Source organism: Bidens hawaiensis, unplaced genomic scaffold (genome assembly GCF_021521415.1).
Source record: "Bidens hawaiensis isolate Kalapana, Puna unplaced genomic scaffold, B.hawaiensis_p1.1 tig00052079_1, whole genome shotgun sequence".
NCBI classification, from domain to species: Eukaryota; Viridiplantae; Streptophyta; class Magnoliopsida; order Asterales; family Asteraceae; genus Bidens; species Bidens hawaiensis.
Window position 1 is genome coordinate 21,035 of NW_027506203.1, and position 72,089 is coordinate 93,123.

The 72,089-nt window shown below is 39.2% G+C and overlaps 3 protein-coding genes across 3 annotated transcripts in view; 2 read left to right on the plus strand and 1 right to left on the minus strand.

Annotated features, from left to right (window-relative positions):
* The first annotated feature begins 23,197 nt into the window (after window positions 1-23,197).
* Window positions 23,198-24,442, plus strand: LOC143617071 (uncharacterized). Its single transcript, XM_077089731.1, has 2 exons — window positions 23,198-23,534; window positions 23,586-24,442. Exons 1-2 carry the CDS (start codon window positions 23,198-23,200, stop codon window positions 24,440-24,442), a joined length of 1,194 nt encoding a protein of 397 aa, XP_076945846.1.
* A 26,637-nt stretch (window positions 24,443-51,079) lies between these two features.
* Window positions 51,080-56,322, plus strand: LOC143617073 (acyl-coenzyme A oxidase 3, peroxisomal-like). The gene is made up of 12 exons (XM_077089734.1): window positions 51,080-51,671; window positions 53,766-53,883; window positions 53,974-54,081; window positions 54,175-54,347; window positions 54,435-54,534; window positions 54,635-54,709; window positions 54,805-54,935; window positions 55,015-55,270; window positions 55,360-55,506; window positions 55,584-55,688; window positions 55,792-55,893; window positions 55,996-56,322. The coding sequence occupies exons 1-12, from the start codon at window positions 51,211-51,213 to the stop codon at window positions 56,236-56,238; spliced, it is 2,019 nt and encodes a 672-aa protein (XP_076945849.1). The 5' UTR covers window positions 51,080-51,210; the 3' UTR covers window positions 56,239-56,322.
* A 3,811-nt stretch (window positions 56,323-60,133) lies between these two features.
* LOC143617072 (putative acyl-coenzyme A oxidase 3.2, peroxisomal) overlaps window positions 60,134-72,089 on the minus strand; it is a gene marked incomplete at its 5' end in the record, with an annotated part of 12,382 nt that continues 426 nt past the window's right edge. The window contains 6 exons of the mRNA XM_077089733.1: window positions 60,134-60,431; window positions 60,496-60,593; window positions 60,697-60,808; window positions 60,906-61,052; window positions 61,142-61,261; window positions 71,969-72,089. The exon at window positions 71,969-72,089 is cut by the window's right edge and continues 15 nt beyond it. Of these exons, the coding sequence (XP_076945848.1) occupies window positions 60,189-60,431; window positions 60,496-60,593; window positions 60,697-60,808; window positions 60,906-61,052; window positions 61,142-61,261; window positions 71,969-72,089 (841 nt within the window). The remainder of the gene's footprint in view (window positions 60,432-60,495; window positions 60,594-60,696; window positions 60,809-60,905; window positions 61,053-61,141; window positions 61,262-71,968) is intronic.

Below are 72,089 nucleotides of genomic sequence, written 5' to 3' on the forward strand. Positions count from 1 at the left end.
AAGAACATCCATTGAATCTTAAGAATTGGGAGAGAATTTGGAGTAAGAGCAAGTGTAAAAATGGAGGAGATGGGTGTGTATATATAGGGTAAGGGTCAAAGCTTCTTTGCAAGGTTCTCTTTCATGTTTGCATGTAAATAGATTGGTTAAACAAACAAGCAAAACACAAAACAACAAAATTCAGATTGCTGTAGGTCTGAGGCCGCCACCCGAGGTCTCCCTAGCCTTCATGGCCGCTGGGCGCGGCGCCCATGAGGGTGGGGTTTGGTCAGCTCGTCTTGCGTGGTTCGTTTTGCGTCCCGGAAGTTTGTTTTTATGTAATTTGATCGTTTTAAAGGCGTTTTCGAATCCTTTAAAGGGGTTTTCAAATTGAAAATGTGGGAATGGTTTAGTAACATAAAATCCAATATTTTATATATTTGAAATGTTCGGGATATAAATCAGGCCGGTTTACGTGATAAACGAATATAAATAGAACCGAAATTGACGAATGTCACAAATCGACTAGGGTAAAATGGAGAACTTTGTATCACCAAACTAAATATGTAATCGATTAATTTAATTATTTAACCATCTAATAGTTTACGTACTAATTTGGTATTGAAAACAGAAGGTGCTTCCGAGAGCTCCGGTGGAGGTGTAGTTGAAGAATGGGGCGGTGTCGAGGAGATCTCTGACAACGGTGGAGGTGGGTGGTTGGAGATGGTTGAAGATGATTTGGGTTCTGAAATTGATGTGATCCATTGATGGATTTTGAGATTAAGATGGGTTTTTGATGATGAAGATATTAATAATTGAATTGATAAGAACCGGGATCATGGTTGGTTTTATTGTGTGAAGAAGATGAAGAGTCGATAGTTGCGTTTGGGCGTTGTTTATGACACCCATCAACTCCCGAACCTAAAACCCTACGCGTTTAAAATTTTCGAATATCATTTATTGACAAAAGATTATTATCCATGTTAATTTTATTGAATCATGTGCGTTTATATTATTGGAATATTTTGCAAAGCTAATTTCACGTACTTTATGTATTATTTCATTTAATCAATGTCCAATGGTCGTTTATGTCAAAATCAAAGTTTTTGAAATTTACCTAACACCCTACGTAGTCAAAGTATTGCGCGTTCGTCCATAAGCGTTATACCCATTTTAAGGTAAGAATTATGTTTAAGATATTTCAACTCATAGCTTTGATCCTAGTCAAGGGTATAGCCTAAACCTTGGAAAGTTTATAGATATATTTAAGTTTTTTATATATAAAGTTTACAAAAATAGACGTTTCTTTATTATTAAGAAACAAAAAGTTTTGCATATAAAGGTTATTGTTAATTGACGTTCTTCTAAAGGAAGAAATGTAAATTTTTTTATATACTAAAGATAACTGTAAATAATTAATCAGAAAAACATGACGGACATGTAGTAACTGGAAGGATAACAATACTGGTAGTCCAGTCTCTTGTCTAAGGAAAGTAATTCGTATAAATCCCAATCAACCTCGGGACCTATTTACTTTCCTGTAGGGTTTGATGAGAGTGTTCGAACCTGTTTGCCCAAAGCATGCTACATCAAACGTCATATGAACTAAAAGGCTTTGAGTAATCAAAGTAATTATTTTGAATAATTAATGTTTCTTCTAAAAGAGGAAACATAAAATTACTAAAAACACGATTTCTTCTAGAGGAAGAAACACATAATTTAGATGATTTCTTCTACAGGAAGAAACGTCAATATTAAAATAGGATTTTATAGACTAAAGATCTAAAGTAATATTTTAACAATAAAATATTCAATCAAGGTTTAAAATCTATTTAACCAGAAGCTAGATCATTTGATCTAGATATATTATTAAACTATTATTCTTGAACTATAGATATGAGGTAATCGTTCATTAAATACAAAGAAGTTGTTAACTGAGCAACTCATCAAAAAGGTGAATACGTCCCCAACTCTTTTAAAGTAATTAATTGAGTTATTTCAATGAGTCAAAAGTTTACATGGGATTAGATCCCTAAAACTTTAGTAGTCGCTGGCTCTCAGGCTAGATATACGTTTGTCTGGATCCATACATATGTGGTCAGAGTGTAGGCATACCCAGCCACACTTAGCATCATGTAACTGCTCATTGAGCCGGTCTTTAGGGCCGCTGCGGCTTGACTATGTGATATATTTGGTACGCCGGTCTATAGGGCCGCTGAGTTGTTACGAGTGAAGCTAAAGGTTTATATAAATGATTTAGTATCAGCGTATTCAATAGCAATTCTAGCTGACGTATTTTATAAAACTATTATACAGGTAGTTAGTAGAAAGGTGTAGTAGAAGATGGAGGATATAGCCGTTAGACGCATCTGATGACTCAGTTTGGTTTTAATTATGTAAAAGATGTAAATTAACGTTTGTAGGTTCCTGGACGGATCGTACACGAGATATCCCGATATACACAGGTGCGGAATCCCTGTGTAGATCGTTACGGACGTAGAATGTTAGCTCACGAACACACGTACACACAATACGAACAACCACACGTTATATTGATAACTCAAACCGAGATGCTTACAGACTCACGTCAATAGACTCACACGTAACTGAACTCGATCAACCAAAACCTAAAATGACCAACAGAAAAACCGAGAATAAACAGTAACCCGTAGGTTACTTATATACACGACAACTTCGCCTCAGGCGAAGTTGTCAATAACTTCGCTCGTTGAACAAGTACGCCTAAGCGAACTTGTCAACAACTTCGCTCGGTTAACAAGTTCGCCTAAGCGAACTTGTCAACAACTTCGCTGTTACACAAACAATTACATAAACAATATTACAGACTCGATTACAGACTTTATACATATGAACTACTGACATCTATGCACCAACAGACTCCCCCTTGGCAGTAGCTTCATATCTTGATCTTTCAGCTCTTGTCTTGTAATCCTGTATCTTCATGCGTGCACTCCTTCTCTAACACACACCGTGACTACTCGCTGATATTTCCTTGCTTCATCCTTCCAAGCAGGAATATAGAAAATCTTCTTCTCATTGAGCATCTTCAGATCAGCTTTCGATAAGTTTACAAGATGCATCGGGTCGTACACCCTCAGCACTTCTTGTTCATCTTCGTCTTCCATCACGGCTTCAGCAGTCTGGCAATCAACGTACCACCATTTCAGATTCGTCAACACATCTTGAGGCATGTTCTTCATTGGAACCTCCTTGATGCATCGGATCGGCTTGTACTTCATCACCATCCATGGCTTGCCATCTGCTCTCAATCCCCTCTCTTTATCTTCCACTAACTTCCCTTTTTGAGGCTTTAGAAGCTCAAACTTTTTATCTTTTACGCCTTCTTTCCACACAATCTTCTCAATCATTCTCGCCATATTATTGTCACTTCTGTTTATCAGGCCTAATCTGCCCAAATCTTTCACCTCGCATTCTGGCAACGTGTTGAGAGATCTCAACATTCTCCTGAAGTATTGAATGCCATCATAACGTTTTACCACAAATAACTTGATCTGTTCATCATAAATCCAACAGATTATCCCCTTCTTCGCCTCAGCATAGCCTTTAATGTTATAGCTCTTCTTGAACATGGCTGGAACAGAAGGCTTCTTGGTCTTGACAAACCAATGAGCACAGCCTTCCTTCCACCTAGGCTGCTCCTCCCACTCAGTAGTCTCATCCATCTCAGCCCTCACATCGGCTTTCTCAACCTCAGGGATCTCGTGCTCGACATTCTCTTCCACAATCTCTCCTTCCTCTATCACATCCTCAACAATAATTTCTGCACCAATCTTTTCAATCTCACTGATTGGCAGAACATCTTCATCAAATAATACGTCGTCGCTGAACATGTCATCATCAAGTTCCTTCAGCGCATCGATCACGTCATCCTCCACCATCACTACATCATCACCACCAGCCGCTTCGGTAGACTCCCCCTCAGCTGTGGAAGCCCCAAGAGCTTGTGAGGTTCTTGGCAGCTCACCACCTGCACCTTCCGGTGCATTGGGATCATCGTCTCGGTCTTCTCGACGCTTTGTCCTCAACTCATCTCCTCTACAGCTCATCTCCCCCTGAGATGCCAAGAACGCTTTCAAGGCATCTATGACTTTCTCGTGCTCAGCCAGGAGGGATGCCTGCAGTTGATTTGCTTCCACTAGGCTTTGAATGGTCTTTGACTGCTCAGCTACAATCCGCTCTAGTGAAGCTATCCGTTCGGAGTCAGAACTGGGCGTGTCCGCAGGTGGTACCGTACCCGATACTCCTGCAGAAGTGGTGACCGTAGACTCAACAAATCGTGCTACTACCACCGGTGGAGTACGCGATAGAGGTGGTAGTGACACAATTTCCGGAGCCGACGTCTGGATTGCCGTGACCGATGGAGTGTCAGCCGACGATGTAGCCACTACGGGAACAACCGTAGCGCTTGTAGTCGATACCTGCACAGAGGTAGGAACAAGGGACATACCAGACAAGGCAGGTGGAGCAAAACGTGCAAACCTTGAAGTCTCTCCGGCTCCAACACCCATACCTGTCGTTTCCCTTCTTGAGCGCTTTCGCACCAGCCTCACAACTTCCTCTTCATCTTCTTCCTCATCGTCGTCATCGACAATTCTCTTCTGCTTACCCACTGTTCTCTCATGTCTCACCATCATTTGTCTGGCCTCTTCCATCACATCATCAAAATCTGCTTGTGGACCCGAGACTGGAATATTCTCATGTGGATCAAATCGGTCCATATCAAACAACCCTTGCCCGCCGAACATAGCGTCAAGATCAATCTCAGAAGCTGGCACAGCAGCAGATGCAGCAGTAGATACAGCAGGCGCAGCTGATACAGCCTGGGGTGCTGCCGCCTGTTGTGGTCTTGGATCCCTAAACTCGTCCCCTGCCGCAGGCACATACTCTGGGTTAATAAGATACCCAAAAAGCGGAGTATGCCTGGGACGCAGCTCAGGCTTGCTTCGTGCGCTGGAAGTGCGACACTGAGCAAAGATACGTTTCGTCACACATTCCACGTATCGAATAGGGCGTCTTTGCGGTAGCGACAGAGCCACATGATTTAAAATCATCTGTAGGAATCGTGGGTACATTGTAAATCGCTCACGCGCCACAGCCCTCCTCTGACGATCGATCTCGTAAAAGATCATCTGACTAAAAGAATATCTTTTATTGTAAGTCAGGGCAGTCATAGCGGACTGCATCGTCGCACCCATTCCATCAGTGCCCGCCTTCCGTCCCGACATACAGACTATCATGACATGCATTAGGAAGCGCCACTGATCTAACAAGAATCCTTTCCTTCGCTGTGTATCCCCTAAGGGACCTGAATACCCCATCCTTAGGAACCCGCCATCACGAAAAGGAGCAACAAACTCCGTGGGGTCATCTCTTGTTTCTTCTCCAAATTGCAACGCCACCCGTATGTGTTCAGAGTTAAACTGAACAACTTGACCATTTACTGTGGCTCGCATCACCGGGGGCTCAACCCGGCAATCATACTCTACCGTCTGCCAAAAGTCTTCAATATTCGGCAGTGAAATAGGCAGGGTAGTTGTGATAGCGTGAAAAATTCTTGAGCGCAGGAGAAAGGTGATTATCTCCCGGTAGTCCTCCACGCCTTTTGCATCTGGATCTAGAGTGATGAACTGGTTATGTGCTGGAAAGAATTGCCTCTGATCGTCACCGTCATCACCACCAGCTCCTCCAACAGCAGCCATATCTGCACTAAACGAACCAAGTTAGATAACCGTTATGAAACTCACAAGTTCGCTTTATACCATGGGCGAAGTTGTGATCAAACATGTATAGGCGAAGTTAAAGGTGAGGCGAAGTTGGGAACAACTTCGCTTCATCTGTAAGTTCGTCTAATTAAATTTAAGTAAAATGATCAAGGCGAAGTTGATGTTAACTTCGCCTTATCACAACATCGCCTAGGCGAAGATAAGAGTTAGGCGAAATTAAGCTTCAGGCGAAGTTGTTGATAACTTCGCCTCAAGCGAAATTAAGCCCCAGGCGAAGTTGCGGATAACTTCGCCTAAACCCTAACTTCGCCTTCATCTGAATCGGCGACTGTTCAGATTCAAACGGCCAAAAATCCGATGATTTCGCACGATTTGACGATCCAGGAGAGAAGAACACAAAATATTAATGTTATTAAGACGAAAAGTTCGTCCATGAACACGTAACATAAGTTTGAAAAAACTCGGTTTTGAAGGTCCGACGACCCGAGGTCTCGAACCGGGTAAACACAACCATTAAAAGAACATGTTTGTGAGGTATATCGACAACACGTACCCTCAAGTGATAATCGAAACTGGAAACGAAGATCGAAATCGGAATAGAAAACAAGTTCGCCGGAAAATTCTTAAGTTCGCCGGTAAATACGGAGCTTAAGTTCGCTGATAATTTTGAAAATAATGATTTTTACTGTTTGAAAAATCCTTATATAGGGTCAGTGTAGTTCAGGCGAAGTTACGGATAACTTCGCCTAGGCGAAGTTAAGCATAAGTTCGCCTGATTCAACTACTTCGCCTATAATTTCAAAATCAAACCCTTTAAGTTTGAACATTTTGCAATAAACATTTTAAACTTCCAAAAAGAGTTAAACAAAAATGATCATGTCTAAGTAACCAGTTATAAAATAATATAACTACAAAAATAGGAAAAACTTATAAAAATTTAACGAATAAGGGATCAAATTTCAGTCTTGGTAGGGACAGCTATGTTTTAGAAAAGATCCTAACAGGAATCATACTAACTACGTGACTGTCACATAGATCCGTGTTTAGCTGTATTATGACATATAGAGACAGGTTGTAAGCAGGTAATATACTTAAGATGGTTTTCATCGTTTCTGTGATACGAGTTAGGTTCAATTAATCCTTAAAATTTAAGTGGGCAACAACTCAGAAATATTGATGCCTCCTATCTATTCTCAAAGCGTATTTGGCTTTCCCCAAGTCACCCCGAATTGACTTCGACCCATAGTGTCTGATTAACTTGTATGTATTCTTCTTCTGTTTCCCGTTCTTCTTCTTGCTCTAAGATAGAGAAGTCTTGATTTTATGATCACTAATATGTTACAATAACTTCATAAGTTTTTTTTTTTTTTTTTTTTTTAAACAACATAGACTTCAAAGTAGAAATTAACTGCAAGTCCCGAACCTGGATCACTGCAGTGTCTTGAAGCGCTTTCTTCACGGGAATCAGAACACACATGGGCTCGTGTATGACTGGGTAATCGCTTTTCTGCCTATCATTCGAAAAGATATATATGAAGACACGCAAAACTCTTAAGGAGTTTCCACGTAAAATCAAGTAAAATTAGTTTGTATCACATCTACTTTTACGCACCATAAAAAGTTACCATGACATACAATGATTGTCCTAAAGCCTTTTAAGCCTAATAACTTCACTAGTTAAGCACACACAATCAGTATATATATCATTTTTCAAGGTTAGATCAATTTTCCGTTTAACATAGCAAACGAACTTCTTACGAAGTAACAGACTTGAAAAGTAATTTCATTTCCCTTTTAAAATTTTTGACTTAAGTCACCCCGATCACGTCAAAGTCTTCAGGTAAACGGCAATCCTGAAGATCCAATGGATCAACTGGACCGACCACATACAAATATGTGTCCTTCTAACTAAGAATGACCGACTAATTTTCAGCGACAGAAAGAAAACACATCATAACCGCCCCGGTCACTTTCAGTCGTCTGGTTAATGGCGACCCTCATTCTCTACAAGTAGAAACGAGGACCAAAACATATCCGAGGATATGTCCATCAAACTGAGGTAACCGACTAATTTTAAGCAATAGTGACGTTTTTTTTTTTTTTTTTTTTTTTTACAAACGCAATAAAAACATGGTTACTCGGGATTGATCATCCCGTTCAGCTCAATTAGGTTTTGAAATCTGGATTTATCAAACGATTTTGTAAATAAATCAGCGTAATTTTCTAGCGTATCGACCTTTTCGACCTTGATCAGTTTCTTCTCAGCACAATCCCGTATGAAGTGATGACGAATGTCAATATGTTTAGTTTTACTATGCTTCACGGGATTGTTAATTACTGAGATGGCAGCAGTGTTATCAATTAAAATAGGAGTGAGTAAGAAATTCAGACCATAGTCGCGTAATTGTTGCTGAATCCACAAAACCTGAGAGCAGCAGTTGGATGCTGCCATATATTCAGCTTCGCACGTTGAGATTGCGACTGACGTCTGTTTCTTGCACTGCCAGGAAACTAATCTACCACCGAGAAACTGACATCCTCCTGTAGTCGACTTCCGACTCTGATTGCATCCTCCATAATCAGAATCCGTATACGCTACCAGTTCCACGTCTCCTCCCTTCGGGTACCACAACCCTAGCTTCGGCTTGCCTTTGAGATACCTCAAAATCCTCTTCACACCCTTCATGTGAGATTCCTTTGGGTTTGCCTGAAAACGAGCACAAAGACAAACAGAAAACATTATATCAGGCCTAGAAGCAGTTAAATACATCAAAGAACCTATTATAGCCCGATACAGAGTTGGGTCCACATCTGCGTCACCGTCTACTTCAGCTCCCAACTTGTGGTTGACGCAAATTGGAGTGTCAAATGGAGTAGAGTCCTCCATCTTGAAACGCTTGAGGACATCATGAACATATTTTGTTTGATGAATGAACATCCCATCCTTCTTTTGATCAACCTGCAATCCTAAAAAAAACGTTAGTTCACCCATAGCACTCATCTCGAATCTTTTCTTCATAACGGCCTCAAATTCCTGACACATGGAGACTCTTGATGCAGCAAATATGATGCCATCCACGTAGACTTGAACTAGCAAGAAGTCACTTCCATCTCTCTTCACAAACAAAGTACTGTCGATCAAACCCCTTTCAAAACCATTCTCTAGCAAGTAGTCCGATAACGTTGAATACCAGGCACGAGGTGCCTGATGTAATCCATACAGCGCCTTGCTCAACTTGTATACGTGATCAGGAAAGTCTGGGTCAGGAAAACCCGGAGGTTGCTCAACATACACAACCTCATCCACTTTCCCATTGAGGAACGCACTCTTCACGTCCAACTGAAACACTTTCATTTTCTTGAACGCAGCAAACGCCAAAAACAATCGTATCGCTTCCAACCTGGCCACCGGAGCGAACACCTCATTATAGTCAATCCCCTCTTGCTGATTAAATCCTTTAACGACCAGCCTCGCCTTGTTTCTTATAATGATCCCCTTTTCATCTCTCTTGCACTTGAACACCCATTTTGTGCCAATTGCATGCACATTCCTTGGTTTTTCAACCAAAGTCCAAACTTCCATCTTCTCGAATTGAGCCAACTCTTCTTGCATGGCCTCGACCCACGAGCTGTCCTTTAATGCCATTTGATAATTTTTCGGTTCAATCTGGCTTATAAAGCAGGTATACAGGCATTCATCGATTATTCCTGTCTCCTTAATGCTTGTATAAACACAGGTGTGCTCATTCAAGCTGCTTCTCGTTTGTACACCTGAGGACACATCACCAATCACATTGTCCAAAGGGTGATTTTTATGAATTCTCGTGGTCGGTACAGAACCGACATGCAAATTATCTTCCAAATTAGAAGAGATCTCATCAATGGTTGTGTCATGCTGAGAGTGAAAAGGATTGATAAATTCTTCTTCAGTTGAGGCAACAAGGGTATCAATAGTGTTTAATGAGGAAGGTTGACATTTTTCAATCAGCTGTCTTTGCAATAGATTTTCTTCCTCATTGAGCATCATCTTCGTCGCAGCTCTTTCTTCTTCTTCAGAAATCTCCAAATCCGGTACGTTAAACGACTTAAAAAGCTTAACATAGTCGAAAAGCTCAGCAGGTCCATTGCTTGGTTTTGGCGGTTGGTAACTTGTGATGTCAGTGTTACATACCACCTCCACCTTGCAAGTCGAAGTATTGAAGACACGCCTGTTGGGAGTCCCAACAACATAACCGACTAAGATTCCTTCATCGGCTACTTCTCCAAATTTCGAATTTGTCTTCAAGATCGAACAAGGAGACCCGAATGGTTCAAGACCACTCAAGTTGGGCTTCCTTCCATGCATAAGCTCGTAGCAAGTTTTACCAAGTCTCTTAACGGTTAACACTCTATTCAGAACATAGCAGGCTGTAGCGACTGCTTCAGCCCAGAACATCACAGGAAGCTTCGAATCTGCCAGCATAGTTCTGGCTCCTTCAATTAAAGTTCGGTTCTTCCTTTCAGCCACTCCATTCTGTTGCGGAGTATACGGAGCGCTGTATTGATGTTCAATTCCTTTCTGAAGACAGAAGATCTCCATTTCAAAATTCTTGAACTCTGTCCCATTGTCACTTCTGATGAACTTAACTGTTTTACTCATGACGTTCTCAACTTTAGTAATCAAACTCTTCACCATTTGAGCCGTCTCATCTTTCGATTTCAGAAAATATACCCACGAGTATCGCGAGTAGTCATCAGTGATCACCAAGCAGTAAGAAGTACCTCCTAGACTTTTTACATTCACTGGACCGAAGAGATCCATGTGAAGCAGTTCTAGAGTACTGGCAATTGAGTTGACCTTCTTGGTGAGATGGGATTTCTTGTGTTGCTTTCCCTTCTTGCATGCAATACATTTGTCTTCAAAGTTAAAACTTTTCAAGGGAACGCCCATCACAAGCCCATTTTTGACAATGTGGTTCATCTTCCGAAGATGAATGTGCCCCATTCTCCTGTGCCAAAGTTCGGATTCTGACTCGCTTGCTTTCGTCAACAAACATGATTCTCCCAAGGCCATTTCAGTAGACCTCATATCCATCACATACGTATTTGTATCACGTGGAGTTGTCATCACTATCCACTCTTCTGGTATCTGAAAACCAGGCTTCAACACGATTGCCTCATTCTTCGTGAAGTGAACAGTATACTCCTTATCACAAATCTGCGACACACTCAGCAGATTGTGCTTCAGCTCTTCCACAAAATTCACATTCTCAAGTGTCATCTTCCCATTGGACACCGTTCCTTTCCCAGTAATTCTTCCTCCACTTTCACCAGCAAAACTAACTCTGGCTCCCTGAACAGGTTTTAAGTCGTGCAACAAGTATTTGTTGCCCGTCATGTGCCGGGAACAGCCGCTATCTACAATCCAAAGACTGTGGGCAGCCCTGTTCAACTGTTCCTGCACAATAAAGCAAATGATTAGAATCTAGGGACCCAAGACCAATTGGTCTTGGATCTATACATCCCGTACTTCTGCTTTCCGACGTTAGCATTTGAATAATTCCTGTCAGTCCTAGTAGGAAATCTCATTGGAGATTGAATGTGAGTCCTTCCAAACCTATGTGTATTGAAAGTATTATATCTTACGGTTTGGTGATTAGCATTGTAAAACTGAGGTTTGTTTCTGTGAAAACCTGAATTAGTTACATTTTGAAACTTTAAAGGGTTTTCATTTTTAACAGTATTAAAATTACCAGTAGACTTATGCTCAGTTTTAATAGGCCTCCCACCTCTGAATTTCGGCGTCAGAGGACAATCTGCAACAAGATGTCCTACCTTATTACATCGAAAACAACACCTATACTCCATTTTCTTTTCAAATGTTGTTTTGGATGTAGAGGCAGTGTTACCAGCCGTTCGTCTCACATAAGGTGGGACGTACGGGTTGAGTGGAGTACTCTTTTTAGAAGTTTTATCTTTATCTCCACCAGTGGGTAACACAACCTTCTCTTTTGTCTTACCCGATTCGGACAACTTATCCGAATCCGATGAGACTGGACTCGTAACAGAAATATTTACACTTGAGACAGGCGAACTCGTTTCGCCACTACTAACACTTGAATCTTTACTTGTAACCTTGATAGGAACTGTCTGAGGAACTTCAAAATCAGCAGATTTCTGTACACTAGGGTTAAAAGTGTAATTATGGTTATACGGTGGTGGAACCTCGTGATAACCAATTCCTCCTCTCTTTGTAGAGGTACCTTGATCACTAACAAGATGATCAAGAATAGCTGAGGAATTTCGGAACTGCTCCAGTTTTCGGTTCAGTTCCACCACTTTCACCTGGTGGTCAGCAATCTGCTTTTCACGTTCAGCAATCAGTTTAGTCTTTTCTTCTAAAACCTCATAACTAAGATCAATAACTTCAATTTTCTCAGCAAGTTTAGTTTTTAAGCTTTTAACATCTTTTTCACATGCTTTAATTTTAACTTTGTAACTGTTTTCTCTTGCTTTTGTGTAGTGATGATCTTCTTTAAGAGTTTTAAATTCAGCATCTAAACGAACATACTGATCAGTCATGGTAGCAAGTTGCTCAGACAAATTCTCACAATTAGTACAACAAGATTTAGAACTTACCTCGGAGATTTGATCATTGTTATCTGCCATGAAAGCTTTTTCCTTACCAGCAGCTTTCTCTTCTCCGGTAGTCTTCTCACGTTCTTCATTCTCAACCTTAGCCATATTTGCCTGTTCATTATTTTCATTCAAATGCAGGTTCCAGTTGTATTCACCTGCTTCTCTGGACAGCATGGCATTGACTTCTTTAGTACTTCCAGTGTGCTGTGGGGACCGGCCCTGACCACGCTCAACTCTCTCGTTTCTGCAATCTTTGGCAAAGTGCCCGTTTTGTTGGCAATTATAGCACCTTACCTTGGACTTGTCGAACCCTGGTCTGCCACCAACAAACTTTCTCCCCGTCTTCCTCATGAACTTCTTCACTCGCCTCACTATCATGGCCATCTGCCATTGTAAATCCATCTCCTCCAGATCATCAGCATCGATCTGGTCGTAGTCTTCATCTAGCATTGCCGGATCAACTACTTTTCCTTGAATATAATTTTCATAAGAAGCAATAAATGAAGCATAGAGGCCAAACTGCTCTTCAGCAGATTTGACGCTCATTGGCATCTTTGAGTAATTATTGCTTGAGGAACTTGAAGATCCACCACTCTGGCTTGCTGTCTGTTGAGTACCACTTGATCCACTCGCAACAAAGCAAACATCCCCATTTGAATTTACTGACACATGCCCCTCCTGTGAAGAATTGGCACCCGTCTCACTTTTCGAGTAGTAGGCGGCAGAGTCAGTTTTTGAACTTGTATTGGAGTTCACTTTCGCACCATACATGCTTGGATCTTGAACCTGATCCATAGATGTTTCTTTCCTCACCATATTAAGCTCAAAAGTTCTGAGCTTGTTGACAGCGGTTTCAAGATCATAAGTAGAGAAGTCCTTGTCTTCTCTCATTAATACAGTATACATCTCCCATTTTGGTGGGAGAGCATCGAGAAGTTTTTCTACAATCTCTTCTTCTCGGTAGGAAATGGAGTAGTTACTCAATTCAGTCATGAGATGATAATATCGAGTGATAATATCATCAAGAGATTCGTTCTTTAAGTACTTAAAGACTGAAAATTGAGTTTTAAGCAGCTTTATCTTTGAGGCTCGAATGCCTACATTTCCTTCGAATCTGCTCTCAAGAGCTTCCCAAAGCTCTCTAGCCGATGTATACTTTCTGAAAGTATGGAGGATCTCCTGCGGAAGAGCCATTGTGATTGCCGCATGAGCCTTGCTTTCGGCTTCGTACATCTTCTTCTCCTCCTCTTCCATTTTACTGTATTTCTTTATTTGGTCTCGACCCTCATACTGCATGATTGGTGGAATATATCCATCTTGGATGCATACCCACATTTTTGCATCCTGGTACTTAACATACTGTATGAACCGATCCTTCCACGCAACAAAGTCGGTTCCTTTTAGCAATCTTGGGGCCTTTGTGGCTGACCCCGCTTCAACTTCCATCTTGACAAGCTCTGAGATGTTGATTGACGACATCCTTCTTGAAGACTAAGAAACCCGAAAAAATTCTGAAATGGGCGAAGTTAGAAAAATTTCTTCTAAACAGTACTGTAGGCGAAGTTAAGTATAACTTCGCTTAAGTAAAAACTTCGCTGGATCCTTGGTAAATTCGCGTAAATGGGCGAAGTTGAGAATAACTTCGCTTAGGATAAGCGAACTTAGAAAGTAAGCGAACTTGAAGAGAACTTCGCTGAACGAGGCTAACTTGAGAAGAACTTCGCTGAGTTAGGCGAAGTTGAGGAGGTAGGCGAAGTTATGAATAACTTCGCTTCTCCTTATATCTTCGCTGAAACCCTACGAAACCTGACGGCAACTTCGCCTGATGAACAGCAACTTCGCCTGACGAACTTGAACTTTCTGCAGATCTGAAAAACGGATTTTAACGACGATTTTGACGATTTGAAGGCTTAAACACACTGGTAGGAAGCTAGAATGAGCAAAAACACCACAAACTCGTCCCGGTAACACCCGAAATGGAACGAATTCTACACCCGCGTGAATATCCCGAACCTCACAATCGAGCAAATGCTCTGATACCAATTGTAGGTTCCTGGACGGATCGTACACGAGATATCCCGATATACACAGGTGCGGAATCCCTGTGTAGATCGTTACGGACGTAGAATGTTAGCTCACGAACACACGTACACACAATACGAACAACCACACGTTATATTGATAACTCAAACCGAGATGCTTACAGACTCACGTCAATAGACTCACACGTAACTGAACTCGATCAACCAAAACCTAAAATGACCAACAGAAAAACCGAGAATAAACAGTAACCCGTAGGTTACTTATATACACGACAACTTCGCCTCAGGAGAAGTTGTCAATAACTTCGCTCGTTGAACAAGTTCGCCTAAGCGAACTTGTCAACAACTTCGCTCGGTTAACAAGTTCGCCTAAGCGAACTTGTCAACAACTTCGCTGTTACACAAACAATTACATAAACAATATTACAGACTCGATTACAGACTTTATACATATGAACTACTGACATCTATGCACCAACAACGTTTTATCACTTTTAATGTTTTGTAAGACAATACCGAGTATTTAATTCCTGAGTTTTCTATAGATGAATATTTTAATCAAGAAAAGACTTACGCTACGCAACACATACTTTGATATATTTTCAAAACAGGTACCAACTATGGCCCCTAGGCCCATGGAGCCGAGTCTGACAAGTTTACATGATGATGCAATGCTTCGCACACTTGCTTGGGTTGTGATTTAATGCAACGAAACAAAGTCATAACATATGCATCATGTTAGTTAAAAGTTCATGAAAAGAATTAAACAACACATGATCTAGAGTTAGGAGCCATAACTTTTTTTTTGAAATTATGGAGGCACTATCTATACGGTGTTAAGTTTATCATCTATGATTAGGTGCCATAAGTTTGCCAGAAGGTTGGAGATGAAAACAAAACTTAAGGTAGAAAGCCATGCTAGCTAAAATGTGAGAATGATGGAGATGAAAACATATTTTCTATAGTATTGCAGACGGGAACAAAACAAGGTTACTATTAAAATAGATATCCACTTCCAAGGATCGATAATCTGCTTGTTCAAGTGTAGGGAGGAAGTTTCTTTTCTAAAATAGGCATTAGATCGAGTTATCATCAATTAAAGATTCAAGAAAAGATATTCCAAAGACTGCATTCCGAACAAGATATGGACATTATGCGTTCACAGTATTTCCGTTCGAATTGACTATCGATCCAACATAATTTATGGACATGATAAATCATATTTGTAAACACTAACTAGACAAGTTTATTACCATATTTAGAGGCGACATTCTTATCTATTCAAAATTCGAAGAGGATCATCAATCATCATAGGATTATACTTGAAATCCTTATAAACGAGAAACTATATGCTGAATTCTCAAAGTATGAATTCTGGTTAAATGACATACAATTTCTCGGCCGCATTTTGAATGAAAGTGGTCTTCAAGTAGGTCCCACGAAAGCTGAAGCTATTACTAAGTGGGAAAATCCAAAGACACCGACCTAAGTTAGAAATTTCTTATTGTTGGCAGGATATTACTGAAGATTCATTCAAAGTTTTTCCCAAATAACTTTCTCTTTTACTTCACTAACCCAAAAGACAGTCAAATTTAAATGATTACCAAAACAAGAGAAAGCATTTGAAACCTTGAAACAAAAGTTAACATATGCACCAATATTAACTTTGCTAGAAGGTTTAGATGAGTTTACAGGATGTTGAGATGCTTCGCACACTCGTATATGGGTTGTGATTTAATGCAACGAAACAAAGTCATAGCATATGCATCATGTTAGTTAAAAGTTTATGAAAAGAATTATACAACACATGATCTAGAGTTAGGTGCCATAATTTTCTCTTTGAAATTATGGAGGCACTATCCTACGGTATTAAGTTTATCATCTATAGTTAGGTGCCATAAGTTTTCCAGAAGGTTCGAGATGAAAACAAAACTTAAGGCTGAAAGCCATGCTAGCTAAAAATGGGAGAAGGGTGGAGATGAAAACAAATTTTCCATAGTATTGTAGATTGGAAAAAAAACGGGTTTAAAATAAAAGGAATAGCCCATATATGGCAGTTTAGGAACAAATTCTTCCTAAGTGTGAGAAATTTGGCGTTTTTAATATAAAAATTCGATTATGTTTTACTTACGAGGCCTAGACTTATTAGAAACTTATTCAAGTTGTTTAGTGATGACAATGAGTTTCTTCATATATTTATTGGTATGGAGTAGTCGACCAATGACGAAGGTAGGAGTACTTTTTATGGGCAATTGATTATAAACAATACATTTTCATGATAATTGAAGAGAAAGCGTGTCATTTTAAAGTACATTTTGGTAAAGCATTTGATTTGGTTAATTGGAGGTTTATTGACTAAGTCATGGATCAAACAAATTTTGATGAGAAGTGGAGAAGGTGAATTTTGGGTGCTTCATTTTTGGTTAACAATTTTTCCCACTAAAGAGTTTAATAAAACAAGAGTGCAAATATTAGTCCGTATAAAAACTGGTTGTCAATAAATAATTAAGTCGCTTTGAATGCGTCTTTTGGTGGCATGTTTACATTGGACAAAGCTATATTGGAACTTTTGTAAAGAATGTGTCTTTTGTGTTGATGTTTAAGGCCTCTAAGGAAATCTTGAAATTTTTGGGAAGAAATAGAATGAGAATTCTAAGGGCCAATATTGAAACAAAAAAAGAAGAAAATTCAACCGGTTGCTGGAAAGTATAGTTAGTTCTAAGAAGCTTGGAGGGCCGGGACTGGGAAGTTTACGACTGTTAAGTTTGGCTTTGATCGTTATATGGTAATCAGGGATGTGAAAGAAACAGACAAAAGTTGTCCGAAACCGAATAAATCGAAAAATTCAAACCGAAAAACTAAGCCGAAACAAAGAATGACGTTTTGGTTTTATGTTTTTGTAAAATCCGAACTAACGTTTCGATTTTGTTTTGCATGTATAAAACAAAAAAAACAAACCGATCGGAATTTCTAAATTTATATTTTTTATTTTTAAGTAATTTTTAAGAATTTCATAAATATGTATAATAGTTTATTAGTTAACAACTAACAAAATTATTTATACCTATATTAGTTATTTTCGGCAAAAAAAAATTTGACCTAAAATTTTCAAGCTTAAATTGCAAAAATCGAAACCGAACGGTTTTAAAAATCCAAAAACCGAAGTTTTGGTTTTTAGCTCAAAATCGCACCGAACTGCATCAAGCACACCCCTAATGATAACATAGAATCAGAAAAGAGGCAACTTCATTGTGGTGGAATGCATAAATGCAATTCATTTCACATGGTCGAATTGGGAAAAGAAAAGAAAAGAAAAACTAGAAGCCTAATATGGCATGTATTTTTTGTTCATGACATGTTTCAACTCATCAACCTAGAAAAAGAAGAAAATTAAATTTGTAGTTATAACTAACTATTAATGTGTAATGTAGACACTACCATTAGTTAAAAGCTACACCTTGTTTGGTTCAAATTTGAAGTCCTTTGTTGAAAATCAAGTCGATTATAGATAAGTAGGTAACTTGCAGGAGTCCACAAGTTTTGTATATTTTTTAACCGGAGAATTAGGTGAAAGAAGATAATGCCCATAGCCGATAGCCCATAGGTAGAGGCTAGACGGTGATAAAATGTAAGCCTACGTGTAGTGGAGGGTTATAAAATGGTGGGTGGGGGGGGGGGTTATTTTCCACACATCACGTCACGTCAGTAGGGGCAATTTTCATTTTAGAAGTGTAATGGTTTTGTAGTATTATCACATCGCCACGTCATCCTTTATTTATTATTTTATAATTAAATTAAACAAATAAAAAATGACTAAACTAAACAAATAATAATTCACTATATTAAATAAATAAAAGAATACATTCAAACAAAAAAAGTACACCAAAAAAACATATAAAACATACTAATTTAAGACTCGTCTTCGCGTTTGTCGTATTGTTGATTGTCTTCGTCTTCAACGGGACGATTATCCCAACGTGTTAAGCAAATCCGCCTTAAGTTGGTTATGTATCTCACTTGATGTGAGTTCGTGATTGTTTCGTGTTCGTTGTTTTCCAGTTGGTTTGGGAAATTGTTCTAGAACGCTCCCCAGTTTATGGTGTTGGCATATTGTTTTGTCATTGTCTTCTAAAATCATATTATGCAATATGATATTCGTATACATAACATCGCTCATTTTTGAAATCGACTATACACGACAGGGGTTTTTCACATAATGGCAACGTTTTTTTAAAACCTCGAAACACTCTTCATATCCTTTCGCGCGGACTCTTACTTCTTCTTAAAATATAATTTTCTTTCTTCAATCGGGCCTTGAAACGTTTTTACGATGATCAAGTACTCCGGATATATCCCATCTCCTAGATAATATCTGTGATGGTAGTAGGTACCGTTGGCATAAAACGGTAAGACCGGCATACTACGGGTTATGTAATACTCTAGCACGAGCGACGAGTTTAGAACGTTTATGTCGTTGTTTGACCCGACAGGGCCAAAGTAGGCTGACCAAACCCAATGGTCATGTGAATCAATGGCTTGAAGACTAACCGTTGGTAATTCATGGTCACCACGAGTGTATTAACCTCATCATGCGGTTGGACAGTTGCCCCACTCCCAATGCATTATACTTCCGATTATTTCGGGAAAAGAATGTTTACTTTCGTGTACATTGTATATGCGTCTTAGGTCATTTGAAGTTGGAATCCTCTAATAGCGAGGACAGTATATTGTTTATTCCTATATAAAAAAATAAATAAATAAAACAACTCAAATTAAAAACAAGTAGGTTAAAACACAATTAATTAAATATCCTCTTGTGTCGTGTTTCTGTATGCAAGGATGCGTAGCGCCGAAGTAAACTTTTGGATGCGCAGTGAATCCTAAATATCCTGTTGCGTCGCATTTTTCTTGAAAATACGGATACTCCCGCTCCAAATCTTCCGCAATGCACAAAAATAAACGTCTAGACATCCGAAATAGTTTAACTTTAGGAATTTATATCAAAATAGTTTAACGTCAAAACTTTAAAAATGGTTAATTATAGAGAAATATATATTTTCTAAACCATGTCTTTAAAAAATCCAAACATGACTAAAACTCTCATCATGATTTGTCATAATTGTTATTTCATTCAATATTTTGTTAAGATTAGTATTGTTATACTACTTAGGACTGTTTGCTGATTTGGTCTTGTCGGATCGCTTATTTCAAGTCTTTATTTTTATTTTCGTATTTTTACTTCCTTCTTATCGAGGTGAGTTTACATGCCCTTTTTTGCATTTACATATTTTGGGGGTAACATGTATACCATTATTAAAAGACTCACGTTTTTACTACATTTATTCAAATACAATTCAATTTCATGTTTATGCACGATTATTTTTATGCTATGTATATCTGCCTCATGATTATGTGCTTATATACTTAGAGCCCCTCTTCCATCAATAGTTATCCCCAAAGCGTCGACCACATGCCCTAGCATAGCCTTTCCCGCATGGACATTCACAATAGAGCCAGTGCGCTTGACAATATCTCCTTCTTCAATAGCAGTATCACTACCAAAGACAACAATCCCTACATTCTCATTCTCATTCTCAAGATTCAAGGCTATTCCTTTCACACCCCTGACACATTCAACCATTTCGTGTTTAGTTTTGGTTGGATCCTCATCCTCATATAAGTGTTGAGTCATTACCTGAGTAATTTGACTATGTGCCAAAGGAAAAAAAAAGGTCTATGTTTGTTATTCAAGTGATACAAGTTATTCAATTTACATATTCATATATGTTATGTATTTAAGCCTCATGATTATGAGATTATATGTTTATGTGTTTAATTTTGGTTTTGATGTAGTCAAAGACATGGAGTGGTTATTTGCACACAATCTCATATCTTGTGCAAAGAAAAAGCTATTGATATTCACATGACAAATAACAAGATCATTCGAATAGCCGAAGATAAAAAGGCTGGAAAGATTCGAATTATCTACAAGATAAAAGTCGGTCGTTGCTTAGCTTGCCTTGCATTCATGGCCTATGTGACCAAAGACCCAGAACCCAATAAGATGGAATAGTAGTCTGTGAGTTCAATTATGTATTTCCCGGCGAATTTCCGGGGATTCCGCCTGATAGGGAAGTAAAATTCATAATATATTTACTTCCAAGAACGGCACGAGTTTCTAAATCTTCATATATATTAGCACCCACAGAGATGAAGGAATTGAAGAAACATTTAGATGAACTGTTTGAGAAAGAATTCATTCGACCGAGTTCTTTACCATGGGGAGCTCCAATTCTGTTTGTTAAAAAGAAAGACAGATCAATGAGAATGTGCATTGATTACTCTGAGCTAAACAAGGTTACTATTAAAATAGATATCCACTTCCAAGGATCGATGATCTGCTTGTTCAAGTGTAGGGAGCAAGTTTCTTTTCTAGATAGGCCTTAGATCGAGTTATCATCAATTAAAGATTCAAGAAAAGATATTCCAAAGACTGCATTCCGAACAAGATATGGACATTATGCATTCACAGTATTTCCGTTCGAATTGACTATCGATCCAAAATAATTTATGGACATGATAAATCATATTTGTAAACACTACCTAGACAAGTTTGTTACCATATTTAGAGGCGACATTCTTATCTATTCAAAATTCGAAGAGGATCATCAATCATCATAGGTTTATACTTGAAATCCTTATAAACGAGAAACTATATGCTGAATTCTCAAAGTATGAATTCTGGTTAAATGACATACAATTTCTCGGCCGCATTTTGATTGAAAGTGGTCTTCAAGTAGGTCCCACGAAAGCTAAAGCTATTACTAAGTGGGAAAATCCAAAGACACCGACCTAAGTTAGAAATTTCTTATTGTTGGCAGGATATTACTGAAGATTCATTCAAAGTTTTTCCCAAATAACTTTCTCTTTGACTTCACTAACCCGAAAGACAGTCAAATTTAAATGATTACCAAAACAAGAGAAAGCATTTGAAACCTTGAAACAAAAGTTAACATATGCACCAATATTAACTTTGCTAGAAGGTTTAGATGAGTTTACAAGATGTTGCGATGCTTCGCTCACTCGTATATGGGTTGCGATTTAATGAAACGAAACAAAGTCATAGCATATGCATCATGTTAGTTAAAAGTTTATGAAAAAAATTATACAACACATGATCTGGAGTTAGGTGCCATAATTTTCTCTTTGAAATTATGGAGGCACTATCCTATGGTGTTAAGTTTATCATCTATAGTTAGGTGCCATAAGTTTGCCAGAAGGTTCGAGATGAAAACAAAACTTAAGGCTGAAAGCCATGCTAGCTAAAAATGGGAGAAGGTAGGATACCAAAAAGACCCAAATACCCTTAAGGACTACCCGAGGGTCACTCAAGAGTCCCTCATAAGACACCTGCGGGGCATACAAGTCATCCGCATAATCATTTGAGGAAGAAACACTTCCATAGCACATGCGGAAGCATCATAGCACCCTCAAAAGTCATCCGCAAGAAGGAATACCCTTCCGCGTAAATGACCACGAGGTAATGCTCCAGGACAGCTGTCATTAACTAATTACCTTCTAGAAGATTTACCGAGAGGCTTTCTTGGGCAATACATGATCCTTCGGCCAATCAGCCAATAACACCTGGCAAGGTCGTTATAACCGTGCACATGGCCAATATTCTCCCATTAACCAATGATAAAGAGACACGTGTCCAGGTTGTTATACATGCACATGCAACGTATAAACTGAACCAATCACATAAGGACACGCGTCCAGATGGTTATGTAGGTATCTTCTTATGGGACATCTGGCCCAACCACTTTCCCACCCCCTTCGGCTATAAATACCCTCTCAATCATCATGAGGTATTCATTCACTCCCACAGTACTCTTTCAATTTACTTAAGTGCTTATCTCCTACAGAACAATACTTATTCTCACGCCGGAGGGTGGTTACAGGAAGACCCCCCTCTTGTTCTTCCCGTAATGAGCTCACGGTGTCTGTTTTGCAGGTGTTCGTCACTGGACTTTAGGCAATTGGGTTCATATCGTTTGGCAGTTAACCGTATCCTACCCTGTTGACTTATGGGATCTAGGACCCATACTTGGGGAGTAGATCCGTGTTTCTTCATTGGCGTCATCCATGTTTTTTGTTAGAACATCAATTTTGTTTGCGAAGTTACGATATGAGCCAAATTCCTAAAGGGCCGACGGGGACCTCAGAGCAAACTCCACGTGTTACTAATCTAGAAACAAGTGAAAGTGTAACGTCATTGTTCACTCAGAATCTTACTCCTGAAGAACAAGATGATGTTGTGACACCCGGAGGTTTTACTTTGGGTGGTTCATCAACTCGAAAGCATTTTACCCCACTGGCAGACACTGCTCCAGTGGGTACGAGAAATGTAGTAACACCAGCTGGTACCCCTCCCAATGATCTAGGAGGAGTCACGGCTCAGAGAGGTTCCAATTTTGGATATCTTGGGCGAGTTATGAGAAATAATCGCCAGACTCACCTAGAATTGGACCTCGAGGAAAATTCAGGTGACTCAGCCCCGGCAAAAACTCATACAGCAAGCCATAGATCTGAAGAACTTTTGTCTCCAGATGAGTGGTACTGTATCCAACAGATGAGTGGAATGAACGATTTCATGCCCGTACCCTGAGCTATGACGACCCTCCTAGGAGATCTGTTTCTCCTCCGATAAGAGGAAGTCATATTCAGTACAGTCACCCAGAAGAACAATACCAGAAAGAAATTCCAAGGTTATGTCCTTGTTCCCGCGTAAATATGAGAGTACCGTCTTACGAAGAAAAACTAGATGGACACGACTCGACATATCATCCGGGAAGTAGTTATTACAGCGGGGACAACCGTTTTCTTCCATTTGGAGAGGCTAGTTATCCGCGATCGGTTATTCGCCAAGCAGAATATTATAGCAATGCGGAACACGATTTCTCCAAACCATATCGTCCGGAATCATTTGCAGAAAAATCAAAGTTTATTCCGACCATCGCGACAGCTCCGTTCCCGATAAACGCAAAAATACCATCCGTTGGGACATATAACGGGATGACGGACCCAAGTGATCACTTGCTGAGGTTCGAAGCGGTTGGAGGAGTCAGTGGTTGGACTCTTCCATACTGGTGTCATATGTTCGCATTGACATTTACTGGAGCTGCACGAGAATGGTTTGGAAAATTTCCTTGCGGACACATTAAGAGTTGGAAAGACTTCGTAGCAAAGTTTTCCCAACACTTTAGTCAACAAAAGAAACACACTCGTGACCCGTCTGAAATACTTGATGTAGTAAGGCAAAATAATGAATCCATTGAGGATTTCATTACCCGTTTCAATAATGAGAGCCTTAATATTGGCGGGGTTAGTGAAGACATGCTGAGGGGAGTATTCCGAAAGAATGTAAATAGTGACGCTCTAATTCGTACTCTAACCGGGAGAGATGGTATGCCAAAATCTTGGGACGAAATCATGACGTCAGCTAAGCTATTCGCAAGAACTGAGAAAACCTTGGGATCCGGCAGTCAAAAACAAGTGCCAAGAGTCGAATTCCAAACCCCAAGACCAAATCGACAGGCCAAGGGGCCAATTTGGTCTAGACTGCAACCAAGTACAGAAGCACCAAAGCAATTTGATGCGAGATCATTGATTAGCAACAAGAACAAACGTAACTTTCCCGCACGTTCTTCCAATAACAGTTGGACTCAGTTGTCAAAATCTCCATCTGAAATCCTCATGAAAGAGAATCTTACTTTCCGCAAGCCTCAACCATTACCAAGGAAATCATTCCTTGACAGTAATAAACGTTGTACGTACCATGATGACATAGGGCACAACACAAACGAATGTGTGGCCTTAAGAAATGAAATAGAGGCAGCGGTTAAAAACGGGAAGTTAAGCCATTTGTTCAAGAATGTAAGACCAGGGGCTGGTAAACCTCCCGCAAAGGACAACCAGGGCCCAGCCAAAAGGCAAATAAAAGATCTGAACATTCATATGATTCACGGAGGCCAGTAGACCAGCGGGAAGAGGAAAATATTTGAAGACGAAGAGTGGAAAAATGAGCCAGTCATTTTTCCTCGTATCAAAGGAGGACCATGTAACAAAAACCCTTTGATAATTACTGTCTTATTCGGACACTACCGGTCACAATATGTGTTCTTCGACACCGGTAGTACGTCCGACATTATGTATGAACAGTGCTTTGAACAGCTTGAGGAAGAGGATAAAGAACGATTACGACCCATTCACGCACCCATTTCTGGGTTTGGTGGGGAAATAATGCACCCGCGGGGTGTCATTACTTTCCCGGTCACACTTAGTGATGGAGTTCACTCAAGAACTGAAGAGGTTGAATTCTTAGTTTTACCGGCAACCTCTAAACATGATATTATTCTCGGACGAGAGGCAATTGGTGAATTCAATGCCCATCCGTCCACAGCTCATGGAGCAGTAGGGGTCCCGACCCGCACTGGCGTAGCAATAATCCATGTTAACCGACATTGCTACACAACTGAAAGTTCAAGGCCAAACAAAGTTTCCAAACAAAACCAGAGGACTGAACCGGAGAAATGGGTTCTCAACAAGAAATTTCCCGATCAAACCGTAGTAATTGGTCCGGCTATCTCCGAAATCGTCCGAAGTTTTCTGAAACAATTATTGACAAAGAATATCGACATTTTCGCATGGCAACCCGCGGACATTACAGGTGTCCCGCGGAACATTTCAGAGCACAAGTTGAAGGTGAATCCGTTGATCACCCCAATTGTGCAAACGAAGTGAAAAATGGGCCCCGAACAGACAAAAGCCATGAACGTGCAAGTGCAAGACCTTCTTCACGGTGGAATCATCCGAGAAATCAAGTACCAAACATGGGTAGCTAACCCGGTGATGGTCCCAAAAAGTAATGGAACATGGAGGATGTGTATAGATTACAAAGATCTAAACAAGGCATGTCCGAAAGATTGTTACCCACTTCCGGAAATTGACTTAAAGGTAGATGTTGTGGCCCCATTCAAATTCAAGTGCTTCCTCGAAGCCTACAAAAGGTATCACTAGATTCATATGGCGGCTGGTGATGAGGATAAGATAGAGTTCTGCACTGACCAGGGCACATTCTGCTACAGAATGATGCCTTTCGGGTTAAAAAACGCGGGGGCCACGTATCAAAGGCTGATGGATCAAGCCTTCAAAGGTCAGATAAGTCGAAACCTCGAAGTTTACATGGATGATTTAGTGATCAAAAGCATCGAAGAAGATCAAAAGCTGAGGGACATAGAGGAAACTTTCGAAACACTGAGAAGTATCAACATGAAACTCAATCCAGCAAAGTGTTCCTTCGGGATGGAGGAAGGGAAGTTCCTCGGGGTAATCGTTACATGCACGGGTTTCAAGGCTAATCTAGACAAGATACAACCAGTAGCCCGCATGCCATCTCCTGCATCCCTCAAAGAAGTCCAAACACTTAACGGGAGATTGGTAGCATTAAATAGGTTTTTGGCAAACCACGCTGCTAAATCTTATCCGTTCATTTCAACTCTGAGAAATTGCCTCAAAAAGGCACAATTCAGATGGACTGCGAAAGCCGAGCAAGCGTTCCAAGAAGTCAAGAAGTGTTTAATGGAATTACCCACGTTAACTGCTCCACACGCAGGTGAACCATTAACACTATATTTGTAGGCATCCGACATTGCTGTGGGGGCTGTCCTATTGACGGATAGGAAAAATGTCCAAACTCCAATTTATTACGTCAGTAGAACATTATCGGACCCGGAAACAAGATATTCGATGTTGGAAAAGTTGGTACTGGCACTGATCTATGCCGCCAGATGACTCCGCAGATATTTCCAGGGTCATCCCATAAATGTGTTAACCGGGTACAAACTCAAGAACGTGTTGAGTAAGCCTGATTTGTCCGGTCAGCTAGAAAAGTGGGCCATAGAATTAGGTGAACACTCAATCTAATATAAACCAAGACCGGCAATCAAAGGACAAGTGTTGGCGTACTTTGTCACAGAAGTTCCGCAACACAAAGAACAAGAGTGTTTGATTGAACAACAACCCCAAGCACCTCCGGAACAAGGACAAATTTGGTCATTGTTTACGGACGGAGCCTCGAGCAGTGAAGGATGTGGTGCTGGCCTAAGGCTAGTCAATCCCAAGGGACATGAATTTACATACGCCATCAAATTGGACTTCAAAAGTACCAACAACGAGGCGGAGTATGAAGCCTTCTTGGCAGGCCTACGGATAGCGAAAAAGCTTGGGGTGAGACACTTGGAAGCACGCGTGGATTCTATGCTAATTGCGGGACAAATAAATGGAACATATGAAGCCAAAAACGATGTCATGGCTTCTTATTTGTCACAAGCGAGGGTCTTGATTCGCCAATTTACCTCCTTCAACGTTATTCACATTCAAAGGAGTGAGAAAAAATCGACGGACGCTCTAAGAAAGTTAGCTTCAACAAATTTTGAGTATTTTGCCAAAGATATTCGTGTAGAAGTCTTAGACCATCCATCCGTTCCCCAGAATCAAGTCTTGGTAATTCAAACAGGCGTTGAATCATGGATGACGCCAATTAAAGCTTATCTATCTTCCGGAGCGCTTCAAGCTGGGAAAGCTGAAGCTCGGAAAATCAAACACAAAGCTTTGAATTATCAGTTGACTAATGGTATCTTGTACCGAAGATCATTTCTTGGTCCGCTGTTAAGTTGTGTGGACGCGAAAGACGCATATTACCTCATCCGGGAAATTCATGAAGGTATTTGTGGACTTCATGCGGGTCCAAGAATGACAGTTGCAAAAATCATGAACGCAGGGTATTACTGGCATGGAATGCTTTTAGACGCTGTGCAAGAAATCAGAAAGTGCGATTCTTGCCAGCGTCATGCCCCAAATACCTTACGTCCAAAGAACGAACTGATTCCGGTAACATCCGCCTGGCCGTTCCAGAAGTGGGCTATCGACATTATGGGACCTTTCCCAGAAGCCCCGGGACGAGTCAAGTTCCTGATAATGGCCATTGATTACTTCACCAAGTGGGTAGAAGCCAAACCAGTCGCCTCAATAACGGCATCAAGTGTTAAGAAATTCCTTTGGGAATTCATCATCTGCCAGTTTGGTCTCCCGCAACAGTTGGTAAGTGACAATGGGACCCAATTTGCTAATAGCGGATTACAAGAATGGTTAAGAGAATTTCAGGTAACCCAAGTTTTCACATCTGTAGCTCACCCGCAAGCAAATGGTCAAGTCGAAAGGACCAACAGAACTATCAAGGAAGGAATTAAGGTGAGGATGGGTACTAAACGGACCAATTGGGTTGACGAGTTACCCCATGTACTCTGGGCCTTCCGCACCCAGAAAAACTCTAGTAATTCAGAAACGCCGTTTAGCCTAACTTACGGCACTGAAGCCATGATCCTGGCAGAAATCGGGATCTCATCCGCGAGGGTTCTGTTAATCAACGATAACGATCGCGGACTCCGGATAAATCTCGATTTTCTCGGAGAAAGACGAGAATTAGCATCGATCCGCGAGCACAATTACAAAAGACAGCTTAAAAAATACTATAATTCGCGGGTTCAAGAATGCAAATTCGATGTGGGAGACTTTGTCTCCCGCAACAACGAGGCATCCGGACAGGATCCTCCGGGCAAGTTAGCCCCAACTTGGGAAGGACCTTACAGAATCAAACAAGTATTAACCAAAGGTGCCTACAAGCTGGAGAAATTAGACGGGACTGATATTCCTCGGACATGGAATGCAGCACAACTAAAGAAATGCTACATGTAGTGCTCCTATTTGTCTTTTATTTTCGGCATGCGCGCCCACATAGTACAGTAATTGTGTAATTTCTTTTTCTAAGAAGGCTTATGCCCAATATATGAGAAATGTCCAGTCAATTCCATGTTATTTTGTTAAATTGTAATCTTTTATTGACAAAACCGAAGTTCTTGATAGGCACTTATATTATAGTGCATAAGACAAAGTGCACCGGGAGAAACACAAAGACTTCTTTTTATTGATCAAAAGAGATTACAAAACAGGAAGAAAGATTTACAAAGGAAAGTACATTTATGGGGAGACATTTTCGCCTCCCGCAGTATCTTCGGCTCCTTCGTTTTCTTCTTCCTCAAGATCCAGCAACTCCTTTAGTTTCTCAATGGCATCATCCTTATCTGCAAGCTCCGATATATGATCAGAGAGGGAGAATTTCAGAGTGTCATAATCCTTGGTTTTCTCGATAAGGATGGAGGCGGTATCCACACCAGCCAAGACATACTCCTCCGGCACTTTACCTTCGGAAGCAAAATTATAGCCTTCCTCAAAACCCATTTGCCGGTCTGCTTGTTCGGAAGCACGGAGGAGTATTGCCACACAGTTCCCAAGGTCGTCACTATTCCAAACATCAGTAATAACCTGTTGAAGTCATAAAACTCTGTATGAGCACATACACGTGTAAATGAATTATGGCAGCAAAAGATTAGTACCTTGGGAATTGTCGTCGACAGAAGCCATTTCTTGTCCGCCTGAGCTCGGATAAGATCCATCTTATGATTAGCACACTCTAGCGCTTGGTCTCGACTCTTAGCATTAAGGTCGGATAAACGCTTGTCCTTGGCTACTGAGTTGGCTTGAAAGGTCTTAATCAGCTCAGCTTGGTCATCTAGTTGTTTCTGAAGAGCGACCTTAGCTTCCTCAGCAACAAGCCTTGAGCGCCACTTCCATAGCTCAATGACTGTCTCGAGCATCGGTTAATGCCTTGAGAGCCTCTTTCTTGGCATCAACCAAGTTCCGCTCAGTTTCCTCCAACTCATTATTCATAGCTAACCAATCCCAGCGAAGTTCTTGATTGGTAGACACAGCGTTCGCCACATGATAAGAGTTGGAGTCGAACAGATCTTTGCGGACGCGACGACGTTGTCATTCCTTCTCTGCAGGAGGAAGACTTTCGTCGAGATATTCCTGGCAAACATCCGCATCATTCAGTACCGAGTTCCGCCATAACCTCCATCGGGGATGATGCGGAGCAGTATCTTCACCCATTTGAGAAGAGGAAGTTTGCCCTCTATGTTTAGACACATTAACCCCACCCTGATCTTAGAGATTGTGTTCATCAGGGGGTGGAGATGTGGGAGGCTGCTCAAACTCACCAACCTCTTTTTCCCTGATCGGAGAAGAGTCTGATAGGTTGATCGGCTCTTGAACAGTGTTGAATGGAGAGGTTGGCGGACTCGGAAGTGGTACAGTAATTGAATCCTTGAAACCTGAAATTTCCAAGGCAAAGCTTTCTTAGCTATCAGTAAGTGACAAGGTCAAAATATAGCCATAATGGTTTAAAACCTAACTTTTGGAAGCATCTCGAGAAGACAGCTCTCGTAGGCGAGCACCCAAGTCAAGAACCTGGGTCTTTTCCTTCTACTTCTTCTTTTTCTTAGGCGTAGCATCGGAAAGCTGCGCTTTCCGCTTGCCAGCAGCCTTAGAAGTACCCGCATCCAAAACTTGAGGTTCACCCTCAACGGTTCGAGGACCACCCTCCCCACCTGTTGACGAGTCGGTGGTGGTCTTCGAATCCTGCTTGCGGGTCAAACCTACAGTCGAAGGTGAAAAGTTAGTAGCACCAATCGATAACCCCCCTTCACAGAGTAATGACTCTTCGCTGGAAGAAAAAAGAACTATCACTCCGCTTGAGGTAACGGCGGTTACAGGGCGGGGTTGAAAAATACCTTCGCATTTTTTTGACAAACTCCTCACCTTGGGCGTACATCGCCTCGGAAACAATGGGCTCCGGAGTAAGAGTAGCGGAAAAAAGAAAGTTATTCTCCGTGCGATCCAAGAACGACACATCATGTGGTGCAATGGGGCGGCGTACCATCATGCCACCCGTCGTATCCACAAGAGTGGAGAGGATTGTACCTTCACTTGCAATCGCAGATTATTCAAAACAAATAAACTGAGAACCCGAAATGTTACAAGCAAAAACTTACTTCCATCGGAATTCTCATAGTACGGTTCCAAGGTAGGGAATGGCCACAAACGGCTCATCTTGGAGTGCACCATTGCCCCCTCATGAATAGGGCGCATGGGCGTCGGAACCTTGGTCAAAGTAAGGTACCAAGCGAGCCCTTTGTATTCGGAAGCCGGGATCTCCTGCAATTTGTCCTTTGGCTTCCAATGGATCATTGTAAATGGGATAACATCTTCCCGGATCCAGAAAAATTTGGATTTCCACCCATGAATGCTGCAAAACCATTCAAAGCCAATAGCCCCTTTCCCGGTGGTAGAAAAACTATACCAACCTTCCCGGAAAGTCATTTTGTAGAAAACGGCAAACATGCCGACGGAAGGATCATAGTTATGTGCTTGGCAGCAGAACTCGAAGTGGCGAATCCTGAGCATCCCAAAAGGGTGAACTTGGGATAAATGAATCCCATACGCCGTCAAGACCGATCGCACGAACTTGGTTACGGGCAACCGGAAGTTCCCGGTGGTGAAATGGTCCAAGTAAACAGCCATCTTCCTCGCTGGAGGCGCCGTTGCAATGGATCCGTTTGACGGACGTTCAGCCTCCCATTCAGGAGGAAAGACGTACACGTTTTTAACGTCCTCGAAGTCTTTCTCTTTAATATCAAACCCGACTTCAGTAATAGCGGGAGGATTTTTCTTCTGGGCAGCCATTTTATGGTAAATGATATGAGACGGATATACGAGAGAAGAAGTTCTTTGGTATGAGTAAGAGAAAAAATATGTAAGTGATAAGAATGGATTGAAGATTTCAAGGCCTATTTATACCCATCGCAGTTAATGTGACCGTCTGACTAACAGAGGAAAGAGAAAAATCCGGACCACAGGATGGCTGACACGTCAGGCAAGAAATTCGAAAAAGTGTGTACAGGCTGTCAAGTGGACGATTTGCACGTCCCGTCAACCATCTCCTATACCCTCTTTCTGCCACGTCATCAGCTCAATCCAAATTGCACAAGTACAAAAATTCAAAAAGACAAGATATTTCACAAAAGATATTATCAACATAAAGATTCTTTTCATTCAAAATAGTGATCACAAAAAACATGAAAAGAAATTACAAGTCAAAATTTTAAACACCTACACCTATCCTATGGGTTAGGAGGCGTTGTATCTTCCGGAGCAGTATGAGCCACATCTTCCGCCTTGTCATCATAAGACTCATCATCATCAGATTCATCATCAATATATACCCGCAATTGATTCACACCATCTTCAGATGAAGCAAATTCCGGAAGCATATTTTGTAGCGGGAAGACAAGGTCATCATACTCTTGAACCCGCATATCCAACTCCTGCTTTGCGTCGAGGCCATAGAGCGGGTGACTCTCAATAGGTTGTCCGAATTGGGCAAACGCCAATCCTTCATCAAAACCTTTCACCCGGCCAACGCCTTCCGAAGCAGCAGTCAGGTTCACGAAGCAATCGGTAAGCTCCGTGCTCCTCTTGATATGACGAATGACCTGATAACACAAAGCGTAAAGAACATGCTAGCACGAAACCCAAAATGCATAGACAAAGCAGCATACGAAGAAAATCTTACCGAGTCAAGGCCACGGTTGAAGAAGTACTGCCTCTCCCGTTCAGCACGTTCCACCCTATCACGGAGCCCCTGTAACTCGGCGGAGGCTTGGTTGTTTGTCTCAGTGTGAGACTGCAAAAGGGAGTCATATGCAGATTGCATTTCAACAATAGTCTTATCCTTAAGCTCGGACTGCTCCCCTTGCAATCTCAACGCTTCCTCGAGCTCTTGAATCCGAGCGTCCTGACGAGACACCTCGTCTTGTGCCCTCGACAACTCGTCCTTCTTCTTTTGAGTCTCAGCTCGAGAAGCTGCAAGAGTGGCGTTAGACCTTTCACAGGCCTCTTTCCAACTCTTAGCAGCTTCAGCACTCCGGTCTTGTTCTAACTTAAGAGCAGCTTCGGCATCGACTTGTTTCCATTTTGCCGCTACCACTGCCTTCCGCTGCTCCTCAGCTTCTCTCTCCGCAATCTTCACAGCCTCGGAAGCTGCACCTAGTTTCCCACCCATAGTTCACCACTCCCGCAATATTTCCTAACTACAAGCTAAGCTATTAGTCAAAGAAACAGCTAGATCAGTATGAAGTTCTTGGCGGGAGCGAGTTTGTTGATACGCTATTTCAGCAGGTGGCATACAATGCTCAACAAAACTCATACAGGTCTTGGGGTTAGAAACCCGAGACCCGTTAACAATGTCCCAAGGCGGGACAAACAAGTCAAAATCTCCTCCTAATTGCACATTCCCAAAAGGTTGAGAACTTGAAGTCCCGAGACGGATAGGGGAGGAAGAAGTCTGCTGGGGGGCATTTTGCAAGGAACCTCCCTCAATCTCATGGGAAGATGGCCCAAAAAGGAATTCTCCTTCTTCGCCTGACATAAAAGGCGAAGAAATAGAATAACATTGAGAGGCGGGTCGTAGGGGAGATTCATTAACCCTAAAGCCCTCAGCGGTAACTTCAGGGTTATCATGATGAGAACCAGTGACGTCTCCACCCTGGAAAAGATAATCCAAGGATCCAGTAGTCACTGGTTGGGCGTGGGATCCCTCCACAGTCGCTTCGGCAGGAGGAGTAACAGGCCTGTTAGTCTCTTTCTCTGGAAGAGGCGATGATTGCTTTTCAACATTTGGTGTGGGCGTTGACAGCCCGCCAAAAGTACAACCTTTAGCAATAGACGGATCTGCATAACAAAATCGAAGTCAGATCTCATCTTCATGTATAACAAAAATTTAACTCATACAAAATCACCAGTCACAGTCCCCAATCGATCCGCAAGGCTGGGCGGTAGTGGTTTCCGTGGACGATGTGTCCGGCTTTTCTTCGTCTTCGGCTCCTTCCCGGCGTCCGAAGCACTAGGACCCGCGTCACTCGCCTGCGATACGTGGAAGGACCTTTTCCGATAGAGTTCTGCTAACAGATGAGAGACAGATGAGACTTCAGTGGCATCATCTGAGCTTTCCTCCTCAATAATATCAGATTCGTCACTCGAAACGACGATCACCGCATCAGAGGTCAACATATTAAGAGGAGGAGAGTTTAGAATGTACGCACCTGTTCAAAGATAGCCTCTGAAACAACTGGTTCGGCGCACAGCTTGGTTGGGAAAAGGAAGTGTTCAACAGTCCTTTCAAGGATAGGCACATTCTTAGTATCACGAACAGTTTTTCCCACACAGCCCTTGCCATCGTCTAAGGCGTCCAACATCGACCCAAAACCTACAAGTAACAGACAAGCATCAGACAATAGAAACTCAGAAAAAAGAAAGTAAGAATAAGGTAGTAAAAACCCACTGCCATCTAGCTGGATAAAAACAGGCTCCATAAAAAGAGAAGGCCACAAACGACTCATACCCGCCCACACAAGGGCTTCTTCCGGAAGCGCTCGCATTGGTGTGGGTGGGGAAGTAAGTTTTCGAAACCAGTCGCGCTTCTCATGAGCAGCTGGTGTGATGTTGATAAGAGCGTCATTCGGAGAAAGGCGAACCATGGTTTCCGGTATCACATCCTTGGAGATGCAGAAAACTTTTTTCTTCCAATCCTTGGAGGTCGCTTCGGTGACATTGCCAATAGTCCTATATGGCAAGCTATGGAAAGTAAACCATCCATTTCGATTCGCCATCTTGTAAAACACAGCGAATCGGTCCAACCGGGGCACTAAGCCATGTGCCATACACACAAACTCGAAATGTCGAATTCGCATGACGGCACGTGGATGAAGTTGGGATAAATGAATCCCAAACGCCTTAATCACTCGTTGAAAGAACTTTGTGACAGGAAGGCGGAAATTCCCATGATCAAAATAATCGGCATATAAAGCCATCTTTCCTAGAGGTGGAAAGCTGGCTATGGAACCAGCAGAAGGAAATTCTGGTTCCCACTCTGGCGGAATACCATAAGTCGTGATAAGCTTCTGGTATTCCCCTCGGTCCCAGCATACCTCTATTTCGTCAACTTCGGATTGTACAGATGCCATTACAAGAAAACTCGTTACAGTATTGAAGTAAATCAAAGGAAAAATCAAAGGTTTCAAAGAAAGAAAGAAAGTTAATATTCAGAAGGCAAAGGTGATAAAACTTCAAAAAGAAGTTAACTCTCTCTATTTATACCCACCGCAATTAATGCGATGGGATATGAACAGTAGAGAGAGAAAAAACCGTCCAGTAACAAATCGCCACGTCACGCGGGAAATTCGAAAAAACGAAAAAGTTGAACAGTCAGGTACAGTTACAGCTGTCATAAACGTCCTGTCACCTGCACACGCGCCTGCGAGTGGGCAACTTGTCCTTTTTCATGATTATCCACAACAACAAAAGATATTTTCTACCAACTTGCAGATATAAAAACCCCCAAATCCACATTAAGTCCAGAATTTCACCCGCATAAAATACTTCACACGGAAGAAACACTAGACTGGGGGGGCTTATAGAGGTAGGGTACTAAAAAGACCCAAATACCCTTAAGGACTACCCGCGGGTCACTCAGGAGTCCCTCATAAGACACCCGCGGGGCATACAAGTCATCCGCATAATCATTTGAGGAAGAAACACTTCCATAGCACATGCAGAAGCATCATAGCACCCTCAAAAGTCATCCGCAAAAAGGAATACCCTTCCGCGTAAATGACCACGAGGTAATGCTCCGGGACAGTTGTCAATAACTAATTACCTTCTAGAAGATTTACCGAGAGGCATTCTTGGGCAATACATGATCCTTCGGCCAATCAGCCAATAACACCTGGCAAGGTCGTTATAACCGTGCACATGGCCAATATTCTCCCATTAACCAATGATAAAGAGACACGTGTCCAGGTTGTTATGCATGCACATGCAACGTATAAACTGAACCAATCACATAAGGACACGCGTCCAGATGGTTATGCAGGTATCTTCTTAAGGGACAGCTGGCCCAACCACCTTCCCACCCCCTTCGGCTATAAATACCCTCAATCATCATGAGGTATTCATTCACTCCCACAGTACTCTCTTAATTTACTTAAGTGCTTATCTCCTACAGAACAGTACTTATTCTCACGCCGGAGGGTGGTTACGGGAAGACCCCCCTCTTGTTCTTCCCGTAACGAGCTCACGGTGTCTGTTTTGCATGTGTTCGTCACTGGACTTTAGGCAATTGGGTTCATATCGTTTGGCAGTTAACCGTATCCTACCCTGTTGACTCATTGGATCTAGGACCCATACTTGGGGAGTAGATCCGTGTTTCTTCAAAATGGGAGAAGGTGGAGATGAAAAAAATTTTTCTATAGTATTGTAGATTGGGAAAAAAACGGGTTTAAAATAAAAAGGAATAGCCCATATATGGCAATTTAGGAACAAATTCTTCCTAAGTGTGAGAAATTTGGCGTTTTTAATATAAAAATTCAATTATGTTTTACTTACGAGGCCTAGACTTGTTAGAAACTTATTCAAGTTGTTGTTTAGTGAGAACAGTGAGTTTCTTCATATATTTATTGGTATGGAGTAGTCGACCAATGACGAAGGTAGGAGTACTTTTTATGGGCAATTGATTATAAACAATACATTTTCATGATAATTGAAGAGAAAGTGTGTCATTTTAAAGTACATTTTGGTAAAGCATTTGATTTGGTTAATTGGAGGTTTATTGACTAAGTCATGGATCAAACAAATTTTGATGAGAAGTGGAGAAGGTGGATTTTGGATGCTTCATTTTTGGTTAACAATTTTTCCCACTAAAGAGTTTAATAAAACAAGAGTGCAAATATTAGTCCGTATAAAAACTGGTTGTCAATAAATAATTAAGTCGCTTTGAATGCGTCTTTTGGTGGCATGTTTACGTTGGACAAAGCTATATTGGAACTTTTGTAAAGAATGTGTCTTTTATGTCGATGTTTAAGGCCTCTAAGGAAATCTTGAAATTTTTGGGAAGAAATAGATGAGAATTCTAAGGGCCAATATTGAAACAAAAAAGAAGAAAATTCAACCGGTTGCTGGAAAGTATAGTTAGTTCTAAGAAGCTTGGAGGGCCCGGACTGGGAAGTTTACGACTGTTAAGTTTGGCTTTGATCGATAAATGGTAATCAGGGGTGTGCAAGAAATCGAAAAAACTTATCCGAAACCGAATAAACCGAAAAATTCAAACCGTAAAAACTAAGCCGAAACAAAAAATGACGTTTTGGTTTTATGTTTTTGTAAAAACTTATCTAATGGTTCGATTTTGGTTTTGCATGTATAAACCAAAAAAAACCGAACCGATCGGAATTCCTAAATTTTTATTTTTTATTTTTTATTTTTAAGTAATTTATAAGATTTTCATAAATATGTAACCCAAATATTATTTTTCAAATATATAATAGTCTATTAGTTAATAGCTAACAAAATTATTTATACCTATATTAGTTATTTTCGGCAAAAAAAATTTGACCAAAAATTTTCAAGCTTAAATTGCAAAAACCGAAACCGAACGGTTTTAAAAATCAAAAAACCGAAGTTTTGGTTTTAGCTCAAAATCGTACCAAACCGCACCACGCACACCCCTCATGATAATGTAGAGTTGGAAAGGAGGCCACTTCATTGTGGTGAATGCATAAGTTCAATTCATTTAGCTTGGTCGGATTGCTCAAAGAAAATAAAAGAAAAAAAAACTAGAAGCCTGATATGGCATATTTTTTTTGTTCATGACATGTTTCAACTCATCAACCTAGAGAAAGGAGAAAACTAAATTTGTAGTTATCACTAACTACTAATGTGTCATGTAGACACAACCATTAGTTGAAAGCTACACCTTGTTTGGTTCAAAATTGAAGTCCTTTGTTGAAATTCAAGTCAATTATAGATGAGTAGGTAATTTGCAGGAGTCCACAAGTTTTGCATATTTTTAAACCGGAGAACTAGGTGAAAGAAGATAATGGCCATAGCCGATAGCCCATAGGTAGAGGCTAAACGGTGATGAAATGTAAGGCTATGTGTAATGAAGGGCTATAAAATTAGGGGGGTGGGAGTATTTTTGACACGTGGTGTCATGTCAGTAGGGACAATTTCATTTTAGGAATGTAATGGTTTTGTAGTCTTATCACATCGCCACGCCATCCTTTATTTATTTATTTTATAATTAAATTTAACAAATAAAACCGATTAAATTAAATAAGCAAAAATTCATTAAATTAAATAAATAAAAGAATACATTCAATAAAAAAAGGACACCAAAAAATACATAAAAATACTAATTTAAGACACGTTTTCGCTTTCGCCGTATTAATGATCGTCTTTGTCTTAGTCTTCAAGGGGACGATTATCCCAACGTGTTGAACCAAATCCGCCTTAAGCTAGTTATGTGTAACACCCCGACTTTAAGCAGAATACTGCAACAACCCAGCTACCACCGCACCATAATATTGTCCGCTTTGGCCGGGACGTACCACCATCGCCTCACGGATTTGCTTTTGGTTGCCCAGGTGGTCACCCATCCTCATACTTCTCCCACCTGAGCACGCTTAACTGTGGAATTCTCCTCTCATCCACTGCCATTAAGCGCCCAAAACGCGTTATGATGGGGAAGGTATCCACCTCCTTATAAAGAAGGCTTAGTTCTCCTTCCCAACCGATATGGGATGTCACAATCCACCCCCCTTAGGGGTCCAGCGTCCTCGCGGGACCTGGCACCACCGGTCCGGCCCTGGCTTTGATACCATTTGTAACAACCCAGCTACCACCGCACCATAATATTGTCCGCTTTGACCGGGACATACCACCATCGCCTCACGGATTTGCTTTTGGTTGCCCAGGTGGACACCCATCCTCATACTTCTCCCACCTGAGCACGCTTAACTGTGAAATTCTCCTCTCATCCACTGCCATTAAGCGCCCAAAACGCGTTATGATGGGGAAGGTATCCACCTCCTTATAAAGAAGGCTTAGTTATCCTTCCCAACCGATGTGGGATGTCACAATCCACCCCCCTTAGGGGTCCAGCGTCCTCGCGGGACCTGGCACCACCGGTCTGGCCCTGGCTTTGATACCATTTGTAACAACCCAGCTACCACCGCACCATAATATTGTCCGCTTTGGCCGGGACGTACCACCATCGCCTCACGGATTTGCTTTTGGTTGCCCAGGTGGTCACCCATCCTCATACTTCTCCCACCTGAGCACGCTTAACTGTGGAATTCTCCTCTCATCCACTGCCATTAAGCGCCCAAAACGCGTTATGATGGGGAAGGTATCCACCTCCTTATAAAGAAGGCTTAGTTATCCTTCCCAACCGATGTGGGGTGTCACAATCCACCCCCCTTAGGGATCCAGCGTCCTCGCGGGACCTGGCACCACCGGTCCGGCCCTGGCTTTGATACCATTTGTAACAACCCAGCTACCATCGCACCATAATATTGTCCGCTTTGGCCGGGACGTACCACCATCGCCTCACGGATTTGCTTTTGGTTGCCCAGGTGGTCACCCATCCTCATACTTCTCCCACCTGAGCACGCTTAACTGTGGAATTCTCCTCTCATCCACTACCATTAAGCACCCAAAACGCGTTATGATGGGGAAGGTATCCACCTCCTTATAAAGAAGGCTTAGTTCTCCTTCCCAACCAATGTGGGATGTCACAAATACGCCGGGTGCAACATACTAATCACTCATAAGTTCGTAACATTATAAATAGTGACAGTATATTTATTTTATTCAATAATTTCGCAAGTACACAAATAGTTCGATAATAAGACAAATAATATCACATCGAAATAAAACAATTATTATTCGTTTAAATAAATCCTAATGTCGGTCTAGTTTTCTTGTCCTTGCACTTAATCATAACAACATGCAGCACATTTAAAATAATAACATTTGTCAACAACACATGTTGGTGAGCTTTCATAAGTTTTGCGTATTTATATATGTAAATTGTTTGTCGATTCACCTGCCACGAATGCAATATATTCAAACATAAAGTAAATGGAATACAACAAAAAATAATGCCCCTAACTTAGGGGAATGATAACAAAAATAACGACCCAACCTAGGGGAATGATAACCACCATTTAGTCCAATCGGGACATAGTATAGGCGGCACAGATACGTCCCGTCGGACCCTCCCGCTTCGATGTTTGATGTACCAACCATAAAGCGATAAACACATTGAACATTATACACGTATAGTCATCATAAACAATATGAAAGAAGTACTGTTAACATGCATGTCATAATTGCGAATTGGTTTGTAAATAATGATCATGAAATATCGAGATAGCATGGTAACGTGTTACACCCTAAAAATTTAAAAATTTAAAAAGGAGTTATGAAAAACTCACATGATAGAATTAAGTGAGCGAAAGACAAACTAAGTAAATAAGAGAGCTGAACCGAACGAGTTTGGTTTGATTCGGGATCCTAGAAAATAATTTTAAGATCAAAATAATGTTCAAGGAAAATTAAAAGAATGAGTAAAAGACATGGATTAGGTTTAAAGTTTGGAGTTTGGAAGGCTTGAAAGATATACATATTTTGCATTATAATTAATGTAGATTTCTGATGGAAATGATTATAAGTTACTCGTTTTTAATTTTTGTTAAAAGTCTTACTTACAATAGTTGTTAGTCATTTCAAATCAGTCTAACTCGTTCCAAGAAAATGAAAGGGGCCTAAAATAATTTGAGCGAGTGGTTCGGTTTTGGTCGGACGTAAATTTGAAAAAAATATCAAATTTGGTTCCAACTACTTAATTTTATTGTTTTAGGGTTATAAAGATGGAATGAATATGTTATGCGTGTTAAAAGATTAAAAGTTCCAAACTTGACAAAAACAACAAAAGCGAATCGGGTTCGTTTTTTACGAATAACACCACTGTCAAATTATACATGGCATCATATGGTATAGCATAGAAACTAACTTGAACATACCCGAGAAAGGCCAAGAAATTAATAAGAAAAACTTTTGAACTTCGACAATTGACTTTTGAAAGTCAAACTAGCAAGAAGATGCAATTAGAGAGAATAATACCAATTTCTTATGAATTGTGTTGGGACAAAGATGAATGCAAAGGAATAGATCACTATTATAGGTGAATTCATCAAGAAGATGTTTCAATATAATCAATTGGTCTAAGTAAATAAATGGGGATGAATAGCCATGAATATGATGAATTACTTATAATTAACAAATCGTAACATAGGAAAAGTGATAAATTCTGATTATGATCGTAACTTTAAGTTCATACAAAATATTAAGGAATTTAATTAGTCTTGAATATGTTTGAATAAAAATGAAATGAATGCATAAACATGTGAAATGAAACTTGAGATAAAAGTCATAAGAATAACATTATCATATATTTAAAATATAAATTAATAATAAATAATGATCCGAATTATATAAAATTTGAAAACAGGTTGGATTTCTAAAAAACGGCTTTTGAAAATTAGCGAATGTTACATTATGTATCACACTTGATGTGAGTTCATGATTGTTTCGTGTTCATTGTTCTTCAGTTGGTTTAGGAAATTGTTATAGAACGCTCCCCGATATATAGTGTTGGCATATTGCTTTGCCATTGTCTTCTAAAATCATATTATGCAATATGATATACGTATACATAGCATCACTCATTTTTGCAATCGACCATACACGACATGGGTTTTTCACATAATGACAACATTTTTTTTAGAACCCCGAAACACCTCTCAATATCCGTTCGCGCGGACTTTTGTCTCTTGTTAAAATATCCTCTTTTTTCTTCATTCGGGTCTTTGTTTTCATAATGATCGAGTATTCCATATATACCCCATATCCCGGGTAATATCTGTGATGATAGTAGGTATCATTGGCAAAAAATGGTAAGACCGGTATGCTACAGCTGATGTAATACTCTAGCACGAGCGACGAGTTAAGAACGTTTATGTCGTTGTTGGACCCGACAGGGCCAAAATAAGCCGACCAAACCCAAAGTCGTGTGAACAAATGACTTAAAGACTAACTATTGGTACTCCATGGTCACCACGAGTGTATTAACCTCGCCATGCGGTTGGACATTTGCCTCACTTCCTAAGCATGCAATTTATATTCCCGATCATGTCGGGAAAAGAATGTTTCTTTCGGGTACATCGTATATGCGGCTTAGGTTGTTTGAATGGAATCCTCAGATAACAAGGACCATATAATTGTATTATTCCTATATAAATAAATAACTAAAACAATTTAAATTAAAAACAAGTAGGTTAAAAAACAACGAATTAAACAATTTAAAAGAATTAATTAAAACAAGTAGGTTCAAAAAATAATTAATTTAAAACAAATTAAATTTTACTGATGCAAAAATTCTCTAACGTATCTCACATCGTTTTCTTCGCCACCTAAAATACGTGTTGTTGATGTCAGTCGTGTTTCTGTATGCGAGGATGCGTAGTGCGGAAGTACACTTTTGGATGTGCGGTGAATCTTAAATATCCTTTTGCGTTGCATTTTTGTTGAAAATACGGATTATCCCGCTCCAAATCGTCTGCAATGCACAAAAATAAACGTCTAGACATCCAAAAACAGCGTTCAAACTTAGCGTCATCGTATCTAGGCATGTCGTTGAAGTAGTCTTTCATGAAAAACGATCGTTCGCATCCACATGGTCTCGAATGATATACGATCGCCTACTGCGTGGCTGAGAACTAGTAGAACCAGAATCTATCTTATTTGCTAAGACCCGAAATGTACTCATGATCTCACCCTCTTGCTCCGCCGTTTCTTGCATGACTTGATATATCTTCTTCTTATTTTTAATAAATTGTTTCACCATGTCGGAAGTATTTGTTGAATCTATTTTGGCAAAGAAAGTTTGACGATATGGGTTTTTGGAGGTTGAGTTGGTATATGAAATGGTGAAATGATTGAATTGGTTAGGTATTTATATTGATTTTGTAATTTTTTTATTGTTTTTAACTGTTGCCAAAGGTCAAACCATTAAAATAATAATATTCTTCCAACGTTCGCAGCGACAAATTCATGCCCCTTATATCCCCTCTTACCACGTGTGTGTGTGTGTGGGGTGGGGAGTGGGGGTGGGGGGATGTTCTTGCCCGAATTCGGCCCAACAAGTTACCATTACACATTGTCTAATGGTTTCCTGTCTATCTCTTTTAGTTACAACTTACAAGCATAAAATGATGTTTTAAATAATTTGACATAAAAAGCAATATCAATCTTTTTATATAATTATAAATATTACTCATACTATTATTTACACTAGTAGTATAACTGTAATTTCTGTATAAGTCCAAACTTTTTACATACCATAATATGAAATGACGTAAATTACTCAAAAAGATGGGCAGAATATTTGAAGGGCGGTGAAAAGCCCCCCCCCCCTGAATTTGGGTTTAGAAATGACATATACAGCCTATACAATTTTTAATGATCCCATGCTGTTTATTTATAAAAGATATTTGAAGGACGGAGAAAAGTCCCCCCCCCCCCCTGAATTTGGGTTTAGAAATGACATATACAACCTATACAATTTTTAATGATCCCATGTTGTTTATTTATAAAAGTTGGGCTAGCTTAAGTGGCCAGCCAAATGATGGGTAAGAGCTTGACGCCGGTTCGCCTCTTAAGTTCGAATCTTGATGGCGACACGAGTTTTCTATTAGAGTGTCCCTTCCCAGAGAGCTTGCTCTTGTGGGCGGACAACTTCTGTCAAGTGGCAGGGGGCTCGAAATTTTCCCGTGGAACGCCTAACCAAACTCGGATGCCAAGCATGGACCCGGTTAAGACAACATAGTCTTGGCCTGAGTGGGGCGGTTAGGGCTCTCTCCGAGAGCTGTGGCTGATTATTCAACCACTATGAAAGTCACCGTTAAAAAAAAGGAAGGGTATATATAAGGCTATGCGTAGTGGATGAGCTACAAATTTGGACGTTTTGCGCCGTGTGGCGCTCGTTAGCACGGAGTGGGAATTTGTTTTTGGGGCGTAATGGTGTAGGGGCTACAAATAATATATATATATATATATATATATATACTAGTAATATAATAATAATAAAATTATCTCCTCCCAGGCGACAAATACCCCAAGCCCCTGCCCATTTCTCCCCAATTTCGCCCAGGGGCGGCGTTCCACCCCAATATCGCCCAATTTTGCCCAGTACACATGGCCTAATGGATCACTGGTAGTGGAGTTAAATATATTATTGTGGACCACATATTTCTTAATTTCTTACGTATATTAAAAATAAAGTTAAATGTTATTTTAGTACATGTGTTTGTCTAATTACGCAATTTTAGTATCGATTTTGAATTCATTGCAAATGGCTACCTCACTTTTTCTAACTTGCCATTTTAGTACTTTTTTATAACTCCGTCTAACTTTGTCCATCAAATCAGAGGCAATTTGATAACTTCGCTATTTTATTATTTTTAACCTTTTCTTTTAAAGATCTTCCCCCTTTTAATTATTTCAAAACCCTAAATCCCTTTTTGATCCGGATGGAAGCTTAAACCAACATTGAAGCTTATGTTATTATGATGCCATCATCAACTACTAGTAACCACCCTAGGTAATCACCATCGCTGGTAGCTACTATGTCCGATCTCCACCATATCTGGCCTCCCTTCGATCTCTCTTGCTCTCTCCACCAGATCTAGCCGACAACCATTGTTGGGTCAATTGTTGTTTGGCCCAAGTGTAAGGCATAACCCAAGAATTAGGGTTATATTATATTTTGTAATGTCTTGACTGACAAGTTAGGGTTAGTCTATATAAACCGAGTAATGGTTAGACAATAGAGTGTGTGAGTTTGGTGTAACAGAATTAGGGTTCATCAAGAGTCAAACTGAGTTAGGGTTTGAGGGTTTGTAATCAGTTTTTAGAGTGATATTTTCTGATTAATATAAACGCGAGTTATTCGTTTAGTATGTGTGTTGATTATCGATACGAGACTTGAATTGGTATCAGAGCTAAGTTCAAGAAATCAGTAATCGAGTTAACGGAGATTGGCGGCGAGCAGTGGCTTGAGGAGAAGTTTTCATCGGCGCATATCGGAACTGAGTTAGGGTTTCCGAATTAGAGTTTATTTTGACTAACGGTCAGTCGAACCAGCGGTGGTTTGTTTGACGGCAAGCTTAGGTTTGGTTACTAGAAGACAACCGGGTTTTTTTTTGTTCGTGTGCCGGCAACTCGAAGGGTTTATGTGTTTGCTATTAGTTGAAGAAAGATTAATCGAAAAAAGAGGTTTGCCTTTTATGATTGGTTCTTTGGTTATAAAGTAAAAAAGACACGTTCATGAATTATTTCCAGTGAGCAGGGATTTATTTGAAGACACACAAGTCAAAATAGTATTTATTTTGGAGCACAGGTCACGAATAAATAAATAAATAAATAAAGTGTGTTGCAATTAAAGTTTGTAGTTGCACACAATTATTTTTTAATGGTATTTGTGACACGGTTTTGCGAACAAACGTGTTTGGTTGTGAAAAGTTGTTTGGGACTGAGTTGTTCGTATTTGTTCTAACGTAGTGGAGCAAGGGTGTTTGACGACGTCAATGGCAGGTGACAAGGTAGAACCGATAATCCAACCCAAATCGAGTGGGGGGATATCACTGCAGGTTCCAAAGTTGAATGGAACTAATTACATCATATGGGCGATTGTGATGGAAGCGATCTTAGATGATCAAGAGTTATGGGAAGTTGTTCAACCGAATGAGGGTGCGGCTATTGATGCGAAGAAGAATAAAACGGCAAGGTAGTTTTTGCTCCAAGTTATGGAAGGTAATATACTTCTTCAGGTTTCTCAATACAAGAATGCTCGAGAAATAAGGGCGGCTTTGAAGGCACAGTTTGATGGGGCCGAGCGAGTTCAAAAGGCTCGACTACTGACGTTGAAAAGTGAATTTGAAAAACTCAAGATGACGGAAGACGAGACTGTTGATCAGTTTGTGGGAAAAATAACCGGTATGGTTTCAAAGGCAATGAGTCTTGGTCACGTATTCGAGCAAGATGCATTGGTGAAAAGTTACTTGGCGTGGTTCCAGACAAATACTTCAACTTGGTAGCCTCAATCGAGCAAACGGTTGATCTCGATAGTATGAGGTTTGAAGATGCTGTTGGAAGACTTAAGGCGTTTGAAGAACGTTTACGAGGGAGAGAACAACCTTTAAAATCACAAGGTCAGTTACTTTTTAATCGGTCGGAAAGTAATTACAAAGGCAAGTCGTATGATCAGCCCGGTAGCAGAGGTAAGGGTTGGTCGAGTTCACGGGGTCGTGCAAAAGGCCGGGAAACCGAAGGTCATGACCGAGAGGATGAGGATCAAGATGGTTGTGAAAACCAATATTGTCAACATCGTGGGTCAAGGTATACGGGTCAAAGAAAGGATCGTCAATGGAGAAGAAAGGATATGTCACAGGTTCAGTTTTACCGTTGTGATGAGTTTGGTCACTTTGCAACTACGTGTCCAGAACGTATGAAGAAAAAGGAAGAATCTAATTTGAACAAAAATGATGATTTTGATCCAAGTTTATTTATGATTAAAGGTGATCAGAAAACGGTTTTTCTGAATGAAGATGGTGTGATTTCAAAGCGTTTCGAAACTGAACTGATGGAGAAAGATGTTTGGTATCTCGACAACGGAGCATCGAATCACATGACGGGTAATAAATCGTTTTTTTATGAATTGAATGAATAAGTCACGGGAACGGTGAAGTTCGGAGATGAAACTTGTATTGATATTCGAGGAAAATGGTCGGTTTTAATTGAAGGAAAAACGGGGGAGCAACGTTTGTTGACCGATGTCTACTACATCCCGAGCTTACAGTGCAATATCATAAGTCTTGGTCAAGCAACGGAAGATGGATGCGAGATTCACATAAAACATGATTTGCTAACCATTAAAGATGTTACAGGTAAGCTTTTGATGAAGGTGATAAGGACCAATAATCGATTATACAAGATTAGCCTCAAGATAACAAGTCTCGGGAAACGAGGTATCATTGGAATGAAGAATTTTGCAGGTAGGGATCTTCAAATAATTAGACTGAAAGAAGACAAGCTGGTTACGAGTCAGATTCCAATCAAAGATCCAAGTTCCAAAATTCAAAGTCCAAAGAAGAGAGTTCAAGAAACTAAACACGTGGTCAAGGAAGTGATTCAAGCCCAAAGGAAGACGTCTGATGATCAAACGAAGCAAGTGTATCTTTTAGCCAAGTGGAGCCGAAAGAATATTGCAAGAGATCATGAAAAGCCCCGAGAGAATCAAGAGAATGATGACAAGCGTGAAGTTGAAGACCCGCCAATTTCGAGTAGGAAATTAGGGGGTGAATCGGGTGACTCGGGTACAACAATTGTGGGGATGATTGTTGGGTCAGTTGTTGTTTGCCCAAGTGTAAGGCTCAACCTAAGAATTAGGGTTATATTATATTTGGTAATGTCTTGGCTAACAAGTTAGGGTTAGTCTATATAAACCGAGTTATGGTTAGACATTAGAGTGTGTGAGTTTAGTGTAACCGAGTTAGGGTTCATCAACAGTCAAACCGAGTTAGGGTTTGAGGGTTTGTAATCAGTTTTTAGAGTGATATTTTCTGATTAATATAAATGCGAGTTATTCGTTTAGTTTGTGTGTTAATTATCGATACGGGACTTGAACCACTACATGCTCGCTAAACACTCTAATCTAGTTTCGGAAATGAGATAAGGTGTCGGAATCGATAACATACTGTTGTGGTCGTTTTATTGCCGGAAAACCTACAACTGTGGTGGTGGTGGTGGCAGACAAACAGAAAGATGGTTGTAATCCTCCCCTCTCACTGAAAACTATGGTGGAGGTGGTCGACGGTCAATGGTGGTGACGACTGACGAGGGTGGAGGTGGGGCTGGTGGTTCATGGTGGTGGCAAGGTTGAAGATGGCATGTTCTTTTCTATTCTTTTCATGTTTAAAAGATAAAAGTTATCTATAAATTTAGGAAAAAAAACATGGTATAAAAGATTTAAGTACATGGGTTAGAAAAAAGCAGATGATCAAAAGGGTATTTAGGGTTTTAAAGGAATTAAAGGGGGAAGATAGTTTTAAAGAAAAGGAAAAAAAAGATAACATAGCGAAGTTACCAAATTACCCATGATTTAACAGACAAAGTTAGACGGAGTTAGAAAAAAGTACTAAAATGACAAGTTTTATAAAAGTGAGGTAGTCATTTGCAATACATTTAAAATCGGTACCAAAGTTACATAATTGGACAGAGCACATGTACTAAAATGACACTTAACTCTTGAAAATAAAATAACTTTACTTTCAACTAAAAATTCTATGAAATATCTTTTTAATCAAATAATAATTTGAAATACTCGTTGTTTATGTGTAAGAACTGATTATTTTTATTTTATTTTTCAAGATTTATGGTCTTTATGTAGTGAAAAAATTTTTGGTTTTTTTATGTGTATGAAATATGAACTTATGATTGGTCTAATATGTTCGGCCTCCTTTAAATAAATGTGCAAGTTCCGCCATTGTTCAAAAATGTTATTTATCTCTTATTCATATTTGACGCAAACAAAGAAAAATCGTTTATACTCATTGCTTGTGAAGCATTAGTAAGTCCAATAAAAATTTACTATTACAAGTGATATTAAATCTATTTATATAACTTCCTTTTGTGGTTTCAACTTTTTAATTTTCTTTTTTTGTTTTTGTTTTTCATTTCATTTGTGGCCATCATCATGACTTACGCCCATAACATATACCCCACCAACCCATTATTTTGTTTTTTAGCCCCAACAACGACCTTAAAATTGTATTTATGTGCATATGTAAATTTCATATAGCGTAAATTGTGATTTTCGTCCCTGTGGTTTGTTTAAATTTGCGGTTTTAGTCCAATAGTTTTAAATTTGCTATTTTCGTCCCTGTGGTTTCATTTTACTTGCAATTAAACCCGAATTCACTAACCTCATTAAGTTTAGTCGTTAAACCCACCATCGTGCCCCTCACGTCAGGTGCAGTTTTGTCCTTTTTATTCCAAAATAAACCTCAATCCTAATTCGCAAGCCCCCTCACGTGAGGAGTTGGGTTGTATTTGGGGAGAAAAAAGACAAATTTGCCCCTCACATGAGGGGCACACTGATGGGTTTAACGATAAAACTTAACGGGGTTAGTTCGGGTTTAATTGCAAGTAAAATGAAACCACAGGGACGAAAATCGAAAATTTAAAACTATTTGACTAAAACCGCAAATTTGGACAAATGACAGGGACGAAAACCGCAGTTTACTCTTTCATATACGTGATATCAAAGCCGATGACGATAGTGGAATCTCACCCGTAGCAAATTTTTTGCAACAATTGGGAATAGTGTCACAAATGAACCGAATACTTTAGATAGTTATGGAAAAAATGAGGTGTAAGTATTCATTGGTTGACTCCAATCGGATAGTTTGGGTTGTTTTTAGAACACCCCAAAAGCTCTTCATGAATGTGCAATTTGGTAAGAGTGCGTATCAATAACCAAAAAAAATTAGGAATATTGGATTTTAATAATCCCTTTTAAATGGTATTGGCTGATAATAATACCTATTCGTTTTATCGTTACTAGCGGTCCCAAATTCAAAAAAGTTGGCCCCCAATGGTCCCCGTTAAAAATGACTTAACGACGTTATAGTTTTTTCTGAATTTCAAACCAATGTTTTAGGGCTTTTGATCGTTAGGAGGATACGAGTCGATTGATGTAAAACTTAGCTTGAAACAATGATCCAAACGACTAGATTTTGGTTAATTGTAAGTTCAAACACCCGAATTGAAGCATTGTTTCGTCATTTTGAAGCCTTATTTCAAACTAATTTTTACACCAATCGACTCGTATCCTTCTAACGATCAAAAGCCCTAAAACATTGGTTTGAAATTCAGAAAAAACTATAACGCCGTTAAGTCATTTTTAACGGGGGACAATTGGGAGGCCAACTTTTTTGAATTTGGGACCGCTAGTGGCGATAAAACGAATAGGGATTATTATTGACCAATACCATTTAATATGGATTATTAAAATCCAATATTCATTTTAAAACTATCTTAATATTAAATCAGTCGATTATGTTCAGAACCCGATCGAATTAATTTAAATTGACATTATGCAACATCTGATTGAATCACAATACCAAAACGATTTCTTTACGTACCAAAACACTTATATTAGAACAAGTACCAAACCCAATTGAATCATTGTACCGGAAAAATTCTTTAACATATCGTTAGTTTCTACAACTATTCACTACGATTTATTAGATAGTCGATTAAATTAAAGCTATGTAGAAGTGCAATATATGGGTGCCACTAAAATATTGCATAAGTGTAAACTAAAATCCCAAAAGATTATGATTTATTGAAATCAATTAAAATAGGTTGGAAACAGTGACGAAGTTTGAATGAAAACAACTAAATTTACACTACTGAGCAAGGAAAAAAGGATAGGAGAGAGTGGTAGATTTACAAATGGTCAATCCATTTAGAGTATCCTCAATCCATCTACCATATTATGTGAGCGGAGCTTTTATAATATAGGAAGTGGTTTACGATGTTGTGAGTGAAAAAGAGAGAAAATGTTGTGATTTTTTGGTATATTTGAAAATTTTATGTAGCACACTATAAATTTTTTAATATTTTTTTAAATTGGTTGTGAGTAGAGAAAAATATAATTATAAAGATATAAAAACGTATTGTTTAATTGAAAAAGAGAAAAATAATATATATATATATATATATATCAATTTTTAGTACTTCCTCCGTCCTTTTGAAAGTATCCACATTTCATTTTTAGTTTGTCCCATTACATATGTTTACTTTCAAAATTTATTAACTAATTTTCAAGTTTATCCTTACACAAATGCAATCATTCAAACTTCTTAATTTTGACATTTTATATATGTCAAAGACATTATAGTCATTTATTAAACAAAAAACTGCAATTATTCAAACTTTCTTAAATGTTGTGTTTTTTGAATCATGACACTTGTAGAGGAACAGAGGGAGTATATTTTTTAGATATAGAGATATAAGACTTTTTATCAACTTTTTCTCTTAAATTAATCACACAATCATTCAAATATAAAATTAATAGAATAAATTGTTTCATTTATTGATTTTATATTTGAATGATTGTGACTAATTTAAAAGAAAAGGTTTATGAAAAATCGTTTATCTCTAAATCTAAAATCAATCAAATATAAAATCAATAATACATTGTTCTTTTTGTTATTGAGTAAGTGGTGAAGTGATAAGAAAGAGACTTGGTGCTTCATGTGATCCATGTTCGATTCCTATCATAACATTTAGTTTCAGAGGTACCAAGGTAACGATGAGAGACTATGCGAGTAGATGACTTTCACCAGTTGGAATGTTGGATCCTTGAAACGAACGAATTTTATCTTACCGTACTGTCGTGCATTCGGACGAACGTTCATAAGCTTTGACCTTAGATAAAAGTTTTTCCCTGATTGAAAAATGAGTGTATTTCGATATGATAAATTTAATAATAACTCATTTAAAAAGTTAATTGACACTTAAAAAAATAAAGAATAAATTGCTTCTTATTCTTACACTTTTCAAATATTATTTATATTTATATATTTGTATTTTAAGGTTTTAACCTTATCCGGCCAAAATAATGGTCTTTCCTTTATAATTGTAGTACACATTACGGCAGCCCATACGCAACAACCGACTCTTCGTATTCTTCATCTTCCCATAAATTAATAACACCAAATCCCATATCTTATCAATCAACCAATCCAATTATTATTCAAAACCCATCAATGGATCGCATCAATTTCCGAACCCAGATCATCTCCGGCCACCTCCAACCACCACCCACCACCACCGACATCCTCCACGTCATCCCATGTCTCAGCTACACCCCACCAGAACTCACCGAACCCGAATCAGGATTCAACACCAAATCACTACGTAAACTATTAGACGGTCAAAGTACTGATATAATTGATTACATATTCAATTTAATGATACAGAGTCCTCTGTTTTCTCCTAAAAACAGAGGCGGCAAGGTGTTTATTGCACCGGATTATAACCATTCGATGGAGCATCAGCGAGAGATGACGATGAGGCGAATTGGGTATTTGAGGGATTTGGGTTTGTTTAACGGGTGGTTTGAGAAACCGGGTCCAGATGGTGATTTGTGGCGGTTTGCGATGGCGGAAACTGTTAGTGTGTTTGATCATTCGTTGGGGATTAAGCTTGGTGTTCATTTCTTTTTATGGTATATTTTTATAAATTAGTTGACTTTTTTAAAAAAAATTGGGATTATGTTTAGTAATTTTGTTAATTTGTCTTGTTGTAAATTTTGGGTTAAAGTAATGTTTGATTATTAAGTTTAGGAGTTTTGTTTTATCATTTTCAACTTAACCCGACCCGATGAAACTCTTTTTAAACAATAGTATTTATTATTTTATATAATACAAACCGAGAAACATCTGGATAATGGGTAAGCGAGCAACAAGTTGCGCCGCTATTCCCTTTTGAATCTCAAAGCCTATTTTGTTAAATATAAATCTTTGGTTCATCGGGCTCTGCGAGTCACTATGGACCACCTTTTGCACCCACTCCATGAAAATCTAACCCGAACCATGGCAAGAACCCGAGATGTAGGAATTCGGCTTTGGTTAAAGTTTTCTTTTTAAAAACATTATATAGCGATTTGTGGAGGTTTGCGGAGACTGTTAGTGTTTATGATTATTTGTTGGGGATTAAACTAGGTGTTCATTTCTTTTTATGGTATGTATGCTTCATAAACATTTTTTAAATTTTGTTATGTTTTTGTATAAATTAGTAGACTTTTATTATTATTATTTTTTTATAAAATTGGGATTTTATTTAGTACTTTTGTTAATTTTTCTTGTTGTAATTCTGCTCTTGTGGTGGCACAACGATTGTTAGGGGTGCAAACGTGCTACTCGAGATCGGCTCGTTAAAAAGCTCGATCAAGCCGAGCTTAATTGAGCTTGAGCTTCACTTATCGAGCTTGAGCCGGCTCACGATTATGAAAAAAGAAAAAAAAACTAAATAATATGTATTATTTTATACATTATATTTTAATAAATAAACATATATACATATATATATATATATATATATATATATAGAAAAAGGTTCAAATAAAAAGAAGTTGTTTCCTAAGAATGGTAAGAACCAATAGAATTTTGACATTTAGCATTAAAACCTATGGTGAAACAATAATTCTAGGAAACTATGTCGGTTATAATGGTGAAAGAGTAATTCTAGGAAACTATGACGGTTTTTGGTAATTATAAATCTCAACCATTGATTGATATGATCCAATGGCTATGATTTATTCTTAGTCTTCTTAAGAAACTATTTATTTTTAGGATAACCCTCCCCTATATATATATATATAGTTTTGGTATCATTTAAGAACTCTAAAAAAGTTAAGAACTCTTAGGAACTCTAAACAACAAAACATTTTTAAAATTTTTTTATATATTAACATTATTTAAGAGTATATTATTATTATTATTACTATTAGTATTATTAGTTTTGATATAACTGTTGAACTTGATCCCCTTTGTTCTGCTTCATACATATTATTATTGTTATTATTATTATTATTATTATTATTATTAGCTCTTTACATAGCTATTGAACTTTGATTCCCTTTCTTTTGTTTCATACATATGTACTTAGAGCCGAGGGTCTCTCTGGAAGCCACCTCTTTATCCCTTTGGATAGAGGTACGGTGTGCCTACATCCCACCCTCCCCAGACCCTACTTATAGCTTTGCTGTCGGTGGGACCTCACTGGGAATGATTAATTGATTGATTATTTAAGAGTAGCTTTATCATATTATATATAAAAAATTTTGGTTACATATATTAGTCGCAAGTTTACATATGTATAAAATTTATGTACTAAAAATTTACATTAATTTTCAAAATTTTAATCGTAAATATAGATATAAAAAAATGATAAAACTACACTCAAATAGCATTAAAATACAAATTTTTTTTATAAAAAACGTTAGTTTTCAAGGGTTCCTTCAAGTTCTTAAATAATTTAACAGTTCTGTAATGATACTCATCCTATATATATATATATATAAATTTTACTGTTGTATTTTGTTAAATTTTACTTCTTTTTAGATTATGTTGGTTTATTATTTGATTATATACATTACATGTCAAGATGAATAAGTTGCTTTAATTTTAGCTTTGTAGCTTTTTTTAATTTTTGTGTATTACCTGAACCCGAGAAACTCGAAACCTGGATTTTTAACCTGAAAACACCCCTAAAATGAGTTAATGGGTCATCTTGTTTTATACAATTTTGATAATTTCAGGGGCGGTGCGCTCCGTTTCATGGGGACAAAACGCCACCATGATAAATGGTTCAATCCAACTGAGACTTTTGAAGTCAAAGGCTGCTTTGCAATGACCGAGTTAGGCCACGGAAGCAATGTATGTAAACATTTTTTTTGTTTTTTTTATGTCGGTCGGTTTATACAATCTAGCGTGTCACATGTTGTTATTATTATTATTATTGTTCAGGTTAGAGGAATTGAAACAATAACTAGATATGATGCAAGTACTGGTGAGTTTATCATTAACACTCCATATGAATCTGCTCAGAAGTACTGGATTGGTGGTGCAGCTAATGTAAGACTAAATAATTATTACAGTATATTCATTTATTCTATCATATGAAAAATGTTAAGTTATTTCATAACTCTGTTTTCTTTATGTTTTCAGCATGCTACACATACTATTGTTTTCTCACAACTTGAAATCAACGGTGTGAATGAAGGAGTGCATGCTTTTATAGCCCAGATCAGGGACGAAAAAGGAAACGTTTGTCCAAATGTTCGTATTGCTGATTGTGGACATAAAATTGGTTTAAATGGTGTTGATAATGGTCGAATCTGGTAAGAACCGAAATCATTATATACTGTGTTATTTTTTAGATATCTGTATTAAGTTGATTGGCTCGTTTGACCCGATACGTGTTTCAGGTTTGACAATCTTCGGATACCAAGAGAGAACTTGTTGAATTCGGTTGCTGATGTGTCACCAGACGGGAAATATTTGAGTGCAATAAAAGATCCAGATCAGGTTAGTGAATTTATCTAAAACTTTATATATATTTATTTAAAGAAAACACAAAAAAATGTTTGTAAGTTTTACTTAATTTATATTTGATATTTGGTTTCAGAGATTTGCGGCATTTTTGGCCCCTTTGACTTCGGGTCGTGTAACGATTGCTGCAAGTTCAATGAACACAACAAAGGTACTATGATCTACTTGTTTATCATGTGTAATGTGTTCATTAATCTTAAATCAGTTATAACAGTTATTATTATTTGTGTTGATTATTATATTTAGGTTGGTTTAGCAACTGCAATAAGGTACGCTTTATCAAGACGGGCGTTTTCAATTAAACCAAATGAACCTGAAGTTCTTCTGCTCGATTATCCTAGTCACCAGAGGCGGTTATTACCTTTACTTTCAAAGACGTAAGAACCATATAAATACGTGTTATGATATCATATCATATGAAATTGTATTTTACTTCTTTCATATGTTATTTGGCAGATATGCTTTGAGTTTTGCTTCCAACTATTTAAAGATGATATACGTGAAAAGAACACCAGAATCGAATAAAACCGTGCATGTCGTGTCTAGTGCACTTAAGGCCGTTTTAACCTGGCATTGCATGCGAACCCTTCAGGAGTGTCGAGAAGCTTGTGGCGGACAAGGTATAAAAACAGAAAATCATGTTGGTCATTTGAAAAGCGAGTATGACGTACAGTTAACCTTCGAAGGTGACAACAATGTTTTGATGCAACAGGTAATATAGTTAAAAATCATTGACTAAAAATGAATTTTTATTTTGATTATAAGTTCTATAATAATCATGATTTACGTTTGTTAACTCAGATTAGTAAGGCGCTGCTGGCTGAGTTTCTGGCAGCCAAGAAACGTAACAAACCGATTAAAGGTTTGGGACTCGAACACTTGAATAAACCTGCTCCGGTTATCCCAACTCTTCTCACAAGCTCTGCACTCAGGACCGCTCAGTTTCAGGTAATGCTCTATTATTATTATTATTATTATTTTATTTTTAATTTTTATATTTTTTTAAATGTTTATTTTGGTTGCAGACGGATATCTTTTGCCTACGAGAGAGAGATCTATTGCAACGTTTTGTTACTGAAGTCGCACAACACCAAGCTTTGGGAGAAAGCAAAGAGCATATATTCACAGTGGTAAATCCTCGTTATCGTGGCTAGTTTTATTTTTTCTGAATAATATATTACGTTTTAAATAAAGTTCTATGCGTTGATCATGCGTTTTTTTTTTACCGTGAAGACTTATCAAATTGCTGAGGATTTGGGTAGAGCCTTCGCAGATCGTTTAGTTCTACAGACGTACCTTGATGTTGAAGCAACCGTACCAGAAGGTTCTTTGAAGGTAAACTTTTAAATCTTTTTTGTTTTTAAACACGCGGGTATAATGGTCATTTCACAAATAAATGTGAAAAAACTTATGTATATAATTCTTTTTTTTTTGCAGAATGTTTTAGGTTTAATGAGGTCGATGTATACAACGATTGTGTTGGAAGAAGATGCTTCATTTCTTCGATACGGGTACTTATCTACTGACAATGCTGCGGTGGTTAGGAAAGAGGTTTTGAAACTGTGCAGTGAACTAAGACCACATGCACTCTCTTTGGTGGGTTCTTTTGGGATCCCGGATGCTTTCTTGGGACCGATTGCTTTCAATTGGGTCGATGCCAATAAGTGGTCCGAGGTTTAAATACCATATAAACGTCGGTTAAGCGGCATTGATTTCTGTGATATTTATTTTGAATAAGTAGTCATGTTGTAAAATTTACTTAAATAAGAGGATTGATATATTACATACATATATTTAAGTGACGGATTTATAATTTATTCTTGTTTATTTTCACTATGTCGATAAGTTTTGGTGTTCAGATGTCTATAAGCTCTATTTGTGAAACTTTTAGATTGGGCATTAAATTAAATATGTTTACTAATATTTTCAAAATAATAAACTAATGTAAAATGGTTGAATTGAATTAACTAGTCTTAAGTAAATTTTGTATTTGATAAATAAAAACAATAACGTGTCTAGGCTAAGTCAAAGTCAACTAAGAACCTGAATTGTAAATGTATAAGAATTCAGAAGTGCACATGGGCTGTCACAATATATAAGATTTGTATTTTATTATAACTAGAAGTGTCCCAGTTGTCTTTTTGATATCTTTCTTTTTTTTAAAATGCATGCAACGACTATGGTAGTTGATAATATCAGATAAGACACATGCATAGTTGTTATTTGTTACCTACCCGGGACCAGCTTTTTGTAGGTTTGGTTCCTATGTATTATTGGACCAAACTAACGAAACCACTTTTTTGACTCTTAAGGTTGAATTGGCGGAACATGGACATGTTCTAGTTGGAACTTGTTAATTGGACGCCCGATCCAACTTGTTTTTGCAATTCTGCCCTCGTTGATTTCTTAGGCGCCCTCAGTTTCGCAGAATTTATGAAAATTTAAAAGAATTAGAATTGAAATCCCATAATATGTAGCGTTCAGTTTGACAAGAGATGAAATTGTAACTTAAACAAATACTAATGAAATCCCATGGGATTTAGAAATCCTTCCAATTTTAAAAGGAATGCAGAAATAAAATTGACGGAATGTTTGTTTTCGGTTTCATTCCGAGTCAAGAACCGAACCCAAACCGAACTCTTGTTTAAACGTTATATTTAAAATGATTTATTAATATGTTACAAGCAAGAGTTGTGTATTATAATATCTAAGTTCATTTTAATAAGTTCTATGGTATTGGGTATGTTGCAACCATCCTCGGTTTTATTCCGAGTAAAGGACCGAACTAAAACGAGTTCATTCACTTAAGACACACTAGTGTGTTTTGAGCCACCGAATCTCATATTTTCTCTAAAACCATTTTATAAACTAATCTTTAATTGTTTTCTCAAAACACTTGGTATGTTTGATCTAACTTGATCTTATAACAAGTTTGGATCGACAAAACCAAACACTCGCTAAACGGACGTCAAGGTTCTTCTTAATAGAACTACACACTTGGTTAAGCTTCTTTTGATTTCATTGAGTTATCTCATAACATTTTGGAACCTCGGCTTCGAGCTTGACCAATTATCAAGACTCGAACCGACAAATCCGAACACTCGTAAAGTCTCGTTTTGGTATCTATTTAACTTTGCAATATTGAAAATTATACCCAAATATTTACTTAACAAAGGTTAAGTAAAAACTAATAAATAGGACACCGAGACCCGACTTCGGGTAAACTTACCTTTCAAAAATCATTACTTTAATTCCTTATGTTTTTACATTTTAGCCTTCAAACTTAAATTATTTATGTTACATGTCAAGTTAATTTACTTTAAAGCTTCCAAAACCATCTACTAACTCAAGACCCTTTTTAATCTAGGTCTTGCCCGTTGAACTTACTCATCCCCCGTTTTATCGCAAACTATCATTCAAGTTACTTATTTCATGTGAGTACATTTCATCCCCTGTTTCACTTTTATACTTTGGGGGTAACATGTATACTTATCCAAAACAAGAACGATTTATAATACTCTATCTTCAAACCACAAATTTTAGGGTGTATAATACTTAGAATACTTGCTCTATTGTGTGTTATATGTTCTGATATGTTTTACGTGCACGAGTGTTTATTTTATGTTGTTGTGGAACGCAATAAGTATGATCATACGCGTCCCTAACTACTTAGCCTTGTGCAAGTAGCATAGGGCATTATTATCCGAGTATGTCGGTTGCTACCGATTAGAAAGGATCCTCAATTACATATGTTTTATATACCACGATTGATGCTTTTATTTATAGTCTCATATACGTTTGTGGATTTCGCTCATATTATATATACTCAAAACTATGAAATTGCTCACCAACATACATGTTGACAAATATTATTTTATGCATTATTACAAGTTTGATTATTACTTGACTTGGAGTTGAGGCCGCTATTCTATTTGATACCGCTAGGTTATTAGAAGAATGAACAATATTTATTTCTTGTATTTGGTGTTTATTTGTATGAACGAGATGTGCTACTTTTGTGATTGAATGAAATTAATGAGTTGATTAAATATTGTCACTTTAATAGTGTCTTGTGTTCATGGGCAATCCGTTGCACCCCGACATGTTTCGCCGCCTTTGGTCGGGGTGTGACACCCAAGGCATGCATATTGTTCTCAAGTTTATGGAGCCCGACAGGAGAAGTATTACACCGTCTCGTTACGGACTTCAACTCTCCACCTTACATACCAGTGCCACTAGTCGAGTCTTCGCCATTGGGTGCAACGGAGGTGCACGTCGAGGAGAACCACGTAGAGCCACCGGGGGACCAAGACGGAGGGGAAGGAGGGGAGGATGAGGCGGCGGATGGAGCGTTGCAGGTTCAGGTAACTTTTATAACTCGTTTACATTTATTTGTTTCGTCTAAATATTAACGTTTAATTATCAGTTTAAGGTCAGCCACGGGTGCCGCAGCACGCCCCGCGCACCTATCGCGTTGTGCGTTTAGACCACGCCACGGATGCATGCTTACGGAGAGTAGAGGACGCGGTGCTACGGATACAACGTCAAATCGATTGGATGATGGAGAGGGAGGCTAGCCGGCAGCGTGGTGAGGATTACACATTACCTCCCCCACGCTTTGACCACGTGGCTAGCACATCAAGGGCCGGTGCTAGCGCCTCCACCGACGGGGACGAAGACGGCGACACAGTAGTGTAGATATTTATTTACATTACTTTGTTATTTTCTATCAAACATTACTATTTTGTATGTTAAGAATTTGATAATTTTGTATGACATGGTATTATGCTTTTTAACATTGTAAGGTTATAATGATTAAAATCCAACCAACAAGTAAAGATAAACATGATCATAGAATTAGTTTTAACAATATAATAAACTAATGAAATAAAAGTTTTCACAGATTATGAAAAGTGACTTCAAAGAAGATGTATATTCCAAACCAAATGAAAAAGCCGACAGCTTGGAGAAAGTTAAAGCTAAAGCTAAAGAAAAGTTAAAGCTAGAGAGAGATGGAGGCTTTACCAACGTTAGAAATATCATTTAGGGCTTGTTATAATAGTTAACACAAACATAAAAATAAAAATCCTATAATTAAAACTTTTAATCAAAAATCCTACAAAAATATTTAAATAAAAACATCAAACCGCCACGGTAACACATATTTTTTAGATAGAAATATAAATATATTATAATAATTAACTAAAAAATAAAAATCAAAAATCCTATAATTCAAAATTTGTAATAAAAAATCCTACAAAAAATATTTAAAAACATCAAACCGCCACAGGAAGAGCCTTAAGTGGCGGTTTAGCATGACTGATTGATAGACGACGTACACGTCGTCGATGATTTGATCGTCGTAGGTTGACGTTGACCATTATCTGATTGATTGAGGTTGTATACGCCACCTATAATGCTTTACGTGGTGTCTGGTCCGGTTTTCTAACCACAACGGCGGTGTGATTAGAAAAGCCCAACAAAAAAAACGTCATAAATCCATCGCTTAAATATATATGCATGTAGTATATCAATCCTCTTATATAAAAAGTTAATTTTACTATATGACTACTTATTTGAATAAAAACATCACAGAAACCAATGCGGCTTAACCGACGTTTATATGGTCTTTAAACCTCGGACCATTTATTGGCATCGACCCAATTGAAAGCAATCGGTCCCAAGAGAGCATCCAGGATCCCAAAAGAACCCACCAAAGAGAGTGCATGTGGCCTTAGTTCACTGCACAGTTTCAAAACCTCTTTCCTAACCACCGCAGCATTGTCAGTAGATAAGTACCCGTATCGAAGAAATGAAGCATCTTCTTCCAACACAATCGTTGTATACATCGACCTCATTAAACCTAAAACATTCTGCAAAATAAAATATTCATAAGTCCTTTTACATTTTAAAAAACAAAAAGATTTAAAAGTTTACCTTCAAAGTACCTTCTGGTACAGTTGCTTCACCATCAAGGTACGTTTGTAGAATCAAACGATCTGTGAAGGCTCTACCCAAATCCTCAGCAATTTGATACCACGGTAAAAAAAAAAACACGAAGCACATGATCAACACAGAGAACTTTATTTTAAATGTAAAATAATATTAAGAAAATATAAAACTAGCCACGATAACGAGGATTTACCACTGTGAATATATGCTCTTTGCTTTCTCCCAAAGCTTGGTGTTGTGAGACTTCGGTAACAAAACGCTGCAATAGATCTCTCTCTCGTAGGCAAAAGATATCCGTCTGCAACCAAAATAAACATTTAAAAAATATATAAATTAAAAATATAATAATAATAATAATAATAATAATAATAATAATAAAAAAAGTAGTGCATCACCTGAAATTGAGCGGTCCTGAGTGCAGAGCTAGTGAGAAGAGTTGGGATAACCGGAGCAGATTTATTCAAGTGTTCGAGTCCCAAACCTTTTATCGGTTTGTTACGTTTCTTGGCTGCTAAAAATTCAGCCAGCAGCGCTTTACTAATCTGAGTTAACAAACGTAAATCATGATAATTATATAACTTATAATCAAAACAGAAATTCATTTTAGTCCAGTGACTTTTAACTATATTACCTGTTGCATCAAAACATTATTGTCGCCTTCGAAGGTTAACTGTACGTCATACTCGCTTTTCAAGTGACCGACATGATTTTCTGTTTTTATACCTTGTCCGCCACACGCTTCTCGACATTCCTAAAAATTCAGTAAAAAAAACGTAAGTTAGGATATTGTAATAATTAATCAATCAATCAATCAAGCCCTGTATATCCCATCGCATAACACGCTATCGGTAGGGTTAGGGGAGGGTGAGATGTAGGCAAGTCTTTCCTTGATCCGTGAGAATAGAGAGGCTGCTTCCATAGAGACCCCCGGCTCATAAAGCTACATACAGGTAAACAGGGTAAACATACATTTACAAGCAAAGACACTTAGCAATACATAGATAGCAAACTACCATAATAGCAAGGAATCTGTAACCTACTAAGAATAGGGCATAAGAATCAAAAAACAGCATCAAACAAAATATATACATAAACAACAAAGAGCCAGGCTAGCCAACTACTAGACCCTAAATACAAAGCTAAGCTAACTAGATACCTTCCCCTAGAAGTTGCTAACCTTAATCCTACGTATCCACGAATCTCTATCCTGGACCATGTCATCAGAGAGGTGCAACTCTGTAAAGTCATGTCTAATTCTCTCATCCCAAGTCAACTTGTAAGGCCTCGTTACCGGTAGCCCTACTTTGGTGTTGGATTTACTCATAAACGCAGTTCTTAATATCAGAGTTAATTAAAACATTCGCGGAACATTAAAACATTACATATAAATCCATAACTTTGTCTTAATAAAACATATTGTCTTTCAATTCAATTATAAATACTAAAACGTCTTTAAGTCTTCAGATGCCAGACTTTATTCTTCTGCCACGTGCCCTCATCAAGCGAGTTGCCTCATCCTACTCATCTGCGTGCATACTAAAAGTCAGCTACGCTGAGAGAGTTCTAGTTAATCACATATCATATATTACATACACTTACCTTCAATCATGCATCCGAAGATACATAATAATTACTTTTCTAACTTACTTTCATTACATAATTTCATACGTATATTCATACTTTATTACTTTCATACTATATAGTTACTGTCCATTCTATCTTAGATATTATTAGGGTCTGGTCCCTCTTTCCTTTGTCTATCTCAGATATTTTAGGGTCTGGTCCCTTTCTTGTCTATCTCATATATTATTAGGGTCTGGTCCCTTTTTTTCTTTGTCTATCTCAGATATTTTAGGGTCTGATCCCTTTCTTGTCTATCTCAGATATTAGTAGGGTCTGGTCCCTTTTTACTTCTCCATCTCAGATATTATTAGGGTCTGGTCCCTTTCTTCTCTATCTCAGATATTATTAGGGTCTGGTCCCTCTTTCTTCATCTTCGTACATATTGCCTTTACATACCCATTACATACATTCTTTCTTTAATCATTCATACATATTCATATATTGTACATATATCTGTCATACACATTCATCTATCATAAACATACCTCCCTTGTTGGCACGTGCAATATCCGAAGATCGTTCACGTACCGACAAGCTTTCATTCGCATTTAAGATATACATACATAACATATAAACCATATAAGGCATACACTTACCAGTTAAGGTAAGTGTATTAACTATCACATCGAGTATGCACACAGCCCCGAAAACATAACAAGGAAATGGGGCTAGAAACTCACCTGAATCCGGTTACGTTCACCGTTAATGGTAATTCCATTCTTCAGTTGTGCACGGCTGACTGTATAATAATTACACGTATCAATTAACTATCACTACTCATATCATCTTTCTAGTCTTAGTTATTACCCACAACGAACGGGGGTCCGGGGCAGCGCCCCTGGCAGCGGGGTCTAGGGGAGGCAGCCCCTAGCAGAGTCCAAGGGGCAGAGCCCCTGGCTGGGGTCGAGCTGCCAGGTCAGCTTGGAAAAATTTTATTTTCAATAACTGGAAAAATTTTATTTTCAATAACTGTCTTAACACATTTTCCATTAGGATTTTAAGTCATTATTTAACTCTCCTGTATTCGCAAGCGGTCATAACTGTAAGCAAACATACGTGTAAGCGAACTTACTTAAGCGAACTTAACTTAAGCGAACTTTACTTGAGCGAACTTAACTTAAGCGAACTTATACAGCAGCGAAGTTAACCAGTAGCGAACTTATATAGGCGAAGTTTACAATAGGCGAACTGGCATGCTGCGAACTTAGCTTGGCGAACTTATTGACAGGCGAAGTTATAGCCAGCAAACTTAATATCTAGCGAACTTGACTAGCAGCGAACATACTTGGCGAACTTGCTTGCAAGGCGAACTTAAGCTTGCAGGCGAAGTTGTTCATTTGCAGCTACGGCTCATCCCGAAAACCCCTATAATCATCTCAGTTTTATTGTTTAATTCTTGGTTATGATTTTAACCAATCCGTGATCATTCCTTTGGTCATTTTTTATAAAGATTCGGCCCGAAAAGCATAAAGGTTGGACCTTTAAGCTAAAACGTTCCAAACTAGATCTTAGGGTTTTCTTTTTAATCTAGCCGCACAGGTTTATGGGTTCATTAAGTTCGTTTTATCATCAAGTCTACAACTTTACGTTTCGTTTATACCCGATCTACTCTCGTTCTAATTTTCACGACTAAACGTTTATAAAAACGTAAACTTTAAGGTAAAATACATACCTTTACGTGCTCGTTTGATCTTGGTTAGCTTGTTTAGGAACTCTAGATCTTGTATAAGACTCGAATAACGAAGATCTAATCACAACTAACGTTTACTCGCTCTCGGATCTCGCTCGTCTTTCTCTCTCTCGGCCATATATGGTGTGGGGTGTGTGTGTGTTTTGGAGTGTGTAGGCAATATGGATGAATGGAATGAGGATTAGGGTTTTAGGGTGGTTTAAGGGGTATTTATATCCCTTAAAGCCCATGGACCTAAGGCCCATTCCCTTTAATCCATCTTAATTAGTCCAAGTCCATGATCTTTATTAATACCAATTAATTATTTAGGCCCAATAACTAAACGCGACTTTCTTTTATTAAATATGAAAATTTAGGATGTTACACGTCTTCCCTCCTTAAAGAGGTTTCGTCCCGAAACCTAACTACCTACTTAAACAGATTAGGGTAGAACTTGCGCATCTCATCCTCAGCTTCCCAAGTAGCATCTGATCCTTTGCGATGCTTCCATATCACTTTCACCAAAGGTATAATCTTGCGACGAAGCTGCTTATCCTTGCGATCAACAATCTCTATCGGTTGCTCAATGTAGTTCAGCTGTTCATCGACCTTGATGTCTATTAATGGCACGTGAGACGTGTCATCAGCTAGACACTTCCTCAGATGAGAAACATGGAAGGTCGAATGAATTCCCTCTAACTCATCAGGTAAAGCCAGCTTATAGGCTACTTCACCCACACGATCTAAAATCTTAAATGGTCCAATGTACCTCGGACTCAACTTCCCTCTCTTTCTAAAACGAATGATCCCTTTCCAAGGCGATACTTTGAGCATCACATTGTCACCAACGTTAAACTCAATCGGTCGTCGCCGTTTGTCAGCATACGACTTCTGTCTGTCTTGAGCGGCTTTCATTCTTGCTTTGATATGATCAAACTTCGAAGAGGTTTCCTGCACGACTTCTAGGCTTCCCATATCTTTCTGACCAATCTCTCCCCAACACACCGGGTCCTACATCGTCTTCTGTAGAGCATCTCAAACGGTGGCATACCAATACTTGAATGGTAGCTGTTGTTATAGGAGAACTCTGCTAGATGCAGATGATCATCCCAACTTCCTCCAAAGTCTAAAACACAAGCACGTAGCATATCCTCAAGGGTTTGGATTGTCCTTTCAGACTGTCCATCTGTTTGAGGATGATACGCCGTACTGATGTTCAATCTCGTCCCCATAGCTTCATGGAATTTCTTCCAAAACCTCGAAGCAAACCGAGTATCTCTATCAGACACGATCGATAACGGTACTCCATGCCTAGATACAACCTCTTTAATGAACAAGCTTGCTAACGTTTCTGACGAGATAGCCTCTCGTATAGGCAGAAAGTGAGCACTCTTGGTTAAACGGTCCACAATCACCCAGATGGTATCATGATGCTTAGCTGTACGAGGTAGCTTAGTTATGAAATCCATAGTGATGTGTTCCCATTTCCATTCAGGTATCTCAAGCGGTTGCATCTTTCCATAAGGCTTTTGGTGTTCTGCTTTTACTTGTAAACAAGTTAAGCACTTACTGACATAATCTACTACATCATTCTTCATTCCTGGCCACCAGTAGTCTCTTTTCAAATCTTGGTACATCTTCGTAGTTCCTGGATGAATCGAATATCTTGACTTATGAGCCTCATCTAAGATTCGACCTCTGAGATCTCCATGGCGTGGAATCCACATACGGTCAAATCTAGTCTTAACACCATGAGTGTTTTCCATTAACTCATCTTGCTGGCCATAAATCCTTTCTTTCTTAATTAATCCTTCATCTACTAGCACCTCTGACTGTACCTTGACAATCTCTTCAAAATGACTGGAGTTCATAATCAGCTGGTATGACTTCACTGTTGCAAGGACTTCCTTGTTCTTACGGCTTAGCACGTCGGCGACCACATTAGCTTTACCATGGTAGTACTTGATGTCGCAATCGTAATCTTTTATCAATTCTAACCACCTTTTCTGACTCATGTTCAATTCTTTATGCTCGAAGAAGTACTTTAAACTCTTATGATCTGTGTAGATGGTACACTTAGTACCATACAGATAATACCTCCATATCTTCAAAGCATGCACCATTGCTGCTAACTCTAAGTCATGCGTCGGATAAGTACTCTCATGGACTTTCAACTATCTAGACGCGTAAGCTATCACTTTCCCTCGTTGCATCTACACGCAACCTAACCCACGATGCGAAGCATCAGTACAAACAACCAGATCCTCGTCACCATCGGGTAAAGCAAGGATTGGAGATTGTGTGAGTCTCTTCTTTAACTCCTGGAAAGCTTCCTCTTGAAACTTACCCCAACTAAATACTATCGACTTTCGGGTCATACCGGTCAACGGTGCGGCTATCTTGGAGAAACCTTCGATGAATCTCCTATAGTAGCCAGCTAACCCTAGGAAGCTTCGTGTATCAGTCGGATTCTGTGGAGTCTTCCAATTTGTTATTGCCTCAATCTTAGCTGGGTCCACGGTAATCCCTTCAGGATTAATCACGTGACCTAGAAATTGCACTTCTCTTAACCAGAACGCGCACTTTGAAAACCTAGCATACAACTTCTCTTTCTTCAGAGTCTCTAACACCTCTCTCAGATGCTCGGCATGATCAGACTCGCTCTTTGAATAAGTCAATATATCGTCGATGAAAACGATAACTGACTTATCCAACATCGGCCGACACACCCTATTCATCATGTCCATAAATGCTGCAGGAGCATTCGTTAGACCGAATGACATTACGAGGAACTCGTAGTGTCCATACCGCGTCCGAAACGTTGTCTTAGGGATGTCTGCCTCTTTCACTTTCAATTGATGATAGACTGATCTAAGGTCTATTCGTGAGAACCAACTTGAACCTTGTAGTTGGTCAAACAAATCATCAATCCTTGGCAAAGGATATCTATTCTTTATCGTAAGCTTATTCAACTCGCGATAGTTTATGCACATTCTCATGCTTCCATCCTTCTTCTTTTCGAACAACACTGGTGCGCCCCACAGGGAAACACTTGGTCTTATAAAACCTTTATCGAGGAGTTCTTGCAATTGGGACATCAATTCTTTCATCTCGGACGGTGCTAGACGGTAAGGTGCTTTCGCGACGGGTTGGGCTCCTGGTACTAAATCTATCTGGAACTCTATCTCTCGCTCTGGTGGCAACCCCGGAAGATCCTCTGGGAATACTTCTGGGTAGTCGCGCACAATAGGAACATCTTTCATTTCTTTTGTCTCGGCCGTAGCGTTGACAACATACGCCAGGTAGGCACCGCACCCTCGCCTTAACAATCCTTCGGCTTTTATCATCGAAATGACATTAAGCCCATAACTTTCCTTATCACCATAAACCGTCACCGCACTACCATCCAAGAACTTTAACCTTATTATCCTACTCCTACGCACTATCTGAGCTTCGAACTCAGATAACCAATCCATTCCCAAAACCACATCGAACCCTCCTAAGGTCATTACATACAAAGTAACAGGGAACTCATGTCCCTCTAACTCTATCTTACAGTCCTTAACCATTTTCATTATTTTAACCGAAGTGTCACTAGCGGTTTCTACTATAAAAGTTTCGTACACTCGACAATATTTCATTTTAGCTAGTTTACTAAATGGCATGGCTACGAAACTTTTGTTCGCACCCGAATCAAATAATACGGAAGCGAAAATACTGTTTACTAAAAACGTACCAGTGACGACATCCGGAATCTGCTTGGTTTGTTCTTGAGTCAGCATGTAGGCTCTAGTTCTTGGCCTAGCTTGATCGGCATCCTTCTTCCCACTACCTCCAGCTTCACCCTCAGTGCATTCTCTAGCAAAGTGGCCCGTCTTACTGCACTTATAACAAGCGGACTTGGTGGTACAATCTGGGGCATAATGTCCCACCTTCCCACACTTATAACAGGCATTCGACCCTAACCTGCACTCTCCTCCATGAGTCTTACCACACTTATGACACACATCAGATCCTTTACCCCACTTGCACTCACCACCGTGCATTTTACCACACGTTTTACACGACTTCTTCTCCCACACTTTCTGCTTCTTATCCTTGGAGCTCCACAATTGAGTACCGGGTCGTTTGATGTTGACCCACTTCTTATCCTTATTCTCTTCTTCTGCCACAATATCATCCGCAGCCAGGTCTGCATAAACCATCTCTGCGAGTTCGACAGCAGAGTCAAAGTAGCAGGTTTACTCGTCCTGACTAGCATGCGGACTTTTTGTGGCAATCCCCTCACATAGCACTTGATTCTTTTAGCCTCAGTGTTGACCATATCGGGTACCAACCTGTACATTCGGTTGAACTCGGTGGTATACTCACGATGTGTCATCGCTCCAGCTTTCAAGTTCAGGAACTTCATCTCCGCCCGCTCAACTTCGTCGTCAGCACAGAACTTCTTCATAACCAGTTCCTTCAGATCCTCCCACTTCATCGCTTTGATCTCTTCACGGGTCTTCCTCTGCTCCACACTCTCCCACCAATACATAGCTTCATCCTCGAATGATTGAGTAGCATAACCTACCGCCTGGTCGGGACGGCACTCGCTAATGTGGATAATTTTATCCATGACGGTTATCCATTTGAGAGTAGCGATTGCATCTCCCATACCAGTCAGCTTCGGCGGGTCACATCCTTTAAAGGACTTATAGTTGCACCCACCTTGGCCCCTTTTCCTGTCATCGGCCTTCACAGACTTAACCACACTCGAGGCCTCTCTCTCCCTTTCATCATCCTTCCTACCCTCTCCTTCCGCCCTTTCAGCAGTTCTTTCACGATCTCCAGCAGACCTCTCCGGGTTCATGTTCTTCACCGCAGTAGCTACAGCTTGTACAATAGCTGCTTGGATTAAGGGATCTAGCTGAACCCCTTCATTGTTGTTAAGATTTCCTTCAGCTGCGCTTCCTTCTTCTTCGGTGTTGGAAGTTGTTTCTACTGAAGGTTTTTGGGCACGACGAGGCCTGCCACGTCGTCCAGTGCGGCCTCCTGCTCCAACAACTGCTCTAGATCCAGCCATCGTATTCTGGAAAGGAAAACACAAACGTTATCACTCAAGGAACTATTTAGTACAAGGATAGTAAGGCTAACAGGTAACAATAGTGGCCAGCTGTGATTAGCTGATCACGTTACTTTCCGTGTTCTATACACTTCCTCTTATGAGTCTATTTGTGCTGATTCTACTCTAAACAGTTATTCAATCAAAAAATCAATTAATCCTATCCCTAACATTCACATATCCTTACTTTAGCAATTAAGCCAATATTAACATACATATTTAACCATACACTTTACCTTTACTGAGCTTGCTTGAGTGACACATGGCTATCTTGAACTGGCATCTTCTTTTTTTTCTTACTTAAATCCCATTCTCTATTCGAGTCTAAGCATTTAGGATGCTTAAATCTCTTGTAACATCCTAAATTTTCATATTTAATAAAATAAAGTCGCGTTTAGTTATTGGGCCTAAATAAGTAATTAATACTAATAAGGAAAAGATCATGGACTTGGACTATTAAGATGGATTAAAGGGAATGGGCCTTAGGTCCATGGGCTTTAAGGGATATAAATACCTCTTAAACCATCCTAAAACCCTAATCCTCATTCCACTCATCCATATTGCCTACACACTACCAAACACACACACCCGATACCTTATATACGGTCGTGAGAGAGAGACGGGATTCGAGTCCAAAGATTAAGCCAACCATTATTGGATCTTCACTATACGAGCTAGATACAATATAACCAAGCAAACCGCGACCACACCGATCGCATAAAGGTATGCCTTTTACCTTAAAGTTTATGTTTTTAGGATCGGTTAGCCTTGAAACTTAGAACGGAGATAGATCGAGTGTAAACAAAACGTAAAGTTATAAACTTGATGTTAAAACGAACCTAATGAACCCGTAAACATAAACGACTCGTTTAAGATAAACCGTAGATCTAGTGTTAAACGTTTTTGAGCTTAAAGGTCCAAACATTATACGTTTTCAGGCCGAATCTTATTCAAAAATGACCATGGGAATGATCACGGGTTGGCTAAATATCATATTCAAGGATTTCGCGACAAAACGGATATGAGTAAGGGGTTTTAGAACGAACAGGACCTACTGCTGAGCAACTTCGCCTCCAAGCCAACTTCGCCTGCAAGCCAAGCTCGCTGCAAGCCAAGTTCGCTGCAAGCCAAGTTCACTGTGACAAGTTCGCTTAAACGTTAAGTTCTCTAAGCCATGTTCGTTGAGCAAGTCCGCCAAGCTATAACTTCGCCTAAGCTAAGTTTGCTAAATGCTTAACTTCGCCAAGATTGAGTTCGCTTGTATACAAGTTCGCCCACTGTGAACTTCGCCTAATACAAGTTCGCTAATGTTAAATTCGCTTGATATTAAGCTCGCCAAAAGTTAAGTTCGCTGAGAAATGAATTAAAATTCTGATGGAAAATGCGTTAAGACAGTTAATGTAAATAAAATTTTTCCAAGCTGACCTGGCAGCTCGACCCCAGCCAGGGGCTCTGCCCATTGGACTCTGCTAGGGGCTGCCGCCCCTAGACCCCGCTGCCAGGGGCGCTGCCCCGGACCCCCGTTCGTTGTGGGTAATAACTAAGACTAGAAAGATGATATGAGTAGTGATAGTTAATTGATACGTGTAATTATTATACAGTCAGCCGTGCACAACTGAAGAATGGAATTACCATTAACGGTGAACGTAACCGGATTCAGGTGAGTTTCTAGCCCCATTTCCTTGTTATGTTTTCGGGGCTGTGTGCATACTCGATGTGATAGTTAATACACTTACCTTAACTGGTAAGTGTATGCCTTATATGATTTATTTGTTATGTATGTATATCTTAAATGTGAATGAAAGCTTGTCGGTATGTGAACGATCTTCGGATATTGCACATGCTAACAAGGGAGGTAGGTTTATGATAGATAAATGTGTATGATAGATATATGTATAATATATGAGTAAGTATGAATGATTAAAGAAAGTATGTATGTTATGGGTATGTAAAGACGGTATGTACAAAGATGAAGAAAGAGGGACCAGACCCTAATAATATCTGAGATAGAAGGGACCAGACCCTAATAATATCTGAGATAGACAAAGGAAAGAGAGACCAGACCCTAATAATATCTGAGATAGAACGGATAGTAATTATATAGTATGAAAGTAATAAAGTATGAACGTATGTGTGCAATTATGTAATGAAATAAGTTAGTAAAGTAGATAATATGTATCTCCGGATGCATAATTGCAGGTAAGAGAATGTATTGTATTATGTGTGATTAACTAGAACTCACTCAGCGTAGCTGACTTTTAGTATGCACGCATGTGAGTAGATTGAGGCAGTTCGCTTGACGAGGACACATGGCATCGAATTGAAGACACTGGAGTCTCAAGAAAATGTTATGATGTTTTAATAGACCATGTTTTGTTTTTAAACGACTATGAATGTTTGATAAGACAAGATTTGAAAGTTGTGTAATGTTTTATGATTGAAGTTTATGTTCCGCGTAAAGTTTTAATTAACTCTGATATTTAGAACTGCGTTTATGAGTAAATCCAACACCAAAGTAGGGTTACCGGTAACGGGGCCTTACAATCCCAAGTCAATTTAGGCCTTCCTCTACTCCTCTTTCCTTCCACAATGAAGGTTTCCACTACTCTAACTGGCGTTGTTGTCGGTCTCCACTTCACATGCCCAAACCATCTCAATCTCCCTTCCTTTATTTTCTCTGATATGCTAACTATTCCTAACATTTCCCTAAAGACCTCATTTCTAATCCTATCTAATCTAGTGTGTCTGCACATCCACCTCAGCATCCTCATCTCTGCTACCTCCATCTTGTGCGCCTGTGCCTTCTTGATGGCCAACAGTCTGTTCCATTCAACATTGTAGGTCTAACTGCGACTCTATAAAATTTGCCCTTTAATTTAGATGGGAACCTCTTGTCGCACAAAACCCCAGTGGCTGCTTTCCACCTACACCAGCCAACTTGTATGCGGTGGGTTATGTAACTGTCTATCTCTCCATTGCTTTGGACAACCGATCCTAGATATTGTAATAATTAGGTAGATAAGAAAACAATAAAATATTTTATGACGAATTATATTTATAACTTGAAGGGTTCGCATGCAATGCCAGGTTAAAACGGCCTTAAGTGCACTGGACACGACATGAACGGTTTTGATTGATTCCGGTGTTCTTTTCACGTATACCAGTTTTAAATAGTTGGAAGCA

Bases quoted from the DNA above. Each gene is read 5' to 3' on its own strand.
- LOC143617071 (XM_077089731.1), top strand. From the start codon at position 23,198: ATGAGAGTACCGTCTTACGAAGAAAAACTAGATGGACACGACTCGACA. The intron at 23,535-23,585 runs GTTGGACTCTTC...CATTTACTGGAG, and splicing joins AGCGGTTGGAGGAGTCAGTG to CTGCACGAGAATGGTTTGGA.
- LOC143617073 (XM_077089734.1), top strand. From the start codon at position 51,211: ATGGATCGCATCAATTTCCGAACCCAGATCATCTCCGGCCACCTCCAA. The intron at 55,271-55,359 runs GTAATATAGTTA...TTGTTAACTCAG, and splicing joins ACAATGTTTTGATGCAACAG to ATTAGTAAGGCGCTGCTGGC. The intron at 55,689-55,791 runs GTAAATCCTCGT...TTTACCGTGAAG, and splicing joins AAGAGCATATATTCACAGTG to ACTTATCAAATTGCTGAGGA.